Genomic DNA, 71931 nt, shown 5'->3' on the forward strand with positions numbered 1-71931 from the left:
TGCCTGGCAAGTAGCTTCTTAAAAGTCTTTGAAGCTTTTTGTTTCACTAAGCAGCATTCAGCACCCAATTCAGGCTAGAGAATTAAGTGCAGCAAGATGGCTGAGAGGGAGCAGGTTTGGGGGGCTCCCCAAACCTGTGGTTGAGAGAAGGCAAAGACACCCTCATGCCTGAGTAAAATCAAGAGGAAGGAGCTCCAAGACAAGTTGTGGATGAAATATTGGAGCTTGTATTTCAAGAGGAGGATGGCCCCAGGTGCTCTGTAACTTCAGAAAACTGACATAGGAGAGGACTACAGTTAAAGCAAAGGTCAGATGAGAGTAAAGTGAGTCTAGGCAATGAAACAAACTGCCCTGATGATGGAATTTATTAAGTCAGCTCTGTATGCCAAAATCTTCAAGAGAATATGGGAGACAAATACACATTTTTTATACAAATTAGCAAGAATTAAGAGTATAACTTAACAGGACCCTGAAAGTAAAAAGTGTGTTGAGTTGGGGGTTAGAGAGGGAAGGGCTGAAGTGTGTAGAGCAGACATCTCAGCCCAGGCTTTGGGGTGTCTGAGAAAACAAAGACCAGTATCCTAGATCACCACAGACCAGAACTGTTCTCTCTTCCTTTTTCTTAACAGGGAACAATACTTACTGCCACGTTGCTTAAGTAGTTCTTACTCTCATTCCCCACATCTCAGTAGCCTTTCACTGTTTACAATGTACCTCTTAAACCACAGCAAGGAAGGAAATCCATCAGAATCTTATCTAGTACCCACTGCTTGCTTTCATCAACCAGGCAGATAACGTAGGCCACTCAATTTAATTATCAGGGTTTCAACAAAAATATATGGCCATCATCTTCATCTCTCAAGATTCAAAACCAAGTTTTATTACAAGGCCAAACCTGTAATTACTGTAGTAAGACCCTCCCAGATTTATTCAGCTCCATCTCCAATTATCTTGACATATTTCTGGCCATCTACTACCTATGAAGTATATATTTTCAATGTTAGTTTATGAATTTTGTATGGCGTGAGTTCACTTATATTAATAAAAGCTCAAAGGATTTCCTTAAGTAGGGAAATGGAAGGGGGAAGAGAAAATGATACCATTATTAAAAAATGCGAACATTCGACATTTGAAAAGTTTACCTGAAAACTTTTATTGTAATCAAAAAGTGACATAACGGGGTTGTAATGAATTCAGCAAATCATTCTGCTGATATTTTAGAACTGGTATCAGCTTTTGCCAGGCAATTAAAAAAATTCAAATGTGAAAATTTCACAGTACAGTAAACTCCACCTCAACTAATTAATGGTGGTTAAAAATAATAGGCCCTAGCAAAACCTCTCATGTTACATGGTCACAACTCACAATTCTGTACAAAAGTTCGTGTTATAAAGCTCTGATGTAAAAATCAAATAATCAAGCAGCAATAGTTTAAGTGCAGCACAGGGTCTTCCATATCATTATTTACAAGACTTGAATCTCTTTACATTATAACAAAATTTAATACAGATGACTTAGTAATTAAGTCAATTTTTAAAATCTGTCCTTTTACACAGTGACAGATTTCACTTTTTGGTCATCTTTCTCCTTCTCCTTTTCTTTATCTTTGCTCTTCTTTGACTTCTTCTTCTTGTGTTTGTGTTTTTGGCTTTTTTCCAATTCTGCTTCGGTGCCTGCATGTTTCTTATGCTTCTTATGCTTTTTATGTTTCTTGTGCTTTTTCTTTTCCTTCTTTTTCTTCTTCTTCTTGCTGTCCTGACTCTCCGCTGAGCTGGCACTGCTACTATGGCTTCGGGTCTGGCTTCCAGAAGGGCTATGACTTCTACTTGGACTAACGCTGGGACTGCTTTGACTCTGGCTCCTGCTTACACCCACCTGGCTGGCAGTTGCTGTGTCCAGGATCTCTTTTGCTTTCTCCATTATTTTGTCTTTCAGGTCCTTAGCAATGTTTCCAGAAGTTTCCTCGTCTTTCACAGATACATTACTTTCACTGTCACTTTCATTATAGTCTGGTTCAAAAGCAGCTTCATCAGTTTCTCTCGTTAAGTCAGAGGAAAGTCTAGAGGAATGACTTAATGGGGGTTTCGGCTTGACAGCATTCTTGTCAACCTGCCCAGTAATTTGCTCTTTTTCAATCTGAGTCTCTAGTGGGTTAAAAAAATACAGCAATTTACTGCCACTTGACTCTTTATTGTTTCTTGCCTCTAATATATGTTTCTCACGATCTTTACAAGGATTTTTATCCACAGATTTTGTCTCTTCACTCGAGCGTTTAACATCATAAGTGGCTTTGTGTTCATGAGGTTTTTTGTCTCTGGAGGGACTAGAATTACTTTTTTTGGACTCTCCTGTTGCTTTTTTAGGCAAATCTCTCTCCTCCCTCGGCTTATTTTTCTGTCCAGATGACGAATCTTTATTCCGAGAAGGAGACTCTTTTCTTCTGGTCAGTTCATTCCTTTCATCTCTCCGTTTGGAACTTGAATATTCTCTGTTGTCATAGTCAGTTTTCTTGTCTCTATTGGGAGTGAAGTCTTTATTTGAGGAACCACGAATGGAATCATGCTTATCTGAAGTTCTAGTCTCTTTGGAAGACTGAGATACACTTTTAAAATTTCCCTGTTCAGCCAGACGTTCCAAATTACTATCCTTTTCTGGTTGGGTGCTGTTCTTTCTCTTTTCAGGGTTTTCCTTTTCTAACACTGAATGATCTCGATCTTTGGTTTTCCCTTTGTCACTAGATGTAGAGTTTTTTGAACTTTTGACCTCATGTGGTATTACTTCATGGCTGACTTCCTTGGTGAGTTTCTGAATTTTTTCTGGTGGCTCACTCTCTTTCTCAGTATACTTGACTGTGTTTGATGGTTTAGTACTGACATTTTTTATAACACTAGCAGGCTTCGCTACAGTTGATATAGGCTGTGTGGATTTAACATCTTCTTCTTCAGATTCAAAATCATCTTTATCCCACTTGGACTGAGGAACCTGAATCATAATAATGACATCTTCAGCAGGAGCTGTGTTGTCATTGTTATATTCTTCCATAGTTTTAATGACAGTTCGCTTTGTGTCCGTCTTTTCTTCAGATTTCCGCACAGGACTGCCTCCAGTTGAACTTGTGCTAAAAAGGAATGAAAAACTTTTAATAAATGAAGAATTTACTATTAATTTTAAGATACAATACATAAACACAAAAATCGCTAACATAAATATGATAAATGTCCTTTTAACTTTAAAAAGCCAAAACATTCTGCTCTAATATACACAGAATTTAATGAAATGACTGCATAAAAACAAATGTGGTTCTCATTCCCAACATCTACTTACAACCTTGTCTTTAATAATAATTCTTTTCTTTAAAGGCAGAAAGAGTAAGCTGGCCTATCCCCTGTGATCAGCACATTCTTAATCAACATAATAAAGCATAATCATGAACTAAAGGAAATCTTTCCCCAAAATTCCATCCCTACCCACCTACCCACAATCAAATACCTGGTATAATCCACAAGAGTTGAACTGGACCCTTCGTTTCCAGTTACTTTTCGTCTGACCTTTCCTTTGATTTTTTCCTGTTTCACTTTGCTCGACGTTGACTCCAATTTTTCAGAGGGCTCTTTTGTATTAGATGTATTTTCTGCACTTCCAATTTTTTTCCCAGTTTCTCTGTTGAGCTTGATTTTTTTGGCTGGAGCTGTTGATGAAACTTTGTCCTTTTCAGGGGTCCTGTCCATTTTTTCAATATCAGGTTCCAGTTTGCGCTTTGGTGATGGTTTCACTATTTCAGTTACTTCTAGTTTAGAGATTTTCACTGAAAAACACTCAAAATCCTTATCTACACCTTTTTCCTCTGTTTTCCTTTTTCTTTTTTCTCCCTTGCTATCAAGCAGTTTATTTTTCTCACTAGGCTTTTTGGCCTTTTCTTCCTTATTAGTTAGCTTTTCTGATTTGACATCTTTGGAATAGTCCTTCTTCACTTTTTCCTCTTTGACTGATTTTGTCTCTTGGTGTTCTTTTGCAGATTTAGAGTGAGCTTTTCTGGGTGTACCAATGACCTTTTCATCTTTCTGAGATGATGATGATGATTTCGCAACGTCAGTCTTTGGGGTCTCCTCTTTGGCTTTTTTAAGTGGAGGTTCAGGTCGAGGAGATTTTTCACGCTCTCCATCTAGTTTTTCTTGAGGTCCTTTAGAAGGCTTTACAACATTTTCTTTTTTAGATACAGCAGATCCATCGTTTTTCCGTTTGGTCTTGTCACCTTTTGCTTTCGGTTTATCTTTCTCTCTCTTTTCTTTCTCAGAAACTGACTTAAAAGTGATAGATTCTGCATCCATTGGTTCATCTCTAACAGGTGTAGCATCATCTCTACTTGGGAGAACAAACAACGAGTCCGTTTTATTTTCTTCAACACCTGTAGGTTCTCTTGATTTCCTAGAAGTCTCTAATAACTCTGGGTTCAGAAAGCCTTCACTTTCTTCCCCTTTTCTTCTTTTTCTGTGTTTCTTATGCTTATTTCCTTTACCATCCCCTGCAGCATTTTCACTCTCCTTTTCTTTCGACTTTGTATTGTCCTTCTGATTGTGACTGTCTCTTGTTGAAAGTTTTTCTGGATAGCTGCCACCTATATTTCGACTTCTATGACTTTGTCCACCAACATAATCTTCTCTGCGGCCTCTAGTGAAGGGGGAATTCCTGACATTAAGTGGTAAAAATCTCTCTGGAGAAAAGTTCTCTCTGTTTGCTGAGGGCCTAGGCTGTGCTCCAGCAGCATAACCTTTATAATATTTTTCGTACCACTCTCTGTATTTTCTCTCCCATTCTCGGTAACGGTCTTTTTCAAATGGGTCTCTAAAGTCAATATTCCTCCCATAATAAGCTTTTATGTCATAAGGTGGTGGTACTTCTCTGTACCTATTAAAATATTCACGTTCTGTCTCCCCTTGAGGTACAGCACGCTTACTGGGAGACTGTCCCCTAAATGCCTGAGGAGATCTTGATCGTGAATGATAGCGTCTGTATGGGGGTGATCTTGACCTAGATCGATGATATCCATGAGATCTAGATCGTGAACGGTAATTTCGACTCTTCCCTCTCCCTCTTCTGGGGTATGGAGGTGATCGTGAATAGGAGCGAGAATGTGAACGGCTGAATGACCGAGAATAAGAGCGTGAACGTGTTGAACCCGATCTTGATTTAGAGTAAGTATATGAACTTCTTGAATACGATGAACCACTATAGGGCGATTTAGACCTAGAAACAAAAACAAAACAACAGTTGATAGTTGAGAAATATATCAAAATAAAATACAGATTCTCAGATTCTAGTATTCTCTCCTCACGGTTTGATTTTTTTTCTTTATATCAAGTTTCATCTCAGATGATTTAAGAGGCACAGTGACCTCTATTTGGATGGAATAAAATACACAAAATCAGAGCAATCACTTGTTACAAAACAAAAGTGAAGTCTTAACAATTAGGAGTGGAGTGCATTAATGTACCGTGAGTTATATGAGCCAATTAACATTAAACAAAATGCCAATTAAATTTTACTTCCTATCTGATTATTTAATAGGAGTCCAATTTTTGTCCTACACTGGCCAATAGTCTAGCTTTACAAAAAAAAAACCACGCCTCAAGTGTAAGTTGAAAAAAATAAAAAAATTTTAAACAAACTTCCAGGGAATGTTTATAGTTCATTTTCTATCAATAAAGCAATTTGTATTGTACTACTACTTTATAATTACACAGGTTAATGTTCCAGCAAGAAGCTGTAGCCTTATGGTGAAAGGGTGCTCAGAAATGTTTTTAAAGACTATTCCCCTATTTCTTTCCTTCCATAACCATTTCCCAATTACTTCACATTATAAATAACTTCAAGGGACATGGGCAATTTAATCCCCATAACTGCTAGTTCTACCACAATAAAATTTACACTGAGACATTATTTCAATAAACAGATATTGGGAAATAAGCTACATCTCCATTTCTATAAACCTAGACCGAATCAGAAAAATTTCATAAGTGCAATGCTATTATATCCATAGCTAATCCCTGGATATTCAAGTCCCATTTGTAATTCTGTTGTGAAGGCTTGCAAAACACTAACCTGGAAAATGAGCGCCTACGCTCCTTTTGAATCTTTTTGTATTCCATCAATTCCTTAGCAAAATCATTTGTAAACTCATCTAGCTTGGACTTTTTCTTTTCCCTAGTAAAATAAAGTTAAAGAGTGAAAGTTAACAAAAACCATTTAAGAAAACTAACAAGACAAATGTAATTAGATCATGAATGAAATGAATGAAATTGCCATTAGTTTTCCACTTTAAAACTACAAATAACTAGGAATCCCTGAGGAAGTTGCTTGTATGGCTTTGGTTTAAATTTTAGGTGAATTTTCTTGTACTAACTGGAAAACACTGTAAAATGTTTCCAAACATACCTATTTAATGTTATATCAGAAAATGAAAGAAGTGTCTAGTAATTCAAATTAAAATGCTTACTCTTCTTTCAGTCGTCGCTGCTCTCTATAGAATTCTTCCCTGGACAGCGGTGGTGCTTGTGTTGTTGGGATGGTATTTGAATGAGCTGTCTGCACTCCTGATGATACCCAAGGTGTTGATAAATTGGCAGGAGCAGGAGGAAACCCTGGCGGAGGGACACTATACCCAGCAGGTGGTGGCTGGCCAGGAGGAAACTGAGGAGAGAACTGTGGAGGAGGAACACCTGGAGGGAGAGGAAGTGTATGGGGAGGAGGTGGATACAGAGGAGGTGGAGGAACAGGCACAAAGACTGGCGTTGCTGGAAGCGATGGGCCTTGGGTCCTCTGTGATCTCTCGCTGTGGTGTCGCCCTCGGTTTATACTTCTGGAGAAATAAATTCCAAAGTATTATTCCTTCCAATTCAAGTCATCTGAGACAATCAAATGTGTCTTCTACCCACAATTATTTTCAAACTTACAAATAGCAGAAGAGAATCAACCAGTATAAAATACTGATGCCATTCATTTGTAAAAGTAATTCTATAACAAAATCATGATTTTTAAGGACACTTAGGGAATGAGATAATATGTTTATAAGACCATGGAGACACTGTATTTAAAAGCTATCTTTTGTAAACTTCAGATTGATCATCATGCCATTAGTTATCATCTTTCCCATCTCTTTTGAAAGAACTGACAGGTTAATGCTGCTGTGACCCAACTCTCCAAAATGCCTTTCAACATCAAGTTTAAAGAAAAGCCACTTTCTGGAACCTCTTTTTTGAAAGAGGATTTAGACAAGCTTCATTCAGTGTTTTCTCTCAAAGGGTTAAGTAAAAACAGTGCTCAAGTTTCTGAACTGCATCTCATTAAAGAAACTGAATGGGCTTCTGTTGAGCTCAAGGTTCACTAAATTACAGGCAAGTGGCATACAATAGAAGAGGGGTTTAGATTTTAAGTCTCTCTCCAGAGAGCTAGGAATTTGCAAATATTACCTTCTTTTAACATGTGATCTAGTAATACAGTAGTTAACTTTCATAAACTTAGCAATTTTCAATGGAACATCAGAAGATAGCTTTCTTATCTTTGTTACACCATTTTGGAGGCGGCCCCTCTATCCCTGGTGGTGACTGACCCAGGCATTAAGATCTACCTATGGCTTGCTGCTTAGATTCACACTGCTTGTGCCTATCAGGGCAAGGTCCCTTAACAATCTCCTTATGTCTTCTTGTGGAAGACAGAAGATAGGAAAAGAGTAGGACAGTTCAGTCTGGAAGAAAAATAAATGCAGTTCTTCCTCACACCTGGGAGCTAAGCTGGTTAATGTGCATCTCAAATTAAACTGCCATCTTAAATGCTGTCTGGACCTAATGGCTTCCTTCTGCCTCCAAGAGAAAATGCAAGACAATATTTTTTGGGCCCCTGTACCCATGTGGAAGATCAGGAAGAAGCTCCTGACTTCAGCCTGGCCGGCCCCAGCCACTGCAGCCATTTGGGGTGAACCAGCAGATGGAAGATCTGTTTGTCTCTCCCTCTTCTCTTTTACTTTGCCTTTCAAATAAAATAAAATCTTAAAAAAAAATTACCATTTGGAATACTAAATGTAACTTATCCTTGAAGATAACCACTAAGGACTTGAACTAGGCACAAACCAGTCACCTGCCCCCTGTGCTAAATTTCTATATTTTTCAGTATGTCTTAAGACTATTATTTTCTAAGATTTTTGGCCTTCCTACCTGTAGCAGCTTCTCTCTCCTCTTCTAATTTGCTGTGGTGGAGAAACCAGATATCCAAGCTTGTTGGAACTGTATAAGAAGAAAAAGGTAAAACAGACATGAGCATTTCTTCAAGGGTATTAATACACGACCTTAAGTGTGTAGACTTTAGGGTATCTATTTTAATTTTCTGAGAACATCTTCCTAGTCTGTGATTCTTAATTTTTCCAGATACAGATCTGAGTAGAAATACTACCTTTACTTAATATTAACATCTTTCTTACTAACTGTATTATAACAAACTTCAATATAGAATATTTTTCTGTCATGTATTTTAATTAGTACTCTATAAAAAGGAAAAAGAGCCCTTTTACCTGCAAAGCACTATGCAGGCACTTTACATGTTAAGATAGGCAGCATCATTCCAATTCTACAAATGAAGAAATGGAGGCTGAGTAGTAAAACCATTTGCTCACTATCATATAAGTAAACAGAGAGGCTGGGATGGAAACCAGGTCTACTCATCTCCAAATTCCATGTTCTCTCTACTAATACAACCTACTAGGCTTTCATTTAACATACTAAAAATATCAAAATTTTAGAATATAAGTCAAATTGGATTACAGAAATGGAACTGCTAATATATATACATATATGTAAATATAAAATAAACCCAATGATTTTTAATACCATAACACATCTCAAAGAAACTGAAGTTCCTTGTATTTCAAGGCAGAAAATTCATACCACATATATTTTAATATGTAACAAAATTTTAACAGACACTACTCAAGAAGTTTTTTTTGAGATTCAAAATATTTATTAGAATCAAGGACTTCCAGCCAGAGCAGCATGGAGGGGGCCATCCAAGAGAGGAAAACCTCAGGAATTTTGTAATTGGTAAACTTTAACCATAATATGGAATATTCACTGAAATGAAATTTGAATCATCTGAATTGAGATCAGAATTCCACAGTTAAAGTAAGTTTTCAAGTAATTATTATTTACTTGCTAACTGAGGTCCTGCCAAGATCTCTTTTATTATTCATAAAAAGTGGGTAAGAATTTGTGATTTTTGTATTTTACTATTTTTGAAAATTATAGTTAACCATTGAACAACATGGCTTTTGCATTGTTTGGTCCAATTTAAAGTGGCCTTATTTTTTTTTTAAAGATTTATGATAATTTGAAGAAACCCAGGGATGAATCATGCCAAAGAGACATTGAAAAAATATGAAAAATGTCATGAATGCATAAAATATATATAGATAACAGCTTATAATGTTCTGCGATAAAATATACACAAATTATAAAAATATAAATTTATCAAAACATACACTTTTTTTTTTTTTTACAGGCAGAGTGGACAGTGAGAGAGACAGAGAGAAAGGTCTTCCTTTTGTCATTGGTTCACCCTCCAATGGCCGCCGCCACTGGCACGCTGCCGCACTGATCTGATGGCAGGAGCCAGGTGCTTCTCCTGGTCTCCCATGGGGTGCAGGGCCCAAGCACTTGGGCCATCCTTCACTACCTTCCCGGGCCACAGCAGAGAGCTGGCCTGGAAGAGGGGCAACCGGGACAGAATCCGGCGCCCCAACTGGGACTAGAACCCAGTGTGCCGGCGCCGCAAGGCAGAGGATTAGCCTAGTGAGCCGCAGCACCGGCCCCAAAACATACACTTTTAGAACCATATATGGTTCTGCCATTTGAAGCCAAGAGAAACGTAAACAATGGTACACAGTGTTGAATCATAACTGCATAAAATTACCTGTAGTAAAATACTGTGCTACTATTGTAATTTTGTAGCCACTTCCTATTGCTGCTACAGCAAGCTCAAGTATTGTTATCTGCTTAAATGCATGGGATGGAATTATTTCCACCTGAGCAGTTCCTCATTCTAGTACTACTATGTATTACAGTAAAAAGTGACCTCTTGTGGTACTCATGTATTTTTCACCATATATAATTTATATAAAATGCAAAGCATGCGATAACTGATTACATTATCAAAGGGCTTTCAGTAAATAGCCGGGCATTAGTAGATAAGTTTTTGGGGAAGTCAAAAAAAGTTTTATATATATTTTCAACTGTATGGAGACTGGTGCTCCGAACACCCATGTTGTTCAAGGGTCAACTGTACACTCATTCTTTTAGAAAACAATGCTTCCCATCAGCCTGAATTTGTGACATTTCACAGAGAAATTGTATTAATCTGCCATAAAAGGAAAACTTACAATGAAAATTATTTGGCAACATACTGCCTAGTTTGTAGTTCCCACTATCTGGTTCAAAGGCAATTATCTAGAAGATTATTTTTAACATATACTCACTGTTCCCAACCTGGTCGACCACCACCTGGACGAGCAGTATTTATTCTTACTGGACCTTAGAAACAAAAAATAAAAGCAATTAATACAAAACTGCATGTTAAATAAGCCCAAATTATTTTTAGAGGAAAAAAGTTTCAAACCAAAATGATTTTACTCACCAGTTGTGGGGATCAACTGTCCGTGTAGTAATGACTGTCCAAGCAAAGACGGGGCTCCAAGTACAGGCACCTGGTATCCCTTTAGGAACAACCAAAAATAAAGAGGAATGGTTTAAAAAATGGAATAGCTAAAAACAAAATTAAAACAAAAATCAAACCAAAAGACTACTGTAAAATAACCCTCATTTAAAAGCCAATAAAACCTACCTTCTCTTCCATAAGGGCAGTGATTGCAATTGAGGATGTTCCCTTTGAGTGTTCTGATGCCAGGGCTGCAGCTGGCAACATTTTACCATCAGAATCCCTAGAAAACACAATTTACAATACATTAAAAATTCATCAGAAGTGGAGGATTAAGGATTTACCACTATCTGCTTATCCATAGTCATCCACATTAAGATGACAAGTCAAAGATGACGAAAATTTCTGGGAAAGTGAGAGACCTGGACCTTTAGAAGTTTTTATATTGAAGTGGCAAAATAAAAAGAGGGACCCACCGAAAGTACTACAATATGATCAATAAACTTCAAAAGAAGAAGAAAATCAATGTATGAGGGGGAAAAAAAGAAGACAGATTTAGGAGTAAGTCTTAGTCACTGAAGTGAAGGGATAATCTTGAGCAAGCCAGCTACTAAACTCTCTGGGCCTTATTTCTGCCATCAGCCAAATAAAAGGATAACCCAGCTCAGTGGGGTTTCTTAAATATGTGTTAAGGCCTCATCCTAAGAATGGTGCTGTAGTATATCTGAAACAGGCTCCTGACACCTATTTTTTAAAAGCTGCTGATATTTTAAGAAGTTGTAAGCAATTAGCCTATATGGTCACAAGACCTATACTTCATTTCTGAAGTAGGATTTAATTTTTACTATTCTGCATAATTATGCTCCAAAACAATTGTTCCCAATCTCTCTACATCTATCAATGCTTTGTCCATTTCTCTACCTTTTCCAAATATTTCTTATTTCTGCTCAACTGTACTCCTTTCTAATACCATCATTACGATCATTATGAAGTGAATTCTCCTGCTTCTGAATTTCAGAAATGTTGTGATTTAACATTTAATAGGAGTTGCGGGCAACTTGAGTAGTATTTGATATTGGGATGTTTATCATTTGCCAAATGAATCCCATTTATCTGCCTCTACCACCAATAAAGCTAAGTAATTTCTTCTAAGTCAGCCCAACTTACTGAGCATAGTCATCCACTAAAAATAATGTTACAGCAATATATAACAAAAACTATAGCACTGAACTCACTTATTTTTTAACAGTGAGAAATACACAGACTTACCGAAAAGGTCCATCTGATTTTTCTGAATGGACTGATATGGATACAGTTGCAGTTATATCAGGTACAGGAGCGGGAGCAGAAGATGGATTTCCAGGCACAGGAGGGGCCAAGGAGGACTGATTAGAAGTTAATGAAGACATAGAGGAAGCTGGATGAGCTGATGAAGACGTCACTGGAATCATCAGAGGATCCTGCTGTCTAGATATCGGAGATCTCATCAGAGGTTGCAGATTCCGCTGAATGAGTGGCCTCGGAGGTGGTATTGGTGGAGGTGGTGGAGGTAACTGTTTTCGGAGTCTTTTTGTATAACCAGTTTCATTTTTGAAGTTATTAACAGCCTATAGATACAAAACAATGTAGAATAGTGTAACGTATCACTTAAAGTAGTACAGTTAAGAAATTAAATTTTGTGCATAAAAGGAATACAAAGATAGCTACCTGTCGTAAAAACTTATTGGCAATTAACGCATCAGGAGAGACATCATTTTGATGACACGTTGGACATGTATGTTCATCTGATTCCAAGAGTGCTGTTCTTATACCTATGTATGGCAAGATTTTAAATATTAATCAGACCATAATAGGAATTCAGTGTTTATAGAATGAGTATTTTAAGAAATGGCCTATAGCTGTTCAGTTACATTACTGTTTTCCAAGCACAGATTATTGACAACTTCTTGGATAAAGAAACAAGTAAAAGATCGTCTCACAGCATTCCTCTGCTCTAATTTTTCTCCAGGACCTAAACTACATTAAAAAGAGAACTCAATACATATGCTACATTAAAAAAGAGAAAAAAATAGAAATAAGAGGTAGTCTAGATAAGAGTGAAAAAAACTTTACATAATTTGTTTAGGGTTTTTAAAAAGGCATCAGGGCAGGCATTTGTCCCAGATGCATCTTGCGACACCTGCATCCCATATTGTAGTGCCTGATTCCCAGTACTGGCTCCACTTTCAATTCAGCTTCCTTCTAATGTGCACCCAGGGAGGTAGCAGGTGATGGCTCAAGCACTTGGGTCCTCCATGCAGGAGTCACAGGCTGGGTTATGGCTTCCTACTTCTGTCTGGCACAGCCCCAGCTGTGGTAGGCACTGGAGGGAGTGAACCACAGATTTTGAAAGCCCTGTCTCTCTCTCTCTCTTTCAAGTAAATGAAAATAAACAAAAAGGTAAAAGCATCATAGTAGGGCATGTTAAGAATCAAGAATTGGGGCCAGTGTTGTGGTGCAGTAGGTCAAGCCGCTACCTGCATTATGGGTAGCCTCTATGAACAGCAGCAGTTTTGAGTCCTGGCTGCTCTGCTTCTGATCCAGCTTCTAGCTAATGCGCTTGGGAAAACAGCAGAAGATGGTCCAAGTGGTTGGGCCCCTGCTACCTATGTGGGAGACCTGGAAGGAGTTCCAGGCTCCTGGCTTCTGTGGGGCCTAGTTCTGGACATTGCAGCCATTTGGGGAATGAACCAGCAGATGGAAGATCTCTCTCACTCTCTTTCAAATAAATTAATCTTAAAAATAAAAAATCAAGAACTATTCAGGCAAGGAAATGAGATATCTACAGCAGCCTAGCAGGTAAAAGCAAATTACAGACTCACTGATGATAATTCAAGAGTAAGTGGTTTGTTAAATCCAAGACTAGACTGTGAAAAAAGTTTTAAGATATCTCTTCTTGACCTTGGTCTTCCAACTGAAGAGGCCCCCAAATTAAGATTTATATTTCAAATTATCATTAGAAATAAAAAAGCCAGAGTAGCACCCAGCAGTGAAATTTTCAGATAATATTTTCTTCTATGTAAGAGGCAGCAAACCTAGGACAAGTGACAGTGAAAAAACAAACAAAACAAAAAAGCCAAAAAACAAAACAAAAAAAAAAAAAACCAACAACAACAAACTAAACGCTAATAAAAGTGATTAAAGAAGAAAAGGCACAACCAAATGGCAATGTTAGGTAGTATGTTTACAGAAAGCAGGTCATAATTACACTCAGGAATTTTAGAATAAGCCAGTGTTCACAATCTGGTTTTGGCATTTACGGACCATTTCAAAATATTTCCAAAACTGCCTAAGACTTAAAAATTCCATATACTATGTAAAACATACAGCAGAAATTCTGTATTTGAGAGAAAAAAAAAGGTAGTCAATTTCAATTATAAAAAGACAAAGAGGCTAGCGTTTTAAAAAGATGCAGCAACAAAACCAGACTCCTCACTATTAAACGCACTGATCAGTAATTACTATCAACATTTCCTATTATTAAAATAGATAATGTAGGTAAGAGCCTTTCCAAATAAACACAAATATTATAAAACACACATTTTTGGAGTTTCAGTATTTCTTACATTCATCACAGTAACTGTTTCCACAGCAGGGAATGACAACGGCATCAGTCATAATATCTTTGCAGATGAGACATAGTAATTCATCCGGGATAGGATCATCTTCTTCTGAGGAAGAAGATGGTTCTTCTGGTAAAAAGGGTGGTTTTTCCTTCTTCCCAATTGCATATGCTTCTCTGTAAAAGAAGGTTTTAGTGTTTCAACATTATTAGGAAGGCAATGTATTCATCTGCATGTTCTCCTACAACTTAATGGGAACATACTCGTTTAAACAAGCATAAACATTTGCCAAAGTAAGAGAGAAGATATGTACATCCTCCTCTGAAACAAAGAGACACAAAACAAAACCCTAAGTAAATATAAAATTAACAGAAATGCTATAAAAGCAGCTAAATGGATCTTGGAATCCTCAAGCTTAAAAGGGCCACAGGTAAAGCAATATATTAAGTGCCAGAAAGTTCTTCAGTGACAGACAGGATGTGAACTTAAGATAATAGCCTAATCGCAATTTTCCTTTATCATGTTTTGTGCAAAAAACAAAACAAAAACAAACAAAAAAACCTCCATATTCCAACAGTCTCCAAAACCTGTGAAGGTTATTAATAGTGAATACTGCAGATGGGAAACTGAATGAATATGGACATTGTAAAATTAAGGGAAGACAGTTCAAGAGAAATACATTGTCACCAAAGTCAGAATGACACTTTAAAACCAATATCTACTTGTAATTACTATTTTAAAAGACAGCTTAGTCTATTGCTAGTCTATTAAGACATATCAATGGCTTTAATGGTCAGAATATGTTACAAAAAATATGAAGTAACACTTCACTAGACATTCTGGGCCCAGTTTTTGTAAAAATGCATTTTGTAGAAATGTTGGATATTAAATATACAAAAACAAAAAAAGCTATTCTCAGATTTGCCACTGCTGCTTTTAAACCCCCATCTCATAATCAGGCAAACTTGTAAACAGGAATTCTAGAGAAATCCTTTCTATTTCATTAGGAACACTGTGTTTATCTTAATGCTGAAAATCAAAGAATCTCAGCTATACCGAGGAGGGTACCTTAGGTGTGTTATTTGTGTTGCAGTTGCTCCATAGACATCACCACGATTCCAGAAATAAGTATCAATTTGCTTATGCCCCATTGTTCCCAATTTGTGAAAGAGGAGTCTCCCACTGCCCAAAAGAGAGAAAAGAAAAAAAAGAAAAAAAAAAAAAAGAAAAAAAATAGAAGAACAGAGGATAGAAAAAGAAACAGAAGAAGAGTCTGAGTTGCTTATCAGTGGTGTTAGTGGAAAGAGTGAAAGTTTCATTTAAAATATTTGGGCTCCCATCTTTCCCCAGTATCTTATCTGCTGTGTGTCTGACACAAACGGGCTTTGTATTTTATTTCAGCATTCTAACACAAGGAAGTTAATTATTAGTTAGTGTTCACAAGCGCTGTCAATGTTTCCAACACAAATTTCTATACTTTTAAGAACTTTTACATAATATACATTAAGCAGTCTGCTCTTAAAATTGTCTGTAAAACTCAGTAATTTCAAGTTGAAGTAGTCTGGAAACATCTATGAAATGTCTCTGAATTACAAACAGCGTAACAGACTGCTCTAAGATGAACCACAAGACACAGGATGGTGACTGATAGAAAATAGATGGGGGTGAAGTTGAGGGAGTGAGCAGGGTTGGGTTTTGGAAAACATTATCTGTGACCTAAACACTGTATTTACTAAAATACATACTCAATGTCTTTTCAGTATCATTACACAGAATAATGACGTACATCATCCCCACCTACTCACTACACTACGACAATATTTTTAGCATAAACACTGTTATATAGCTGGTTTTTTTTTGGGGGGGGGGGAGGGGAGTCACTGAGAAGATGGACATCTATTCTCTTAAACTGATTTCTCCTGAATTATGTCCTGAAGATTCTTTAACTACATAATGTCATTTAAGACTTGTTAAAAACACAGAATCAGAGTCTTATCAAATCACCTCTAAATCAAAAACTGAGGAGTGAGGGCAGGGTTCTTAGAATCTTTTATCACATTTTGGTAGGAGTCTCATGTACCATGAAGTTAGAGAACCACAGTCTAAAGGAACACTTAATGCTATGTTATATATTATGTGAGTTTACAACTGTTAAAAGTATTTAAGAGCAAATAAATTTATAAGAGCAGATAAAATGGGGAAGTTATTAAGTTGAACCAAGCCACTGGGTTTTCATGTCTACCCCTTTCATTAAAAATTTATCACAAGATCTGAAAATACATATAAGTATTAAGGTGTTTTACAGAGCTATAACTGAACTACTGCTTTAATAAATCTTACATTAGAATCTTAAGATTCACATGGTATATCCAAACTTCAAGAATCCTCAATATTTCATTTGTTTGGCACTAAAATTTGCCTCAGTATCTTGAGGAACTTTTAAAACCTTCTGTTTCTCAAAATGACTATGTTTTGCTCACCTAAGAAATGCAAACAGCATCTATAATAAGATTATGTGGGAGCATGTATGTGAATGAGTAAGAAAGCAGGGAATGACAGAATAAAGAAAAAAATTAGAAGACTACAAGGGAAGTGGCACTCACTGACGACAAAAAAAAAACCCAAATCCATCTTAAAATTTGCTTTAAATGGAGCAGACTGCAGACTCTCATTCTTAATACAGAAATTCAACATGTGGAGACTTCTGGTCTTGATATATGATATACAAAGTTCTCAAGGAATCCAAATAGTGAAGTTACAAGCCCAAGATTAAAACCCTGTGCCCTGGGGCTGACTGCAGTCCTCAGAGATCACAAGTCTGTTGCACACTTACGCATCTATAGTTGGTATTGCATATTTTCCAGTGTTGGTAAGCATTGCACCTTTCATGTTAGGATCTTTTACTTCCATCATAAAACTTCTGGGAATTCCAGTGCTCTTTTTAATCCTAGGACCTGATTCAAAGTTCTTATCCTATTTGGAGGAAAAAGGGAGAACAGAGGTGAAGGAAAAAGCAGTCATCATTAATATTAGCAAACATCATACAGCAATGTTTTACAGACAATTCAAAATCTCCATGAAAAATGAAATTAAAGATATGCTTATTTTAAATGTCAAAATCCATTCATGTTCTCATAATACATATCTCTCATGAACTTTTTGAGACAACTCATACTACGGTCTCATTTAATCCTCACAACAGCCCTATGAGGTAAGTATTATTATGATCACTTCAAAGAAAAAATAGGCTTACAGAGACTAAAAACTCGCCCAAGCTCACTCAGCTACTAAGCTGTACAAGCAAGACATGAAGCCTAGCCAACTGGTACCACTGACTATACTCATTTTCTGTTTAATAGAGAAGGAAACATTTATTAAGAAAAGCTATTGGCTTCGGGCCAATATTTTAGTGCAGGAGGTTACACCACTGCTTATGATGCCAGCATTCCATATGGGCACTGGTTCAATTCCCAGCTACCTGCTATTGCACCTGGGAAAGCAGTGGGAAGACAATCCAGGTCTTTGGACCCCTAGACCTACATGGGAGACCCAGATGGAGTTCCAGGCTCCTGGCTTCAAACTGGCCCAGTCCTGGCTGTTGTGGCCATCTGGGCAGTGAATCATCAGATGGAAGAACTCTCTCTTACTGTGCCTTTCAAAGAAATAAATAAAAAAAAAAAAATCTTAAAAAAAAAAAGTTGGCTAAGAAATAATTCTAATAAAAATATGTGTGCCACAGTTTCTACTTTGGACTTACCCCATTTGTTGGGCAATTCTTAATGTAATGGCCAGGTTTACCACAACGGAAACAAGTATAAGATGGAGGTGGTGGACCTAGAGGTTTCTTCATGTAACTGAAAGGGAAAAGGGGAAAAAAATTACATGTACATAAGGACTTTTAAAAAATAATGCTGTTGGTTAGGGAGTAAAATCCCACCCCAAAATTTCTTCTTGTTAGTGTAAAATACTTAGGAACTTACTTGATTGGGTCGTATTCATGGCCAGATTGCGACATCATTGCTTTAATTTTATCTTCTTCAGAAGCATTGGCTTCAGCCAGATTGGCAGTCTGTTTAACAGGTAATTATTTGACACACACATTAGAAGCACATTTAAGACCACACAGCCAAAGATAACACACCACACATCCTCTAAAGAGCAGTATCTAACCTTGCATAAAAACAACTAATTACATGTAGAAATCTGGGAGTTTTTTAGGTCATTAAATGAGGTGTGGGCACCTGCAAACCTTAACAAAGACTTTCTGGGGGCACTCTGGCCTTAGACCCTGTTTGTACCTTACATTAAGATTTGCATACTGTTCATCTAAGACTAAAAAACAAAACAAAAACAAAAAACTGAAATTAAGTTAAAAAAGAAACACTTGATGGTCTTCAACCTTAAAGATATTTCAAGTGTCACAGGATGAAAACTGTAATTTACACTTAGAAGTTGGAGGTAAGGGTAGGGGTAGAATGACTAAATGTATTACACAGTAGACTGGAGACGTCAGAAGGCTTGTCAGGCAGTGTACTGTTTCAGTTTTAAATTAAGTACAAAGGACGTTCATAACTGTTCATGATTTTAATTCCTTAGATAAACTTTTTATATACAACAGTCTAGATATAAGCAGGGTCTAAGGGAGCAAATTCTAACTGAAATTTTCAAGCAGCTAACATATGTTATCAGCCACTCGCTGAGTTCTCTCTTTACATTCATCCACAAAACAAGCAACCAGTTTTAACATTTTATTGCAATTTTATATACAAAGAATACTTAACATTAACAGAGCTTAGAACAGCAGCAACATTTACAGAAAACTGGATTACAAATATTTAACAACTAATTTGTTTGAACCCAAACATTATTTTACAAATAGATTAAAAAAAAAAAGTCCCCAAAAGTCCCCAACTCTTCCCCGCAAAGCAACAATGGTAGGAATAGACTAAAGCTTCAATATGGTCCTTTACAGAACATAAGAATAAAAACAGTAAACTATAAACCACTAAAGGTCTTAATTCTATGCTACAGCATTTTGCATTAGAAAATTATAAAATAGGACGGCTTTAGAATTTTTAGGTTTTGTTTCCTAGGACAGGAGCTTAAAATGCCATTATTCTTCACTAGAACATTTTGTGGAGATACAGTCTAGGGGAAAGGATACAACCTGTAACAAAGCCAAGGAATAGGGACAGCACTAATGGAAAATTCATCTTTTCATTAATCTTGGTTGCTGAATTTGGTTTCACATTTCTGATAGTAGGGAAAAAAGAACTTTGGAAAACTGGGTAACTTTCCTTCTTGGTCCCCAAAAATCTGTCTTTTTTTTAAAGGTACAATTTGCAAGCTAAGTGTATATATTTTTTAGAGTAACCCATCACTAGTGCTTTCCCAAACAAAAGATATACATTGTTGAGAAGAAAATGCAAGCAACTGTATTGAAAACACGCCACATACAGTGAGTTCAGGAGTTAACAATGTGCCCTCTGCCAAACATACATTGTGGGTATATTCCTGCAAACAGCCTTAGACACTCGCACAATTCATGTAGTCTGTGTTCAAACAAATTAGGTTGTTTAAAACTTTTTCTAAGCAGACAGACTACAAATCTATAGCATAAACAACTGTATCACATTTAAAATATTGACCTTCATGGGATCAATTCAAATTTTCAAGGGAAAAAAAAAATCATGCAATCGTCCATGCAAAGGAAATCTTCTGCTTTGGCTGCTTAAAAAAAAAAAAAAGTCCACATAATTTAGAGCCAAAACCAGGAAATGCCTTCAGAACTTTGTTAGCTTCCAATGTGTAACTAAACAAAAATGCATGAGGGGAAAATGATTAAGTGTAGCTTCCTTTATTTCTTCTGTCTTGAAGATGGATAATACTCCAACCTGAGGCTGAGCTGGCAAAGTACCCCCTTATCTTCTTAAAACAGCAACTACTCTTTTCAGGATAGTTATATGTACAATGCTTTCGTAAACTATATCCTCCCCCCAGCGCATCTTAACAAACTGCTCCACATAAAAAATTTTAGAAAAAGACATATTTCCAAAAAAAAAAGATATATATATACCTTTGTAAGCTGGGCCAGTGAAATAGATGCAGAAGAGTCATCAATCTGTTCACAAAAAATTAAACACACATTCAAGTTCCACACTGAAAACATCTGAAAGTGATCATTTAGCTCCTAATGCCACTTAAGTTCAAATACTGGGCATTTTCTTACTTTTCTAAAGAATGCCATTTTGTTTAAGCCTTCAAGTGTAGCTCAACTCTCTTCATCCTTCACTACATATTTCATACCGTTATAAAGGTTATCAGTTGGGGGAGACTCAATTACAAGGGGAAAAAGAGGGTGAAGAAAAGTTTATCACACAGGAAATCTGTTGAGATTGCTAACTAAACACCAGAAAAGAGTCTTGTGTCTCTCAATGGTCTCTAAATTTGATAATGAACAAAAGAATGTACACTGGAAGAGATAATAAGAATCTTTCTGATTTTCCCCCAATGCCCATTATGTGACACTAAAAATAAGCAGCTCTTTAAAGGCTCAGATAATTGCTTTAATAAAAGCTCCTACAGAACTGCTACTTTTTTTGAGCATGCGCTGCTCTGTGCAAAGAAGTTTTTTATTCTCGCATACAAAAACTAAAATAGCTTTTTGCTAAAGATACCACAGCTTTATTGGGGGAAAGTATTAAGCAAAAATTAAAAAAAAAAAAAAAAAAAAAAAAAAAAAAAAGGAATAACAAAAGTACCAGGGGGAAAGAGTAAACAGCTGCCAACATATGATGATGAATCCCAGCATCTGAGACAGGAATGTTAATTTAATCAGAGTGAATCTATGAGTGACATAAGAGGGCTTTTACAGTTTTAAAAAAATTGTCATTGGATCTCCTAAATTGACTAATCAGCTTTAAAAACATGTGCATATCTACGTGTGTATACACACACACATATACATATATGTAGCAAGTAACCCTGAAGATAGGATTTCCCTACTGTTTCCTATGTAGTAAGTGGGCTGCTTATTCAACACATTATATGTTCCTCTCGAATCACTGGTCAGAACAAACTTAAAATGGACAGAATGTTAAGATGTTTGGATCAAAGAAAAAAGTCTTCATCAGGTACTTCAAGTTTTTCAGAGAATAAGAGCATTAAATTAAAGACGTATGATTTAAGAGCCCCAAATAGAATGCAATCTGTTTCAATAGGAAGTTTTTAGCCAATGCCCATTATGTGAGTGATTTAATAGATGTAAATAAAAATAGTGGCTCAATTTAAGATCCATCTTACAAGTATCTTAGGATTTTAAGAGTTATTTTTATGGGTATTATAATTGAGATTTTTAGATAAAAAGTTCTTTGCTCCATCTTGAGGAACCCAAGAGTTCACATTCCTAACACACTAATCCCACATTCCTAATGCATAACCACATAACCCATCAGTGGGTTCTCCTGCCAAGCTCTGAAGTATTTTTCTCTTTAAAAGATTAAGCAAGGGGTAAGCAGAAAAAAAATATATATACAACTATTCTAAACTGCTGTCAACCATCATCTATACTACGTTCCTAACCAATAAAACAGATTAATAGCCCTTAAGGTAGTCCACTACTGTCTAGAATGTGAACGTTGAAGATTTTCTTAGAAAGCGAGCTGTTGTATTAATTTTCTTATCATTGGAACTAAAAAACTAATGTGCAAAAAAACCCCTTCCATTCCTAACATCTAAGACAGACCCTCTTTTTGTTTTTATGCTGGGCTTTCTTTTTAATTTCCTGCCAAATTATTGTATCTTATATGCTTGAGCTTAAAGTGGTTTCAGATTTATAATTGCATCTTTTCCACCAAATAAATTACAATAGCACTTTATAATCCACAAAGAAGTCAAATTTATCACAAGTTTGGAAAAGCATCCAATTTTGTTTTCTTCATGTGTAGCAAGGTGTTAAGAAATTAGCAAAGAATGCTGACAAAGAATGGTTTAAAAATTGACAAAGAATGGTTTTAAGAATTGTTTAAAAATTAGGAATATATATATATGTACCAAACATCAAAACAGTGTATGATACTGTAATAAAAAAAAAAACCCTGCCATGTTAAAAAAATTTAGTTTTCACAAAAATGACTGGTGCACTGTAAACATTCAACTTAAACCACCTCCCTTCATTTAATTAGGGGGTCTCATTTCTGGGGGCAAAAATCTGAAATGTTAAGCCAATTTACTTGCTTGAAATTAAAGGACCCTGCAAAATGTAATTCTGATGTTTAACTAGCAAGAACAGCAACCAGCTTAAGTACCAACATGGAAGGATGACTAAATAAAACAAGGCTGGGGAATATGAAAACAGCCATCTCTGATTAGAGTTGGCTCACACTGCCAAAAATGTACCTATACTTTTATTCGTCAGAATAAAAATGAGGTCTTAGTACCTCTGCTTTGTGAATGTGCACAATCCATGCGATTCTCCCAAAAAGGGCACTAATTACACTTCAAGAACATACTCTCATTCTAAAATGTCAGCACATGTACTCCAAGCAACAAAGATGGAGATATAAGTTATCTGATGTTTCCATTTCAGATAATTCTACCTAAAAATCAAAGCCACTTTTCAATGTATAAAAAAAATAAAAAAGAACAGAAAAGAGAAACCTAAATAAGCTTAAAATAAACTGCTTATAAATGCAATACAGACATGCCAGGGAACACACAAGGCTAAAAGAATGTTAACTTTATTTATGAACATGTGATTTGTGTTTATACACATGCTAATAAACAAAAAAGAACTCTTTTCAAGAAATAAAACTTTATCTGAATTAGTTTAAATACTATATAAAATGTACTTTATACAAAATGTGTTACATTAACTACTACAGTCACCAGGATAGTCAAATCTAATTTGTGCTAGCATTTGGATACATAAAAATCAATTTTAAACCAATCAGCAGCAAAACAGAAACTTGGACAGTTTTTACAGCATTATGCTTAAAAAAAAAAAAAAAACATATATCCAAAAAGAGGGGAAAAAAACCCAAACACTAAGACTTTTGATCTTTGAATCACTATATTTAGTTCCACAAGAACTAAATGCCATATACTTTATAAAAACAAGTCCAAAGTTCAGTTACTCTGTGTTACCATGTTTAGATCCAATGATCCAATGTGAGTGAAATGCCTCATACACAAAGATCAGTAGTATTTAAAAGTATAAAGGGAAATAGCAAGCAATACCCTTCAATTCTAAATGAAGATTTCAGACATCTTGCATTGTGTACAATATCAGGCCTGAGCAGTAAATGTTGAGAACCACCAAGTGTACAGAACCCAATTACCATAGACCTGTGTTCTGAAACATGCTTCAACCACAACTCAAGAATGCTGCTACCTTTTACTGAAGAGCTCAAAGTCAAGAGTGTCAAGCTTAAGGTTTGTCTGTGATCATAAAAATTAAGATGGCATCCTGGTTAAAAGGAGTTACCTTTGATAAGCTACAGCTTTCAAATAGCCTATAATAAAGCAGCATTAAACTATCTTATAAGTGGGATGTATTTTAATTGGTCATATGGAGTCTGAACAGAAGTGGAAGACCCTGTATTAAAATTTGAAAACAATGTACTCAAACTGTGTAAAAATTAAGATCACTGAGACATTTCTATACTCATGGGGGAAGAGGAGGCAATTTCAGATTTACTTTATACCACAGTTGTAAACAAGGAGCTCAAAATTGCCAAATTAAGCAAGATTAAACAATAAAGCTGCATCAAGGGTTTCTTGGAAAGCTCTTTTCTATGAGGTGTTTGAACTGGGAGAAAGCACCAAACTTAGCTTTGCATGTTGCTTATGCATTTCGGAAAGCCATCAATCAGGCAGAAAAAAAACTAACAAAAACTAAGTGATACAACGTGAAAATGGCAAAATATACACTCCAAACATTTTTTTATTGCAAGAAACAAAAAGCACACAACAGCCTGTACATACATACAAAATACTAACTATAGACAGACAGATGTAGAACATGTTATCATGTTCATTAGTGTAAAACCTACACGATCTAAAAAGATCATACATTAACTGTACAACACAGTGTCATACAGGGAGGATGCTATCATATTTAATATGGAACAGTGTTATGGGCACAAATTACCCATTTCTACAAATAAGTGTGCAAATTATGCCACATATATTCATATTCAACTGAGCTGTCAATCAAAATACATTTTATTTACAATATGTTCTATGATCAGTTGGATGTTAAGTTTTAAAATGATTTACTTCACTGCTACATTATAAAGGTAAAAGCAATGTGTAGAAAAAGTGTGAGATTGTGTTTTTACATACTGCTTTTGTAGTCCCCATGACTGGCTCAGATCGACTTCTAAAAAACAAAACAAAAATAACAAAAACTAACATTAGCTATTTACACATTTTTGTGCTAACAAATCTTAATACTTAGCTTCAATCACATTTTTTTTTACAAGTTTTCTTTAGGTACACAGATTTAAAAAAATACCAATTTCTGAAGTAATGAACAAACTATTTTGATTAATCTTTACTGGCTTGAAACAGTTTAAAATACATCAGTAAATTCTATACTAGGATTTTATAAAATAGGTGTATCTTGTGACTTAAATATTTTCTGAAAGGTAGTATACAAATTTTGTTATATTTACAAACTGTGTTTTAGTCACAGACTGAAAAAAATTATATTATTCCCTATTTTTTGAGTGGGTCCAGATGTAAATTTTCACACATTAAGTTTTCTTAAAGTAAGACACTGTTGTTAACATTTATGATCTGGATCCTTGAGAAATTGTTGTGTTCCAAAACTATCAGATCAAGAAAAACAGGCTGATAGCTATTTTCAGTTTTACAGTGTTTCAAAACAGTGACCAAGGACTGAACTTGAATTCCAAGTCCCAGGAAAGTACAACATAGTCTTGAGAGCTTTTTAGTTCAAAGAGTAGTTAAATGGTCATATAGAAATATTCAATAAAATACATCAAAAACCTCAAACCAAAAACCTTTAGTCCACAAAGGAAAGGGGTTACATGTTAAGTTGACTTTAGAGGCTTGGTTTTGAAAGTTTATGCTACTTTATCTTAGGAAAATGTTAGATAATATCTAAAAGGAATGTCTGGGTTTGTGCAAAACTTGGAAATCCTGGTATTAAAAACACTGAAGTTTCAATTTTCTATTAGTTGCCCAAGCTCATAAATATTTTATAAGGAAAATTTATTACAAAATATTATGTATTGTGAATTAACACGCAATTCTATAGAAGAATTCAAATAATTTCTGATTACCAAAAAAAAAAATTAAAGGAAACTGAAAGTTTGCTACTTTAAAAAAAGTACACTTACTAATTAAGGGCACTAGGAGTGTAGGAATTAATTCTATCCTTAAAATTTCTTAAAATCATTTTATTCTAAAAGCACATAATACTAAGCTCACTTGATGACCACAACAAAGAAAGTCTTTAGCTTTTAAAATTTGTCACTGTATAAGATATTACATAAAATATTAAGATACAGAATTGAACTTTACAACTAATGAGAAAAATCTTAGAATACTTGCCCACATGAGGGAAAGCTCCAAGAAATGACTTTATTTTACCTCAATTCGAGAACAAATAGAATTGGCCCAAATGTCAAACAAAACTATCTGACTTCTTTCCATAGCTCCAGTTGCTGTCTTTTTCACCCCTATAGCTCACTATGACTTAAATTACTGCTCCTTCTAATGCATTTAAGAACCAAACTAGTCTTGAGATTGCTGCATACTTATTCCAGTAATGGGCAGGCACTGTTGGTTTAATTCTTACAACCCCCTTTGAGAAGCACAGTTGTCCCGCAGTATCTGCAGGGGACTGATTCTAAAGATAACAAAATCTGCAGATGCTCCGGTCCCTTATACAAGTTGGTACAGCATTTTACATATTTTACTCACTTGTTCTCATACACTTTAAATCATATCTCTACATTACTCATAATATCTAGTAATGTAAATACTATGTAAACTGTTGATATCCCATACAAGAAAATAGTCTGTACATTTTCAGTACAGAGGCAACCACCACTTGCCTAACTACATAGCACTAATCCATGTCAGCAACAACGTAATATTTTTCTCAAATATTTTCAACCCATGGTTGGTTAGGACTGCTGTTACAGAGGGCTGGCTGTACTCACAACCCCGTTTCATTTTTGAGGAATCTAAAGTAAGGACTTCTACTGGTACAAAGCAGTAAATGGATTCAAACCTAAGCCTGATTCCAGTACCTCTGAGTATAGAAATCCTATATACTCTATGGCCTCTCAATGAAAGCCCCTTATTGACAAGGAACAAATGTTAGCATTAGTGAACAATCTTGGTGCTATCAAAATATTTAGGGCAGATCTCTACAACATATCTATTTTTGTAGTGACAACAGAAACTACCACCATCAACAAAAAGGTAGACAAAAGCTAAAAGAGTATGTAAATTATACAATTACTGAGTATCATTTTCTTGTTTTTACATATATTGCCCATAGAGCAAAACCTTTTCCTAATAATATTTCAACAACTAAGTTTAATGAGAGGGGAAGAAGTAAAAAAAAACCAAAAACCCTCATTCTAAGTATTTGGAGGGCTGAGAAGACATACATTAATCTTATCATTAAAGTTCAGTTCTAAAATACACCTTATTCTTTCTCACAAATTAAAAAAAAAAACACCTATTTTGAGAAATGTGAATTCTGATACTTACATAACATATGTCTTGCTTGTAGATTTAACTCCTCCAATAGGAATTCTTCTAACAATTACAGATGAATTCTTAGGAATTAGAGCATTATCATCAGTATATTCTGTAAACAAAAAGAGTCGAATTTCTATTTGAGGATTTGTTAAGTACCCAAGATTTACAAAACTTCAAATGTAATAAAAGTTATGGGGCATGAGCTTAAACATGAAAGCACACTAATAACTACATTGTTCCTTACATCTTGATTTTGGGTAGTCAGAACCAACACCCAAAGCTGCCCCTATTTAAAGCAACCAAACTGTGGCTGCAGGTCCTTGATTTCAGTGCCTGCTTGTAGAACTCCAAATCTTAGACATTTTCTAGTTTATTTGCCTAGCAATGATAAACAGGAAGAAAAGCTACTACTTAAAATGAAGGTAGTGTTTCTCTCCCAGGCCCTAACCATGAGTTAAAATTATGATCCCTAGTCTCATGGAGATTACTAGGGAGGAGATTCAAAATCAAATTATGACAGGTTATGAATAACTAAGGCAACTTTGGGTAGAATGTTGACTCCAAGAAAGCCCCTCTGAGAAACACAGATCTGCTACTTAAAGACTGAGAAGCCAGACACAAACTAGATAAAGAAAAAGGCCTTTAGGCAGGAAAAAGTATGTAAAAACAAATACAGAAAGGACAGAGAGCCGAAGAACGCAATGATGTGAAATACAGGTAGAAACATACAGAGCACACACTGATTTACACTTTTGTTTTTATGTGTGACAGAAAGTCACAAAGGATTTTGAACAAGGTGATGACAATATGATTTTTGCTAAAACAAAGATTTCTCTGGGGGCCAGTGCTTTGGCAGAGCGGGTAACGCTGCCACCTGCAACATCAGCATCCCATATGGGTGCCAGTTCCTCTCCTGGCTGCTCCAAACCAGCTCCCTGCTAATGGCCTGGGAAAAGCAGCATTAGATGGTCCAAGTGTTTGGGCCCCTGCCACCCACGTGAGAGACCTGGATGAAGCTCTGGACTCCTGCCTTCAGCCTGGCTTGGCCTGGCCATTTGCAGCCATCTGGGGAGTGAACAAGCAGATGGAAGACCTCTCCCCACCTCCCCCTCTTTCCAAATAAGTAAATAAAAATCTTTAAAAGAAAAAAAAAATTACTCTGCCATCTAACTGTAGGGAAACAATACTAAATGAGACAGAGAGCGAGCATTTTCAAATAGAATTGACAAAGTTTGCTTATGGATGGAATATTGGGGAGATGAGGAGAAATGCAAGAATGCCTGGGTTCCCTGAGTTAGCACTTTCTGAGAAGACAAACAGGAGGAATAGTTCTTATTTTTCTACTCCTTAATAACATCTATAAGGAATTAAGAAACTGGATATTAATTATGGCAAAAAGATTTGCTAAGGAAGGAATCTGTAAAATTACCAAAAAGAAAAACAACTCACTACTGGGAGATGCAAAGATGTAGTCTCTTCCTTAATCTCATCACTAATTTTTAGGGTTCACTTAATGTTAAATTTCACTTAAATTATAGAGCAGAGTGGCCAACTACCTCTGTTTTTCCAATTATTTCAAACTTACAAATCTATCAGCTTTTGCACTGTCATAATGCTAGTTTTGTTATAAATTGTTTAGGCAAGGGCTCTTTACAGCATATTTCCAAGTCGTAGGCTGTACTTCACAAGTATCCAATTAAAGTGATGCCTAGACTCAGGCATGCCAATGTAAGACTATCATCATTATTTTGGACAGTTTATTAGTCCCAAATCCAAGCAAGCTCTGAGTCAGAAAAATCAGGAGCAGTGCAGACAGGGCATTTTTTGACAGCTAATCCTAGAAATGCAATTTAGTATGAAACACCCAACAGAAGTTTCTGAATATGTCTAACAATTCTCAAATACATCCACAATAGCTTTCAAAGACAATTTATTAGTTTGATCAACACAGTACTGTGTTAAACTGCAAGTCAGGTGCCCTCAGGCCCCTCAAAGGACATTCTAATTGCCTTTTCTTCGGCAGTGAAGGGAGGTGGGGGGGCTTCCAGCCACTGGTTCACTCCCTGAATGTCTGGAGCCAGGAACTCAAAGACTTGAGCTGTAACCTGCTGCATTAGCAGGAAGCTGATGTCAAGAGTGGAGCCAGGACTTGAACCAAGGCACCCAGCTATGGGTTGTGGACACCCCAAATGGTGTCTTCAGAGCTGCGGTAAACGTCTGCCCCAACTGCCCTTTTAGTACCTGAATTACAATGACGACTTCCTACCCCAAAAGTGTCAAGACTTCCTTACCAAGTAGTCTGTTAACTTTAAAAGACTCCCCAGTGTAATTTTTATTCAAAAACATGAAAAGTATGGATGGAATGAAAAACAGGATGAATCTGAGAACTGGAGAGAGTCAGGGAGATAAAGAAGGGTCTCTCTAAACTACTTCGTACTTCTCACACTAAGTTCCGAATGAAGGTTGTTTTTTAGGGGTCAGCATATAGAAAAGCTCCATATATGATGATGATCACTTTGGGCTCACTTTGATAGTTTTAGAAATAACCAAGATTCTGAAGTTTAAAACACATGGAATTCTGATACCAGCAGTTTGGTCTTATCAAGATTTAAGGTTCCTAAACACAACACATTTTTAAAACTGTAAAGAATGGTTTATAGAAACATGGAACATTAGGTAATTTAACATTAACTCAAAACAAATTTAAAGTGGTTCAGTTCAAGATTCTCTCCTAGCCAGTCTCCTATGAAGTTATACACATTTATTTTTGCAATGTTTAATGCACTGGATAGCGCTAAAACCAAATGGCATTCTTATTCAACTGTCTGGTGACACCAGATGCCATCTCCAATAAACAGCAGTTCACATACAAATATATATGCAAGAAAATATGCCGCAGGGCAAAGCACATTTTATTTCCTTGACTAGAAAAAATAAAAAATAAAAACCATAAAGTCACAAAAGTTAAATTTGTGAACAAGATTCCTTCAACCATAATTTACTCCAGTCTAACAAAGTTACGTTCAACTATCAGGTGGAAAAGATGGATAAAATCTAGTCAAGTGACTCAATCGTGTTATACACCAGTAAAATATGAAGCTTGTGTATGATCAAAAATTGCCTTAATAACCATTAATTTAGTCTTCTCATTCATAAATACTCATTAACATCACAATGGCCTAAAATTCTTATAAATCCATCCTTTCCTTTTTAAGAAATGTAAGTTACTTAAATATTTAAATAAGTTATTTCAACAGTTCATGACCACCAACAATTTTCTCTGTAAGTAGAGAAATATTACACAATTACAAGTACCAAAGGTTAAGATATTTGTTTTAAAAAAGGGAGGGAGCAAACAACATTCTTCCCCGTATTACGCTGTAGGATTCCCAAGGAATTATTTTTGAATCATATGTTGTACCACTGTTCCTACACCTAATATAATTCTGTCTTCAATGTAAACAACAAAAATTGGTCTTCTCCATGACAAGATCTACTTCCTCTACTACAACACTGGCCAGAGATAGGGGACACCTCATTTCCTCTAAATCCATGTCAAATCTTATGCCAAATTCTGTGATCAATAAACCCCCTAACCTAATTAAAACTTCACTTTCTTCTCATTCTATCAATGAATCTCAGGAGAATGATCTACTGCAAACTACACATCAGCATTACTGTATCAACAAGAAACCGAAAACAAGCTCCAGGAGTGAGAAGAGACTCTAGTCACATGTATCTACATCTAAACTTGTACTGAAAAAGAGAATGCACAGATTCTAAGAGCAGTGGCTTACTTCTGATATGCTCACAGTCCAGTGAGCAGTGTGCTAGTATTGACAGTAGCAGAAAGACCAATAACTACTACTTCAACGCAGAGAAAGGAGTACTTCTGGTCTTTACCAAACTGCTAAATGTTAACAGTAATGCGTTGAGCTCGGGGTTCAAGCGCTAATGATGATCTGAATCATTCTAACAAGAGTGGTCTAGCGTTTCACGTTCCAAAAACCAATTCTAGCACTGCTTAAACCCTCCGAAGTACTCGAGTGATAGCCCTTCCTCACAACGCAGGGGGGAGGGAGAAAGCAAGGTCAGAGCGTTTGCCATTGAATTCCACAAGCTGGTTAGGTTAGGAAGTAACTCTACCGCTACTTTAACAAACCAGGGGAGCCTGCCTATGCTCTCTTCTTCCCGTTCTGGCGTAAAACAAGTTAGAGAGGCCTCAAGGCAAGCACCCAAAGAACCCAGATAACGCCCCCGTCTGCGTGCCCGCCCCACCCCTCCCCCTCTCCCCCCATCGCTCTCGTTTTGCACAACTGTTCATGGGACTTCCAGGCTTTGTGAATGCAGAGATCAGAGAAGCCGGTTCAACTCCAAGGCCGACTGCTGCAACCCTCCCAATCAAAGTTGTTTGGCAAAGTATCGGAACCAACAGTCCCGCAAGAATGGCGGTTAGTCTTCTGCCAGGCTCCACAGGGCCAGCATCCGTCTTCACCCAGCACGTATCTGGAGCCCGTGTGGCTCTTACCTTCTTTCGTCTGCGCGTTGGTGATCTGTAGATCGCAGTCGGCGGCTTTCAGCTTCTCTCTCCCCATAATCTGCTTCTTTAAGTCGCAGAGGGAGATGTGCAGCCCATCAAAGGTGACGGTGTCATAGTTGAGTTTAGAGGAAAATTTATAATGCACACACGACATGGTGCCAAAGGATTCCTAAGGTTCAGCGAGGAGACGTGGACACTCTCAATATATGTATATTTATCAACTTAAGAGCAAATATGTACACACACAGAACACTCAAGAGACACCGAAGGACCCTGAGGCCTCAGATTAAATACCCCCCCAACCACAAGCAGGGGTTCGTGAGAACAATAATCCAGAACCCCCCCCCCCGAAACTCAGAATCACTTCATGTGGGAGGAGGAGAAGGACGAGGACGGGGAAAAGGGGAAATCGAGAATCCGCCAACGGGCACAATGTCACCCGGCTGGGTCCCCCTCGCTCATGCTAAGGGCCGGCAGGAGACGGGGGGCGGGGGCAGGCGGTGCAGTCAGTAGCGGTCAGTCCACACGTTAGAGTCCGGATGGCCCCGAGGGGTCAGGGGTCCATAGCGCGGCCGCACCTCCCGGTTGGTCTCTCCTTCCGTGGATGGATTGGGGTGACCCAGGCCCCGGGAGAAGGTTGAGGGGGAGAGGGCCTAGGCCCGGAGTCCACGAGCGGCCTCTCGCCTTCCTGGCTTCCGGACGACCGGCGTCGGCGTCCCCAGGCCCAGGCCCCCACCACACACAAGCCCCTGGCGCCTGCTCCCCGGAGGCCTCGAGCGGCCCCGCGGCCTAGGCCGAAAACGCGCGGTCGGCGGAGGAGAGGCCTTCCCGCAGGCCGCCCCCGGCTCGGCTCCGCCTCCCCCCCGCCGCCGCCGCCGCCGCTGCCGCCTCAGACACAAAGCCGGTACTAGGCCTCAACTAGGCCTCGAAGCGCTTCCTCACCACCCCGGGCCCCCGCCAGCGGCCGGGTGGCTTGGGCGGACCCCGGGGACACCGCAGAGGCTCCCTGACGCTTCCTCTCGCCGGATCCTCCACGCGTCTCTCGCCTTTTCGCTCTCGTCGCCTTTTCGGCCCAGGACCGCGACAAGAAAGAAGCCCGGAAATCGCCGGGCGGCGGCAAGGGCTGCGCTGGCTCCCTTTTTTGTTTTGCCCCCCTGCCGATCTCCGGCCCTCACCAAGCGTCGGCGACACCTCCAAGCCAGGCACTATGGCGGACGCGGCCTGGCTTCGGGCGAGCGCCCCACTCCGGGGTCTCTTAAGCCGGGATCGCACGGGCGGCGCGCGCGAGGCGGGGCCGGCGTGCGCGGATAGGCGGGCCGGGAGGCGGAGCCGCCTACGTCACAAAGCGCACCGGCCCGCCCACGTGACCCTGCGCTTTGTGACTCCCGAGCGCGGAACCTGAGCTGGCCGGGAGAACGGAAGAGACCATCTTCCTCAAAATGCAGGGGGAGACCGGCAGGTCGGGAGAAACCATCTATCTCAAAAGGGAGGGGGAAGCTGTGGCGAAGAGAGGACCGGTTCTTGGGGGTGCTGGGGAGGAGGGGTCGCCTTGCAGTCGCTGCCGTGCAGGGTTCCCCTGCCAAGTGGTGGGCTATGGGGGCTGGCCGGCTAATTCCCCGTTCCCCACAGTCTCCATCACCTGCCCCCAACCCTCCAATTTTTGTAAACATGATGGTTGCTATGCTGTCAACTATGGTTGCTATGCAAGCAGTCCCAAGCTTCCCTCCCGACAAACTGGGCACCCTAAACTCTGGTAAGTGGACAGTCTGCCTAGAGCTGACGGCCACCGCCGCCCTACAGATTTATTGAGCAGTTACTGTGTGCCAGGTACAGGGCTAGCCGCTTAATAACGTTGGCAGCCTTTTGGAGCCAACTTGTCTGGCGTGGAATCCTTGCCTTGGAGCTCTGGGTTTAACTCCTTCGTGCCTGGTTCCCCTTGGCTGCGAAATGCTGTTAAAAATAGCCCCTGGCCAACTGGGTTATCAGAGAGTAAGTGCACGCATGCCTTTCCATAGCTTAAGACCACGTCTGGCATGTCTTTCAGTCAACAGACCTGACTCAGTAAATGTCCATTTTAAACAACAAAAACCCAGTGATTAACACGGCCACTATCTCCGATTTATAGGTGAGGGTACCAAAGCTAGCAATCACGTACTTTCTGAAATTTGGAGAAGGAATGCCTTCTCAGTTGCGGGGTCCCAATCTCATTCCCAATTACAAATGCCAGGAGCTGAGCCCAGAACCCCTTGGGGGGGGGGGCTGGGGTATGTTGTTATTATTGCCTCCGTGAAATTCACGATATAATAAACGCACATTAGTGAACTGCACCCATCACTGTCGTTTACCACCTATGTTCCTCATTGTTGCTGGATTTTACAGCCCTGGCCCAGAGAAGGCAGGCAAATGACAGCAAGAACACACAGCCAAGGGGGAGCGGCGTTTGCACAGAATGCACCCCCCAAGTTGTTCCCACAGTTCAATCGTCATCAGAAAATCTTTCCTAAGACCGTCTTATTAAAATACGATGGGCACCAGGCTCAAGCCCTTTAGACTCTTCTATCCGGCGCCCATCAGTAGTTGACTATTTAACTGTCTGTGCCTCCCCACTTCCCCGCTTCCAGCTGAAACACAGATTTTTACCTTTGTTTTTGCTGTGTCCCAGCCCTTAGAAGTGTGCCTGGACACAGCAGATGCTTAATAAATAGGTGTTAAACAACCAGATACGCTTCTACCTGAGGCACAGGAACACCATGGCCCCAGGATTTTGGCAATGATGAAGGGTAGCCCCAGAAAAACAAACGGAACCCACAGGCACATCAGTACTTTTCAAGGCAACACATTTCTCCCATCTAAAATCGTTTTTCGTAACTTACCTGCCGATGGTCTCCTTCAGTGCCGCTGGGATGGAACAGAAGAGAGCAACATCTAAAGCAGGAAAAACTGAACCACGAAGTGATAGATCGCACAGCTGAAGTGGTGAATTTAAATCCTTTCACTGGGGGCTGGCGTAGTGACGTAGTGAGTAAAGCCACGCCCACAGTGTCCTAGTTGTTAAAGCCACGCCTACAATGTCATATCACGTGGGCGCTGGTTTGAGTCTTCGCTGCTCCACTTCTAATCCAGCTCTCCGCTATGGCCTGGGAAAGCAGTGGAGGATGGCCCAAGTGCTTGGGCCCCTGCACCCCTGTGGGAGACCCGCAAGAAGCTCCTGGCACCTGGCTTCCGATGGCACAGCTCTGGCTGTTGCAGCCAACTGGGGAGTGAACCAACGAATGGAAGACCTCTACTTCTCTCTGTGTAACTCCGCCTTTCAAATCCATCTTAAAAAAAAATCCTTTCATGTATAAAAGGATTTAGCTAATCCAATTGCCTAATTCAATAAATTTAATTGGGCCACACCCTTAGGATAGGGCAGGGTGGGTCTGGACTCATCAGAGGAGGCAGAAGAGTCCTTGGAAACAATGTAATCAATATTTCACTTTGGTCAAACCATTCTGCCCCTTTACCAAGCTTTCTTTTTCTCAGATACTCACACATATGGAGACCTCATCCTGAGCAGGTCAAAATACACCCACAATAAAGATACATATGATGAGAGTTGAGTTGAGTTGCTTGACTGGTTGACACAGGCTAATCTGGTCCATTTCATAAAATTCCTTTACTAATCTCAATTTAGTAGTTTTCTTCTGGTAATCAGAGCTGTTCTTCCTGCCATGTCCCCCTCACCCCAACCACAACCATAAAAAATAAATATCTTTTAAAAAGACTTTATTTACTTATTTGAAAGGCAGAGTAACAGAGGGAGAGACGGAGAGAAAGGTCTTCCATCTGTTGGTTCACTCCCTAAATGGCTGCAACGACTAGAGCTAGGCTGATCCAAAGGCAGGAGCCAGGAGTTTCATCTGGGTCTCCAACGTGAGTGCAGAGGCCCAAGCACTTGGGCCATCTTCTACTGCTTTCCCAGGCCATAGCAGAGAGAGGAGCAGCTGGGGCTTGACCTGGCGCCCATATGAGATGCTGGTGCTGCAGGCAGAGGCTTAGCCTACTATAGCACAGCACCGGTCCCCAAGCAATAATTTTATAAGCACTCAAAACCCATTTTGTACTAGACCTAAAGGAAAGAAGCATCTGTGTCTAAGATCTTCAATGTAGCAGTTACAGAATTCCTGCGTTTTAGGATTTCAGAACTTTGTGATCCTCAAACCCACTGTACTTTCTCACCACTGACCACAGATATTAAGCCAAAGGTGGAGCTGTATCTTCTATCACAAATGTAACTTCCCCTGATGGTCACTCACCTTTCATTGTCTCTAGTGTACTTATTTAATTTCTGGCCTACAAATTTTTTTTTGCATTTTTTATGAAATAAAAGCCATCAGTCTTCTTTTCTTCATGGTTTTAGCCTTTATTTAATTTTTAATATCATGAACATCCCTCCCTCCCAAGAAAATCTGCAAGTCCTTCCACTTCTCTCATCCTCAGACATAAACAAGATCCTGATGTTTGTAACAATCATTGCCTTGTTTTTCTTTTTAGTTTTCTAAAAATGCATCTTAAATATATAATATATATTTAATATAATATATATATAATGCATCTTAAAATATATAAATTTTTTTTTGGTTTGGCTGTTTTTGGATGGATGGATTCCTGCTGTCTTTCTGTGTCTTATTTCTTTGACCTGACATGTTTGGGGCCAGTGTTGTGGCACAGCTGGTTAAGCCACCACTTGTGACAATGGCATCCCATGTTGGAGCACCAGTTTGAGTCCTGGCTGCTGAGCTTCTGATGCAGCATCCTGCTAACGTGCTTGGAAAGGCATCAGAAAGTGGCCCAAGTAGTTGGGTCCCTGCAACCCGCGTGGGAGGCCAGGATGGAGTTCTTGGTTCCTGATTTTGGCTTGGCCCAGACCTGGCTGTTGTAGCCATTTGGGGAGTGAACCAACAGATGGAAGATCTCGCTTTCTCTGTCTCTCCCTCTCTCCCTGTTTCTCTGCCTTTCAAAGAAATTAGTAAACTTTATTGTGTACAGCAGTTTCAGATTTACAGAAACACTGAGTGGAAATCCAGAGTTCTCATAAAGCCTTCCCCTCCTTAAATTTCTGCTGTTATGAACATTTTGCATTAGTGTAATTTATTTCTTTCCTTTTTTAGTGTGATTTATTTGTTACAACTGAGGAACCAGTGTTGATACATTATTATTAACTAAGGCCCCTAGTTCTCTAGGTTCACTCAGTGGGTTTTGACAAACGTGTAGTTACAGACAACTGGGTTGTAACCCTAAAGATGTTCCATGCCTCCCTCCAGCTCGCCTCCTTCTGTCTCCCCCCCACCAACCCCTGGCAACCACGGATCTTTTCACCTTCTTCTTAGTTTTGCTTTTTCCAGGAAATATTTGGGATCATACAGTACACAGCCTTATCAGGGTTGCTATTTTCTCTTTAAAATGAAAGATGTATAATTCCAAGATAAATTGCCACACAGACTAGAAACTCATCTTTACCCTTTACTCAGATTCATCAATTGTTAAATTTTGTTCCATTCCTGCTATCATTTGTTCTCACTTTTTTTTTTAAAGATTTATTTACTTATTTGAAGGTCAGAGTTACACAGAGAAAGAGGGAGAGGCAGAGAGAGAGGTCTTCTATCCACCACTGGTTCGCTCCCCAGTTGGCTGCAACTGCTAGAGCTGCACCAATCCAAAGCCAGGAGCCAGGAGCCATGAGCCAGGGGCCTCCTCTGGGTCTCCCGACGCTGTGGCATAGCGGGTAAAGCCGCTGCCTGCAATGCTGGCATCCCATATAGGCGCTGGTTTAAGTCCCAGCTACTCCACTTCCTATCTAGCTCTCAGCAATGGCCCGAGAAGGCAGTAGAAGATGGCCCAAGTGCTTGGGCCCTGCACCACATGGTAGACCAGGAGGAAGCACCTGGCTCCTGGCTTCAGATCAGCGCAGCGCCGGCTGTAGCAGCCATTTGGGGAGTGAACCAACGGAAGGAAGATCTCTCTCTCTCCCTCTCTCTCTCTCTCTCATTATCTATAACTCTACCTGTCAAATAAAAAAAATTATTTGTTTGAAAGGCAGAGAGAATGAGAGAGAGAGAGAGAGAGAAAACGTAAGCATCTGTTGGTTCAGTCCCCAAATACCCACAACACTCGGGGCTCAGCCAGGAGCCTGGAACTCAATTTGAATATCTCCCATGGATTTTAGGAATCTAAATACCTGAACCATCACATGCTACCTGCCAGGGTGGGTGTTAGTAGGAAGCTAGAATTGGAGGTAGAGCCGGGACTTGAACCCAGACACCCTAATATGGGATGTGGGCTCCACAAGTCCCAAGCCAAACACCTGTCCCAACAGCATTTTAAAGAATGTTCAACTATTAGAAGCTAACCTCATAAATGAAGTCCTCATATGAACAGATTTTTGAAGATTATTATTATTGTTATTAGTATTCATGGCTGCCCCATCATTCATTTATTAATTCAACATTCATTCATTGAACAAAATAAAAAGTGTGGCAATATGTGTGTCAGAGATGGGGATCAGAGGAATCTGTTACATTGCTGGGGTATACGTTGGAACCATCACCTTGGGAGCCAGCTGGTATACTCCAGCAAAGGTGAGCATTCTTCCATCCCATGAACCTAACTCTTGTCACACACTCAAATAAAATGGAACACAAGTACTTGCACAAGAATTCCATGGGAGCTGTCTTCTTATTTTATTTACCTTTAAAAATTATTTTTATAAATGATTGGTTGTTTTAATTAATTTATGTGAGAGGGGAGGTAAAGAAAGAGTGAGAACAAGAGAGAGAGAGAGATTGATTCACCTGGTGAACTCTCTAAATGTCTGGGAGCCATGAACTCAATCCAGGTCTTCCATGTGGGTAGGTCAGGGACTCAACTTCTTGAGCCACCAGCTGCTGCCTCCCAGGGTGCACATGAGCAGGAAGCTGAAGTCGGGAGCAGAGCTGGCACTTTGAACTCAGGTACTCGGATATGGGATGTGGCTATCCCAAGTAGCATCTTAATCGTTGGACCAAACACCCACCCCTAGGCCCTCTTCTTAATAGCAAAAAGCTGGAAACAACTCAAGTGCCCATCCACAACAGAATGGATAAACACATTATGGTCTATGAACCCTTATACAGTAGTGAAAATAAAATGTAGCTACCTGCAACATCATGGTAGCGGAATCTTTTTAGCTTATTGTGAGTAAAAAAAAAAACAAAAACAAAACCAAGTATCAAAAGATGACATTGTATGATAACACTTTTTATTAATTTCTAAGACATAAAACTAAGCAATACAATACTTAGCTAGGCACAAACATTTGTTAAAAGATTTATTTATTTTATTTGAGAGGCAGAGTTACAGAGAGCAGATTGAGAGAGAGAGAGAGAGAGAGAGAGAGAGAGAGAGAGAGAAAGTCCTCCATCTGCTGGTTCACGCCCCAGATGGCCGCAACGGCCAGAGCTGTGCGGATCCATAGCCATGAATTTCTTCTGGGTCTCCCATGCAGGCGCAGGGGCCCAAGGATTTGGGCCATCTTCTGCTGCTTTCCCAGGCCACAGCAGAGAGCTGGATTGGAATCGGAGCAGCTGGAACTTGAACCGATGCCCACATGGGATGCCAGCACTGCAGGCAGAGGCTCCACCTTCTACGCCCTGGCGCCGGCCCTGGGCATATATTTAATGCATTGGTAAAAGATGATTGGAAAATACAAAATGCAGGATTGCATTTCTGAGATAGAAGGACGAGATTGGCGGGGAGGGGCCCTCAGGAGATGTGAGCCTTCGGCTCTTGTTCTTTGGTGGGTGAGTGGGTTTACAGGTATTCATTATTTTATGGAAAATAAACAAGTAAGAAAAGGAGTAATTAAACAAAAAGGAAGCCATGCACAGAATGCTGCTGACAAGGCGTCACAACATAGGGTTATGAGTAATCCACTCATGTGCCCTGAGTTGCCACCTCTCCCCTCCCCCACCTGCCAGCAAAGAATCTCATCCACATTCAGACAGAACTCAGTTCCTTTCCAAAAAGCAAGTAGTAGACTAGCTCCCTACATCTTGTTAAAATGAGATTCAGATTAATTTTAGCTAATGCAGTTACGTACTGTTTGTGCACTTAATCCCATAACCACAAATAAAACTGGTATTGTTGGTTAATAATTGGGTTCCAGTTTTCTTGCACTGAGATCAGAAAGGGGACTTGGCCATCAAACTCCAGGTGACATAGGGGCCTGTTGCAGGCATCTGGGGAATGAACCACTGGATGGAAGATCTCTCAGACTCTCCCTCTTCCTCTGCCTTTCAAATAAATAACATGCCACCAAATGACCTCACATCGTCCAGCGACTCCCAATTTCATTCCACTCCATAAAAACAACTCAGATACAAGCAATGTTCTTGGAGGGGTGAGGCTTCATAAAAGTGTCTGGCATGTGGGCATTCTTTGTAGGCAGACAAGCTGCTGCGCTTGCTTGCTTTTCCTAGGAATTTAAGGGCCCCCGGTAAACACGAGGGAGGAGCAGGCGATCAGGCAGAACAAAGAACCTTCCAGAAGCCTTTGTCTTCTTGGGGTGGCTGTGACCCCTTCATTCATTCCCTCAAATAAGCAATTTGTAAGGAGTGCAAGCTGTGGTTATCAAATCAAAGCTCCTGCCAGCAGGAAGTCATGTAATCTTAGCACCATGGCTTGAATTCTGGCTCCAACATTTGCTGTGTGACCTTGGGAGCACTACTTAACTATTCTGACCTGCTGTTTCCTTTCCGGCCTGGTCATGGGCCCTGCGTTTGCTTGAATGTTCTGCTGTCACCATCTTGACTTTGTCAATTTTGAATGTAGGGATTCTCTTATTCCTTTGGCTCTGAATCCTTCAAACTATGCAAAACACTGTTAAAACAGTATCTTTCTAGAAACTGAAAGTACTAGCGGTTACCAGGGCTCTGAGGGACAGGAAATGGGAAGATGGTGTTCAGTGGCTACGGGGTTTCAGTTTTGCAAGATGAAAAGTTCTAAAAATCTTTTGCACAGCATGTACATAGTTAAGAGTACTGAACATTCAATTTAAAATGGTTAATGCCGGCGCCGCGGCTCACTAGGCTAATCCTCCGCCTTGCGGCGCCGGCACACGGGGTTCTAGTCCTGGTCAGGGCGCCGGATTCTGCCCCGGTTGCCCCTCTTCCTGTCCAGCTCTCTGCTGTAGCCAGGGAGTGCAGTGGAGGATGGCCCAAGTGCTTGGGCCCTGCACCCCATGGGAGACCAGGAGAAGCACCTGGCTCCTGCCATCGGATCAGCACGGTGCGCCGGCTGCAGCACGCCGGCTGTGGCGGCCATTGGAGGGTGAACCAATGGCAAAAGGAAGACCTTTCTCTCTGTCTCTCTCTCTCGCTGTCCATTCTGCCTGTCAAAAAATAAATAAATAAATAAAATGGTTAATAAAAAATTCTATATCATAAGTAAAAAAATGTTTAAGAAGCCCATAAAAAAAGAGTTGTTAATGCAACTTAATGATTGTGCGTGTTCCAAGGGCACCATATTAACTTTGTTGGGGAAATAAATTCAAGAGACGAATGCTAGTGATGTTTCTTTGCTGTGCTTTCAGTTTGGACAAGCATAACGATAATAAAACAACACGGGGTGGGGGGGGTGCTGTGGCGTGGCAGGTAAGGCCACCGCCTGGGTGCCAGCATCCCATATGGGCGCCAGTTTGAGTCCTGGCTGCTCCTCTTCTGATCCAACTCTCTGCTATGGCCTGGGAAAGCAGTAGAAGATGGCCCAAGTGCTTGGGCCCCTGCACCCGCCTGGGAGACTGGGAAGAGGCTCCTGGCTCCTGCCTTTGGATCAGCTCAGCTCTGGCTATTGCGGTCATCTGGGGAATGAACCAGCAGATGGAAGACCTCTCTCTCTTTCTGCCTCTGCCCCTCTGTAACTCTGCCTTTCAAATAAATAAATAAATAAATAAACCTTTAAACAACAACAGCAACAACACAGGGTGGGCACTGTACCACAGTAGGTTGAGCTGCACTTGGGATACCTGCATCCAGTTAGATACCTGGGTACTCCACTTCCCATTCAGCTCCCTGCTAATGTGCCTGAGAGGCAGTGGATAATGGCCCATGCACTTGGGCCCCTGCCACCCAATGCAGGAGACCTGGAGGGAATTTCAGGCTCCTGGCTTCAGCCTGGCCCAGCCTCAGCCATTTGGAAAGTGAACTAGCGATCAGAAGGTCTGTCTCCGCACATCTCTTTCTCTCAAATAAGTAAATAAACTTTAAAAAAAATCATCCCAAGAAGCCTGTGATTAGGTCTCAGGATTACCCCTATTTTATAAACGAGGTTATGAGGTTCGGAGAGGTGAGGACACACACTAGAAGTCACACAGGAGCCAAGATCTAAAACTGTGTGCCCGTCTGGGTAGAGCATTGCTTAATGACCGACTCCATTTTACCGCCTCTTCCTGGAGGCATGCACCTGCCCAACTGTCTCTGAGGGGCCCCTGGGAAGGGACTCCCCATCCTCTAGCTGCAGGGTGATGCTGGCCCTCTTGCCAACAGTAGGCCTCCCCCTAGCTTGTTCACCACAATCACGGGTCTTAGGTCTTTATCTCTGTGCCTACATTACCCTCCCAGAAGGCTCAGACCTTGTCTGCCTCATCTGTGCCTTCCCCAGGGCACTTGGCAGGGGTCCGGGTAACTCTTTGTGGAGCCCCTAAATGACTTAATGAGCAGCGTTGTCTGGCTTCTTCTTTCGCAGGCAGGGAGGAGCTTGGCAGACCCAGGCAGAGCAGTGGCCTTGACTCCACCCTCATCCCCCAGAACCTCCCTCCAGGGAGTGCAAACGAGGAAGTCTCGGCTTCCGGGGCCATCTCCTGACACTCCTCAGAAACACCTGCCTTCCCTCCTGTCCCCCATCGGCATCTGGGACTGTGATGTGATTGGTTGGCCAGGTGCCGGCTCAGTGTGTAACTGCAGTCAACCCTCTCTCCGTAGGAGTTCCACGTGTCTGCGGAGCCAACCAACCGCGCGTTGAGAATGTTTGGAGACAGACGTTGCATAGATGGGAAACACGTGTGGACTTGTTCCTGTTATCATTCCCTAAACAACACAGAGTAACAACTGGTTACATGGCATCACCCTCGTAGCATTGAAAGTCCTCCAGAAGTGATTTAAAGATTATGGGAAAAGGGGAAACATTTGGCACAGCGCTAATCCTCCGCCTGCGGTGCCCGCACCCCGGGGTTCTAGTCCTTGTCAGAGTGCCGGATTCTGTCCCGGTTGCCCCTCTTCCTGTCCAGCTCTCTGCTGTGGCCCGGGAGTGCAGTGGAGGATGGCCCAAGTGCTTGGGCCCTGCACCTGAGTAGGAGATCTGGAGAAGCTCCTGGCTCCTGGCTTTGGATCGGCCTAGCTCCAGACATTGAGGCCATCTGGGGAGTGAACCAGAGGATGGAAGACCTCTCTCTCTCCCTGCCTCTCTTTCTCTCTCTAACTCTGAATTTCAAATAAATCTTAAAAAAAAAAAAAAAAAAAAAAAAAAAAAAAAAAAAAAAAAAAAAAAAGGTACCTGTGTCTCTGTCACCCATGTGGGAGAACTTGATGGAGTTCCTACCTCCTGACTTTGACTTGGCCAAGCCTCTCGTTGTGATCAGATGCAAGATCTTTGTCTGTGTGTCCCTCTGCCTTCCACATATAAATATATAAATAAATAGCTTTCCTAGAAGCCATGCCCTGTGAAGTCTCCTTTTTAAAATAAAGACAAAAAGCTTGTGGGAGGATGTGTGTATGTGTAGGTTTGATTACAAACACTGTGCCGTTCTCTCTAAGGGACTTTGGATTTTGATGTATATAGGAGGGTCCTGGTAGGAGCTATTAAAGATGACTGAATCCCACTTATCCTTCCAATGTTTTTTTTAAAGATTTATTTATTTTATTTGAAATTCAGAGTTACACAGAGAGAGGAGAGGAAGAGAGAGAGAGAGAGAGAGAGGTCTTCCATCCATTGGTTCACTTCCCAATTGGCTGCAATGGCTGGAGCTGCGCTGATCTGAAGCCAGGAACCAGGAGCTTCCTCCAGGTCTCCCACGTGGGTGCAGGGGTCAAGGACTTGGGCCATCTTCCACTGCTTTCCCAGGCCACAGCAGAGAGCTGGATTGGAAGTAGAGCAGCTGGGTCTCGAACTGGTGCCCATATGGGATGCGGGCGCTTCAGGTCAGGGTGTTAACCCGCTGCACCACAGTCCCGGCCCCCTTCCAATGATTCTATGAGGGAACTCTGATTCTCACCATTTCTCAGAGGAGAAAAACCAAGGCACAGGAAGAGGAGCTCCACATTGTGTGCCCCGGAGATGAATCCAAGGTTCCAGCTGGTGATGATGGAGCCGGCGATGCAGTGCACTCTCCCTGTCGGTGCTGTGGGTGGTGTCTGCCCACCTCGCCCATTGGGAACATAACTCTTGCCTTTGCTGGCATTGCTCCCGGAGAGCACTGGGGGAGAGAGAGTACTGGTGGCAAAGGCATTTCACTCATCTTCTAGAACCACCCAGAGCTGCAGCTACCTCCGCAGCATGGTTTCAGGCTCTCGGGATACAGCCGTGAACACAGTAGCCAAGATTCTGCCCTCTTGGAGGTGCTACGCTAGTATGAGAGAGGCATGGTAGACAACCAGACAAGCAAAGGGAAGACAGCTCTAGAAGGTGAGAAATGCTAGTAAGAAAATAAGACAAGGTAGCCAGATAGGGGGCTAGGTGGGGACTTAGCACTGAGTTGCAAGTTGCAAAGGCCCTGAGAGATGATCAAGGGAAAGCCACAGGCTGGTGTGGTTGATGGCAAGGTGCTAGGGGAGTGACAGCACTCAGATCTCAGGCATAAGCAGGGGCCAGATCATGCAGGCCCATAAAAGTCACATGAGTGAATTAAGATTTGAGAGGGGGTTGCCATACCTGGGTATGAGACCTCAGGACCACCCTATGTTAACACTCTGGGCATGCTGAGAACGGCTGGTGCCATGGCTTCCTATGGCCTGTCAAGTGACATCTGAGCTGTGATTATCTTCGGGATCATCCTGAGATGTTCCAGGAACTTCTGGCATGGAATTTCCAGGTGTGGCTTATTTAGAAGGCAGAGGTTGAGTGACACATACACTGTGGTCATAGCATCTTCGCCGGGAGTCACATCCCCAGGGCTATGGCTTCAAACAAGTGGGGACAGATGCTCCAAAGGACAGCTATTGCTTCCTGTAGCTCCTGGAGCCTGTTCTACCTGTCCTGCAGGCTGGTGACATAGATCTGTCAGGAACAGGTCAGAGGTAGCCTTAATAATCCTGGCCCGGGACTTGGTAGAGGGCCCAGAAGGAGCTGGAGGGAGCGATCCTTCTCAGTGATCAGGAAGAGGGAGATGGGAAAGGGAAGGGAAGGCTCATATTTCAGCCTTGACTCTGCACCGGGGCTTGGAGCTTTTCCCAGATACAGAGCAGATCCTGATAGGGCAGGTCTTTGCGGCACGCGCAGGTGACTGGTGCACAGCCGGGAGAAAACCCCAGTGCTTTCTAGGCACTACGTGGTTCAGTGCACAGATGCAGATGCCACATAGCTGGGATTCCAGTCCCAGCTGCACATGTACTGCATGACAGTTTCTGAGCAAGTCACAGAAAGCCAGTGGGTGCCAGCGTCCTCACCGTCCATGGAGCTGACGATAATAAAGTCGCATTCCGAGGCTGTTGCAAGCAAGAGAGTGCCGGAGCAGTAGTTAAGCGTAAGTGCCACATAATCAGTCATTGTCATTGTGTTCTCATTGGACCTCAGGATAACCCTGCAAGGAAAGCATCATGGCCATTCAGATTTACAAATGAGAACTGAAAGGGGCTGGCGCTGTGGCACAGTGGGTTAAAGCCCTGGCCTGAAGCACCCGCATCCCACATGGGCGCTGGTTCTAGTCCCAGCTGCTCCACTTCCGATCCAGCTCTCTGCTATGGCCTGGGAAAACAGTGGAAGATGGCCCAAGTCCTTGGGCCCCTGCACCTGCGTGGGAGACCCGGAAGAAACTCCTGGCTCCTGGCTTCGGATCGGGACAGCTCTGGCCATTGCGGCCAATTGGGGAATAGAATAAACTAATGGATGGAAGACCTCTCTCTCTCTCTGCCTCTCCTCCCTCTGTGTAACTCTGACTTTCAAATAAATAAATAAATATTAAAAAAAAAAAGAACTGAAAGAAAGGGGCCTTTCGGAGGTCACACTGAAAGTGTTTTATCTGCTTACAAAGAAAAAGATGAGGAAAAAAATACCCCACACTCACCCCAAGATGCTCAATATGAGATGTAGGCATTTTTTTTTTTTTGACAGGCAGAGTGGGTAGTGAGAGAGAGAAAGAGAGACAGAGAGAAAGGTCTTCCTTTTCCGTTGGTTCACCCTCCAATGGCCGTTGCGGCCAGCGCGCACTGTGCTGATCTGAAGGCAGGAGCCAGGTGCTTCTCCTGGTCTCCCATGTGGGTGCAGGTGCTGATCTGAAGGCAGGAGCCAGGTGCTTCTCCTGGTCTCCCATGTGGGTGCAGGGCCCAAGGACCTGGGCCATCCTCCACTGCACTCCCGGGCCACAGCAGAGAGCTGGCCCGGAAGAGGGGCAACCGGGACAGAATCCAGAGCCCCGACCAGGGCTAGAACCCAGGGTGCCCGTGACACAGGCAGAGGATTAGCCTATTGAGCCCTGGCGCCGGCCATGGGATGCAAGCATCCTAAGCAACATCTTACCTGCCATACCAAAGGCCCCCCTGAGTCTGGCTTCTCGCATTTGGCACTCTCCTTTGGAGATCCCCCCACGCTTTTTCTATCAGTGGCTACTAAGGCTGACTGATCTTCGTGGGATGCCCCACAGTTTTGTTGATGCATCCATTGAGGACGGTTGGGTTCTTGGTCCAGAAGGGATGAATAACCAACCCAGCTGAAAAATTCATGTACAGGTTTTTTTTTGCATAAACTTTCATTTCTCTTTGGGAAATACCTGTCTACAAGTCGGTTATTGGACCATATGGTAAGAATTTGTTTAACTTCATAAAACATGCTAAATTGTTTTTCCAAATTGCCTCCGTTCTGTATTCCCATCAGCGTAAGGTAGATACTTCCACTTGGGCCACATCCTTGTCAGTATTTGGCACAACCAGTATTTTTTTCCTTTTTAGCCATTCTAACAGATAGGTAGGGGTGTCCTATTGTGGTTTTAATATGAATTTAATTTTTCTAACAGTTACTAACCTATTTTCCTACGCCTATTTCCCACTGCACAACATTTTTTCTTTTCTTTTTCACAGTCTTATCGACATGTAATTCCCATACCACAAAACTTGCCTTAACATCAGTTCACTGGTTTTAAGAATATTCAGTTCCGGCCGGCGCTGCAGCTCACTAGGCTAATCCTCCGCCTTGCGGCTCCGGCACACCAGGTTCTAGTCCCGGTTGGGGTGCCGGATTCTGTCCCTGTTGCCCCTCTTCCAGGCCAGCTCTCTGCTGTGGCCCAGGAGTGCAGTGGAGGATGGCCCAAGTGCTTGGGCCCTGCACCCCATGGAAGACCAGGAGAAGCACCTGGCTCCTGCCATCGGATCAGCGCAGTGCGCCGGCCGCAGCACTGCGGCGGCCATTGGAGGGTGAACCAACGGCAAAGGAAGACCTTTCTCTCTGTCTCTCTCTCTCACTGTCCACTCTGCCTATATATATATATATATATATATATATATATATAATATTCAGTTCCACAAGCGTCACCACTGTTTAATTTCAGAGCATTGTTGAGAAGCCCTATGGCAATCACTGCTTATTCAGTCTCGCCTGCCCCTGCCACAGCCCCCGCACAAATAATAATCCCCTTTCTATCTCTATGGATGTGTTTGCTCTGGACACTTCATAGCGACAGAATTATATAATACATGGTACTGGGTGTCTGGCGTCTTTCACTTAGCATGGTATTTTCAAGGTTCATCATGTTGTTGCGTATGTGAGTAGGCTATGCTGAAAGATGCTCCAGACTTCTTATGGTTGAAGAATATTCTATTTCTACGAACTTTTACTTATCCATTCATCAGCTGATGAACAATTGGGTTGTTTTTGCTTTTTGGCTATTATAATAATGTTGCTATAAATGTTCATGTGCAAGTGTTTATATGGACATGTCTCAATTTTCCTATGCATATAGCTAGTAGTGGAATTGCAAGGTCTTGTGATAACTCTGTGTTAAACTCTTTGAGGAGCCATCGAACAGAAGTTGACATCCCATCCACAGTGGGTGAGTGTTCTGGTTTCTCCACATCCCTCCCAACGCTGGTTCTGTCCTTGATCAATTATAACCACCCTAGTGGGTATAATGCTGCCTCACTGTGGTTTTCATTTGCATTTTCTTAAGGAACAGTGATGCTGAGCATCTTTTCGTGTTCCTATTGGCCATTTGTATATCTTTTTTTTTTTTTTTGACAGGCAGAGTGGACAGTGAGAGAGAGAGACAGAGAGAAAGGTCTTCTTTTGCCGTTGGTTCACCCTCCAATGGCCGCGCTGCGGCCGGCGCACTGCGCTGATCTGAAGCCAGGAGCCAGGTGCTTCTCCTGGTCTTCCATGGGGTGCAGGGCCCAAGCACTTGGGCCATCCTCCACTGTACTCCCTGGCCACAGCAGAGAGCTGGCCTGGAAGAGGGGCAACCGGGACAGAATCCGGCGCCCCGACCAGGACTAGAACCCCGTGTGCTGGCGCTGCAAGGTGGAGGATTAGCCTAGTGAGCTGCGGCTCCGGCCTTTTTTTTTTTTTTTTTTTTTTTAAGATTTATTTCTTTATTTGAAAGTCAGAGTACACACAGAGAGAAGGAGAGGCAGAGAGAGAGAGAGGTCTTCCATCCTCTGGTTCACTCCCTAATTGGCCACAATGGCTAGAGCTGTGCGGATCCGAAGCCAGGAGCCAAGATCTTCTTCCAGGTCTCCCATTTTGGTGCAGAGGCCCAAGGACTTGGGCCATCTCTTGATGCTTTCCCAGGCCATAACGGAGAGCTGAATCAGAAGTGGAGCAGCCAGGACTCAAGCTGGTGCCCATATGGGATGCCAGCACAGCAGGCAGCAGCTTTAACCCACAATGCCACAGCACTGGACTCCCCCTTCTTTTCTTTTCTTTAAGATTTACTTTGTTTATTTGAAAGATAGAGTTACAGAGAGAGGTAGAGAGCAGAGAGGTCTTCCCTCTGCTGGTTCACTCCCCAAATGGCCGCAATGGCTGAAGCTGTGCCGATCTGAAGCCAGGAGCCTGAAACTCCATCTGTGTCTCCCATGTAAGTGCGGGGACCCAGGGACTTGCCCCGTCTCCCACTGCCTTCCCAGCCCATTAGCAGAGAATTGGATTGGAAGTGGAGCAGCCAGGACTAGAACCAGCGCTCATATTGGATGCTGGCGCTGCAGGCTGGGGCTTCAGCCAGCTGCGCCACAGCACCGGCCCCCATCTTAACCATTTTTGAGCTCCGTGCTCCCAAGTACATCCTCAGCGTGTGCAACCATCACTCCCATCCTTCTCCGCAACACTTTTCATCTTGAAAACCTGCAACTCTGCACCATTAAACAGTAATTCCCCATGGCCCTCTCCCTGAATGTATTCTTTTGCATCTTAACTTTTTTGGTGTTTAATGTTTGTCGGAGTTCTCTTTGACCTCTCACATAATGTGTCACTCACTCATTACCTTTATTACAAAGTGATGCTTCTCGTAATCAGAGCATCCCAAAAGGTCAAAAGGATTTCCATAACGCTAGATATGCAAACGTAGTGCATGATACTAAGGAGGTACTTACCTTTCTAATCTTCATTCTCTCATGAGTGCTTTGTGGAACTTTCTAGAAAAAACATCACAATAGGCAGAATGCACTTGCCTTCTCCTAAGGCAGACGTGAAAGAAACTTACAAAATATTTTAATTTTGGAAAATAAGCTATTTTTTCCCCATAGCAGTATTGTTTATGTTCACTTGTGATGGACTTATTATTTTTAGATGAATTAATAAATATATATTTTAAACATGCCTCAGTTTCACTTGGTTAATCCTCTGCCTGCAGTGCCGGCATCCCATATGGGTGCTGGATTCTGTCCTGGTTGCTCCTCTTCCAGTCCAGCTCTCTGCTGTGGCCCGGGAGGGCAGTGGAGGATGGCCCAGGTGCTTGGGCCCTGCACCCACGTGGGAGACCAGGAGGAAGCACCTGGCTCCTGGCTTCAGATCAGCATAGTGCCAGCCATAGTGGCCATTTGGGGGCTGAACCAACAGAAGGAAGACCTTTCTCCTGTCTCTCTCTCATCTCACTGTCTATAATTCTTTTTTTTTTTTTTTTTGATAGGCAGAGTGGACAGTGAGAGAGAGAGAAACAGAGAGAAAGGTCTTTCTATTTGCCGTTGGTTCACCCTCCAATGGCCGCCACGGCCAGCGCATCGCGCTGATCCAAAGCCAGGAGCCAGGTGCTTCTCCTGGTCTCCCATGGGGTGCAGGGCCCAAGCACTTGGACTATCCTCCACTGCACTCCCGGGCCACAGCAGAGAGCTGGCCTGGAAGAGGGGCAACCGGGACAGAATCCAGCGCCCCGACGGGGACTAGACCCCTGTGTGCCAGCGCCAACTGTCTATAATTCTACCTGTCAAATAAAAAAAAAAAGTACTTCAGTTTAAGTTTCCTGTGTGGTGAATATATATAGATATAACTCATACAAATGAAAAAGCGCTTTTGCACTGTATACTTTTTGAAGTGTGTGAGGGAGTTTTGAGGTCAAAAAGGTTGAGATTCGGGGACATGTAGCATCTGTTGAATGAACATGCTACAGTGTCTTTATGCTTTCTGCTGGAGGTAGACAGAGGGATGTTTCCAACAGGGTATGAACAATGCTCCGAGAATATTCTCGAACGTGTGTGAGGGGAGGAACTGCAGGTCTGTAAGGTCACAGCGTTTTTCCAAACTGGTGGTACCAATTCACATTCCCACCAGTAGCGAATGTTCCAGTGTGTATAGATTCTTGCTGGCACAAATAATTACACTGCTCTCGTTTTTGCCAATTTGTGGATGTGTGAGAGAGAGCCGCTTTCCATTGTGCATTCTTTGTGTCAAATACTGTTCCATGTACACATAGTCATAGAAATCATGCTATTGATTTTTAAGAAGATTTTATTTATTTATTTGAGAGGTAGAGTTACAGACAGTGAGAGAAAGACACACAGAGAGAAAGGTCTTCCTTCCGTTGGTTCACTCCCCAGTTGGCTGCAACAGCCAGAGCTGTGCCCATCTGAAGCCAGGAGCCAGGAGCTTCTTCCAGGTCTCCCATGTGGGTACAGGGGCCCAAGCACTTGGGCCATCTTCTACTGCTTTCCCAGGCCACAGCAGAGAGCTGGATTGGAAGAAGAGCAGCCGGGACTAGAACCCGGCGCCCATCTGGGATGCCGGCACCTCAGGCAGAGGATTAACCTACTGCGCCACGGCGCTGGCCCCCATTCTATTGACTTTTAAAAGAAAATGTCTTCTTAGAAAACCACTCAAATAGCTTCCTATATAAATAAGTTGACAGTGCTCATGCCTTTTTTTTTTTTTTTAGCTTGAAACATTTCCTTGCAGACCTGGGATGCGCGACGCACCTGCGTGTCTTGCTGTTTTGGGGCCGGTACGGCGAGTAGCAGAGCTGAAGGCGGTGACTTCTGTGTTGCTCCAGGATCTTTCCTCTTCCCTTTGGGAGAACACGATGATAGGCGGCAGCTCGTTTCTTGTTTAAATTTTCCGCAACCTTTGCTGCTGGTGGCTGCCCCCTGGTGGACCTCCGTGAGATTGCGCCCTCTGGAAAACACCTTTTTTTTTTTTTCTGTTTCCTCCTGCAGGCTCTGGGCAGTTGATCCTTCGGATCTACGGGTGCCCCATCTGTGGATCCAACCAACTGCAGTCGGAAAAATATTGGAAAAAAATTACTTTTGTACTGAGAATATATAGACCTTTTTCCTTGTCATTATTCCCTAAATATTACAGTAGCCTAACATCTATTGATACAGCATTGACATTGCATTAGGGATTGTCTACAATCTAGAGCTAGTTCAGAGTATGTAGGAGACCTGCATGGGTTATATGCAAATACTACGCCATTTACACCGGGACTGGAGCGTCGCAGATGTCGGTCTCCACCTGCTCGTGCCAGTGGCATCCTTTTCCCAGTTGGGACCATGGAAAATGCATCATAAATGTATAAAATGTCTCTAGACATTGCTTCTTGCCCCTCGTTGAGAAGCGGTGGTGGAGAGAGATTTAGGAGGTGATTTAGCGCATACAGCCTCTTCACTCCATCAGGAGCCCCAAGCTAGGGTTTTAACTGTGCCTTTATGGGGTTGTTTCAGGCTTCTTTTGGACAGCCAGACCGAGTGGTGTGGACTGTCACATCCATGCCACCTTCCTTCACCCTAAGATGAGTCCTTTGGCTTAAGCCTTTTTTTTTTTTTTTTTTAAAACCCAGAATCCCATGATGGAAAATCAGGCATGGTTCGAGTCTTCAGAGGTTGGTGATGGTCAGGGTACTGTGGACAGGAAAGGCAAGCGAACTCACACTTGGAATCTGCACTAATCCCATCTGGAGCAAATCCTTGCTGCCTCCGGCGCTGTGGCGCGCGGGTTAACGCCCTGGCCTGAAGCAACAGCATCCCATATGGGCTCCGGTTCGAGACTCGGCTGCTCCACCTCCAATCCAGCTCTCTGCTGTGGCCCGGGAAGGCAGTAGAGGATGGCCCAAGTGCTTGGGCCCCTGCACCCACGTGGGAGACCTGGAGGAAGCTCCTGGCTCCTGGCTTCCTCCAGCTGTTGTGGCCAATTGGGGAGTGAACCAGCGGATGGAAGACCGTCTTCTCTCTCTCTCTCTCTCTCTCTCTCTCTCTGCCTCTCCTCTCTTTGTATAACTCTGACTTTCAAAGAAATAAATAAATGCTCCTGAGGATTGAGGATTGAGGTTTCAGTGTCAGGGGAGGATGCTGACAGCAGCCCCGTCCGTCCTGGCGGGAGGGAGCCCAGTTTTTGTTGTGGGTTCCTGCTGTGTCTCCATCTCTGTTACTCTCATCAGAGTCCCTGTGCCAGCGCAGCCCAGCTGAGAGCACCGGCTGGCTGACCAGTGCCCGAGTCGCTGCGTCCGCTCAGTGTGCTTGGTGCTTTCCTTTGGTGGAGGCTATTGTTGGCGTGAGATGTGAAGATCCACACGCTTTTACCTCTTTTGCAGATCCGCCATGGGCTTCTGCCTCAGGATCTTTGCTCATCCAGCCTTCCTCTCCCAAGGCTCCTGACCAAGCGTTTAAGCCCAGCAACACTGCCAAGAAGTGTGCATACACTGTTTATTCAAAAACATTTACAGGCCGGCGCGGCTCACTAGGCTAATCCTCCGCCTGCGGCGCCGGCACACCGGGTCCTATTCCTGGTTGGGGTGCCGGATTCTGTCCCGGTTGCCCCTCTTCCAGGCCAGCTCTCTGCTGTGGCCAGGGAGTGCAGTGGAGGATGGCCCAGGTCCTTGGGCCCTGCACCCGCATGGGAGACCAGGAGGAAGCACCTGGCTCCTGGCTTCAGATCAGCGCAGTGCGCCGGCCGCAGTAACCACTGGGGGGTGAACCAATGGTAAAGGAAGACCTTTCTCTCTGTCTCTCTCACTGTCCACTCTGCCTGTCAAAAAAAAAAAAAAAAAAAAAAAAAAAAAAAAAAAAGAAAAAGAAAAAAGAAAACAAAAATATATAAATATACAAATAAAAACAACTAAAAATATAAAAAAATTGCATTTATTTATTTGAAAGGGAGAAGAGAGAGAGAGAAAGAGGGAGAGAGAATTTTCCATCCATCTACTGGTTTACTCCCTGAAGTGCCCACAACAACTAGGGCTGGGCCAAGCCAAACCAGGAGCTAAGGACCTTGTCCAGGTCTCCCATGTGGGCAGCAAGCACTCAACTACTTGAGCTGCTCCTGAAATAAATAAAATAAATAAAAAGCTTTTCAAAGAAGACAAATTCTTATTTTTTCTTTTTTTATTTTTTGACAGGCAGAGTGGACAGTGAGAGAGAGAGACAGAGAGAAAGGTCTTCCTTTGCCGTTGGTTCACCCTCCAATGGCCGCCGCAGTGCTGCGGCCGGCGCACTGCGCTGATCCGAAGGCAGGAGCCAGGTGCTTTTCCTGGTCTCCCATGGGGTGCAGGGCCCAAGCACTTGGGCCATCCTCCACTGCATTCCCAGGCCACAGCAGAGAGCTGGCCTGGAAGAGGGGCAACCAGGACAGAATCCAGCGCCCCGACCGGGACTAGACCCCGGTGTGCCGGCGCCGGCTGGAAGACAAATTCTGAAAGTCGGTTGTTGAACGCTGGATCCATCAGTGTCTCACAGGCTCCGTGATTTGAGCCCCTAACCCAGCTCCCTCCTCTATTTTTCAGCCACTTTGTAGTGAGATTCTGCCACTTGCAGCCAAAGAATCTGGACTCTTAAGGCAGAGCCCAAAGGCCTGGCTATGACGTTGCTCCTGGGAGGGGGTGCAAAGAGCAGCAAAAACTGGAAGCCATGCAGGCACCGCTGAAACTGCTCTGGCTTGACGTCATCATCTGCTAACCTCTGCGCTTGGGAGGAAGGGCATTTGGACATCAGCTGGTTGGAGCTGGGTTCAGGAACCCGAGCCTCAGAAGGACTTAAGGGGGACGGGGCCGGGGCGGAGCAGGTGGTGGGGCCCCTCCCGTCCGCCCTCGCACTTTCTGTCCCATTGCCTGCCAACCACATAACGCTGCAAGCAGACGCCAGCGAGTTAGTGCCCTGGGAGCAGCCATTGGCAGTACAGATGAGGGGGAGACGGTCCACGCTCTGCTCCTGCTCCTCAGAGTGCAGAGATACCTCCGAGAGTGTCCGCCGTCCCCCAGACTGTCCCAGAGGGACCAGCTCAGCTCCCCACGGCAGAAGCCTGCTTAGTGCAGCTTCACAAACAACTTCCTGTCCCCTGTCTGACTTCCTGTGATGTGATGGGCTGAACTGTGTACCCGCTCCCGAAATTTGCCTGTTGAAGCCCTAACCCCCAGTACCTCCGAATAGGATGGCATTTGGAGCTAGGGCCTTTAAAGGGCCTTCCACAGCCCAGTTCTCAGACCAGCAAGGGATAGGTGATGGGATTGTGGAATTTTCTAGATCAAGCTACAATGCCCGGAAGCCAGGGATAAAGTGATATGGTAGTGGTTAAACACGTGGGATTTGGCTCTCCCATCTCTTGGATAAGTGGCTCACTCTATTTAAGCCTTGTCTGTAAATAGGTAATACCATAGAACCCACCTCCCTTGGTGCTGGTGATTAAATGAGGAAAAGCATGTAAAATACAGACCCTCTTCGACTTTCAGTGGGGTTATTTCCTGCTAGACCCATCGTAAGTTGAATCATAATTATTTTTTTTAAATATTATTGAGGAGCCAGCACTGTGGCACAGCAGATAAAGACACTGCCTGCAGCATCAGCATCCCACATGGGCACCAGTTCGAGTCCCGGCTGCTCTACTTCCAATCCAGTTCCCTGCTAACGGCCTGGGAAAGCAGAGGAGGATGGCCCAAGTACTTGGCCCCTGCACTCTCATGGGAGACCTGGAAGAAACTCCTGGCTTCCAGCTTTGGCCTGGCCCAGCCTTGGCCGTTGCAGCCATCTGGGGAATGAACCAGCAGACAGAAGCTCTCTTTCTCTCTCTCTCTCTCTCACTATCCGTCCTTCTCTGTAATTCAGACTTATAAATAAATAAAATAAATCTTTAAAACAATATTTATTGGGGCCAACATTATGTGTAGCAGATTAGAGCTGCCGTCTACAGAGCCGCCATCCCCTATGGGCTCCAGTTCAAGTCCCGGCTGCTCCACTTCTGATCCAGCTCTTTGCCAATGGCCTGGGGAGGCAGTGGAAGACGGACCAAGTCCCTGGGCCCCTGCACTCATGTGGGAGACCCGGATGGAGTTTGAGGCTCCTGGCTTCAGCCTGGCCCAGCCTTGGCTCTTGTGGCCATTTGGGGGAGTGAACCAGTGGATGGAAGATCTTTCTCTCTGTCACTCTGCTTTTCAAACAGATAAAATAAACCTTAACATTTTTATTTATTTATTATTTGCTGATTTATTTGAAAGAATGAGAGAGAGAGAGAGAGAGAGAGAGCGAGCGCACTTCCACCTGCTGGTTCCCTTCCCAAATGCCCACAACAGCCAGGGCTGGGCCAGGCTGGACCCTGGAGCCCAGAACTCCACCTGGTCCAGGCGCCAGGAGTACTTGAGCCATCTCCATTGCCTCCCAGCATGCACGGGAAGTAGAGTAGCCAGGACTCGAACCAGCACTCTGATGCCAGCGTTCCAAGTAGCGGCTTCACCCCTGCCACACAAGGCCTCCCCCATGTCCCCACCTGTGTTGAGCTTCCAGTCCTGGTACCAAGACCAGCGACACCGGAACCGCTTTGGTGCCGGCGGGAGAGAGCACCCGCGGGGAAAGCAGAGCCCGCAGTGCCGGCCGCGCCGCAGCCTCCACGCGGCTTGCTGTGCGTTAGCGCAGCTCATCATCTACAAAACAAACAAAAAAACAACCCCCAAAACCAAAAAACAAAACAAAATAAAAACCAAAAATACCTACCCCATAAAGCAAACTTGCTGGGCTGGGCTGGGCCATCTGCACCAGGTTTTCTGTTTGACCACTAGAGGTCAGTCTAACCCAAAAATTCAAGGCTTCTAAAAAAAAAAACCCATCTTTGCGGCTTCTAGGACTAGGGCTGACTTGGCCCTGGTTGTGTGCACCCACCTTTCCCAGGCGCTACAGCTTGAGGGTCTCCAAGCCTCGTGTGGAAGTCTAATCTCCATAGTGGGATAGGGAGAGGGTGCACGCTGAATCAGACTGTGGGGTTTAGAGAAGGGGCCGTGGGAGGGGAGCAGGGTTAGATGAGGTGCTGCCTCTCTCTTGCTGACCTGCCCTGGGACTCTTCGACCTTGGACCAGAATCGTGAGCCAGAATGAATCTCTTTTCATTATAAAGTACCCAGCCTGTGTGGTGTGATTAAGACTAGCAAATGGACCAAGATGCACAGTTACCCCCTGCCTTCCCCGACAAGCCCTGGGATTCCATCTCTAGGCTAAGGGATGGAGGTTCCCACTGAAGAAAATCTGCTGAATTTGTTCTGATAAATCATCAGGGAGCAAAGAAAGCAAAAGAAAGAGAAAGCTGGGGGTGGATGTTTGGCACAGAGGATAAACCACCGCCTTCCCAGATCTGAGTGCTCCTGACACCAGCTTCCTGCTAATGCACACCCTGGGAGGCAGCAGGTGATGGCTCAAGTACTTGGGTCCCTGCCACCCCATGGGAGACCTGGATGGAGTTCCTGGCTCCTGACCTCAGACTGGCCCAGCTCCAGCTGCTAGGGAGAGTTTGGGGCGTGCACCAGAGGATGGAAGCATATGCTCTCTCTGCTTCTCAAATAAGTAACATAAACAAATAAACATTTACAAAAGGAGGGGAAGCTGGAAGTCATAAGAACATTTCCTGAGTGTTAACTGTGTGTTGGGAACTTTTAAAAGAATTTTATGCATATTGGCTGGTTTAGTGCTTGTAAGGCTCATTTTTTTTTTTTTTTTTTTGACAGGCAGAGTAGATAGTGAGAGAGAGAGAGACAGAGAGAAAGGTCTTCCTTTTGCCGTTGGTTCATCCTCCAATGGCTGCTGCTGCTGGCGCGGCACGCTGTGGCCAGTGCACTGCGCTGATCCGAAGGCAGGAGCCAGGTGCTTCTCCTGGTCTCCCACGGGGTGCAGGGCCCAAGCACTTGGGCCATCCTCCACTGCCTTCCCGGGCCACAGCAGAGAGCAGGATCAGAAGCGGAGCAGCCAGGACTCAAACCGGCACCCATATGGGATGCGGGCACTGTAGGCGGTGGCTTTACCCGCTATGCCACAGTGCTGGCCCCTTATTTTAAATTTTTATTGTATTTAAGAGAGAGAGAGAACTGCCATCCACTGATTCACTCCCCAATGCCAGCAGCAGCTGGGACCAGGCAAGGTCAAAGCTGGAAGCCAGACGGACACTCAGTCCAGGTCTCCCACGTGAGTGGCAGAACACGGCTGCCTGAGGCATCAGCACTGCTTCCCACGGTCTGCAGTGGCAGGAGGCTGGAGTCAGGAGCCAGAGCCAGGTACTGGCTGAATCCAGGCCCTCGGGTGTGGGATGCAGACGTCTCCATCAGCAGGCTGCCACCTGTGCTATTTATGAGAGCACGTGTAATGGTGTGTGATCTAGGGACAGGGGCAGGGGGCCGGTGTCCACCACTGTTCCTCCTTCACAGGAGAAATGGAGCGGAGTGGGCTGAATCCTGACTCGGCCTGGGGAGGCCGTTTAGCCCCTAGCCTGATTTTCCACGCGTATGTGGACCTGAGCAGGTTCTTCCTCCAACCGAGCTGGTCTTGAACCAAGACCACAGCCACTCCGGGTGTGCCGCCGCCTTGCGTCTTTCTTTTGATCCAGTGAGGAAGGGACAGGAAGGGAACAGCCCTTGCAGGGCAGCCGGCGGGTAGGGGGGCAGCTGTCATCAAACACCATCACCTGTGTGGCCTACAGCACAGACGCTTGTTCCCTCACAGTCCTGGAGGCTGGAAGTCCCGGATGGAGGGCAGGAGGCTTGGTCCTTTCTCAGGGCTGCGAGAAGGATCTGTCTCTCGTCTCTTGCTTTGCTGCTGACAAGCCTCAGCATTCCCGGGCTTGTGGAAACATCAGCCTGGTCTCCGGCTCCATCTTTGCCTGGCCTTCGCTGTGTGTTTGTGGCCCAACTTCCTCTTCCATTTGTTGAAACATTGTATTTGAGAGGCAGAGAGATGCACAGAGCTCCCATCTGCTGGGTCGCTCCTGCAAAGGCCCTCGATGGCTTGGGCTGGGCCAGGCAGAGGCCAGGATCCATATGGGTGGCAGAGAACCAACGATTTGAGCCAACTTGGTTGCCTTCTGGGGGTGCATGGTGGCAGGCAGCTGGAACTGGGAGCAGAGCCAGACTCGAACTGAGATACTTCGACATGGGGTGTAGGCGTCCCAACCAAACCCTTACTGCTGGACTGAACACCTGTCTTGAAGATTTCCCCTTATATAAAGACAGTGGCTGTATGGAGTTAAGGGATTCATGACTTTAAATTAAAGACTTTTTGAAAGGCCATATCTCCAGGCGTGAGAATCTGGGGGGGTGGGGCAAATTTCACCCCCACCAGGCGACTGTCCAGAGAAGGGAGGCTTGTGAGCAGGCTACAGCCAATACTCGGGGCAGGATGGGTGTCCTGGTTGCAGCAGGGTTGGGGGAGGAAGTGCTGGCTGGGTGAGACCCCATCGGCACCTACACTCCCAGTTGCTCTCAGAGTGTGACCCCTGGATCGGTAGCACCAGCATCCTCTGGGGACCGGCTGGGAAAGCAAAGTCTATGGCCTCGCTCCAAACCTACTGGGTCAGAACCTCTGGGGATGTGCCCTACCCACCCTCCGTGGGACTGACACATGCCAAAGTGTGGGGGCCTCTGTGATGGGCCCCTGGGGCCACTGATACGCTGATGGCGGAGGAAGGCAGGGGACATCCGTCCCGGACTCTGAGTGTCCCTTAGGGGAGTTCAGGGCTGCTGCAGTCCACAACTCTAAGCGACGTCCTCCAAATTGTCAGATCGGTGCTGCTCATGGAGCCCAAGGAAGACAAATGCGACGTGAGCATCCCTTGGAGTTGAGCAGTGCTGCGACCCAGGACGGGGCAGGTGCTGGCTCCTCTTGGTAGCGGAAGGGTAGCACTGGGTGACACGGAAGTGGCAAGAACTTCGGCATCTCTGAAGCCTCCTTGAAGAGGTGACCAGTACAGGCTGATTTTACTCTGGGCAAAGAGGAGCCAGGCTGGGCTGCCGTGAGGAAGCTGCGCATGCTCCTAAACTCTACTGCTAAAAGCCAGCCACTTCTCAGCATTCCACACCCGGCCTTGGATCCCTGGTGCAAATGCACGCACCACAATACAGTCACCCCTGCTCGTTTTATTTATTTATTTTAAGATTTATTTTATTTATTTGAAAGTCAGAGTTACACAGAGAGAGGAGAGGCAGAGAGAGAGAGGCAGAGAGAGAGAGAGAGAGGGAGAGGTCTTCCATCCACTGGCTCACTCCCCAAATGGCCACAATGGCTGGAGCTGCGTCAATCTGAAGCCGGGAGCCAGGAGCCTCTTCCGGGTCTCCCATGTGGGTGCAGGGGCCCGAGGACTTGGGCCATCTTCCACTGCTTTCCCAGGCCACAGCAGAGAGCTGGATTGGGAGTGGAGCAGCTGAGACTTGAACCGGTACCCATATGGGATGTGGGCACTGCAGGTGACGGCTTTACCTACTACGCCACAGCACCAGTCCCAGGGAGAGAAATCTTACAAAGGGACACTTTACAGGCCCTGGAAGAGGCTGCCCGCTGGGAGACCCTCCACCACTAGGAATCCAGGGCTTGAGCATCTTTTGAGAGCATTTGGTGGGTTCTGGCTCATGGGGAGGGGAGCAGGTTTGACACCATGGGGTAGATCAGATGGACCTCCAGCAATGATGGGGGCACACAAAAAGGACAATGGCTCAGTGATCAGTCAGCACCGTGTCACCCAGTCACTGCTGTGCTGGGACCAACGGGGCAGCTTCTCAACCCAGATGTGGTGCAGGGTTCACTCACAAGTGCATAAGCAAGTATTCAGGTCATAGTTGCGAGGGGCTCAGGTAATGCCATGAGTTCTTATAGAAAGAATTCGCAGCAGCAGCCTGGTGGGTGGGTGCTATTACCGTCTGCTCCATGTTACAGAAGGGGAAACTGAGGCATACAATTCTAAGTCATTGATCTAAGGTCAAACAGCTGGTGAGCAGCAGAGCCAGGATTTGAACCCAGGTCACCTCCCTCCAGGCTGGGCCTTTTGCTGTCACTCACGTGACTGTCAATGAAGTCATTGGGTTCCCAGGCCCAGGCTCAGCTCCTGCCCCGGGGCTTCTCCTTGGTATTGTCAATGGAGAAAGCCTGTGCTGATTTTTTACCTCTTCAGGATCTTGACTTTCTTTGGCTTTTGATCTTAGAAACGGAGAATTTACTTCCATTGTTCGCTGGCTTTATGGTGGCAAATTTCTCCTTCAGGCAATGGGTGGGTGACTCACGTTCAGTTGCCTGGGGATGGAGGAGGGAGGCAGTGTGTGGGGCAGGGTGGTGGAGTAGCAGGCGTGATTCCGCTGCTTTGCTGAGGTGCCCAAAATAGTCAAAGTCATAGATTCCAAGCGCAGAATGGCAGTTGCCAGGAAGTGGGGGAGGGAGAGATTACTAATCAATGGGGACACGTTTCAGTTCAGTAAAGATGAATAAGCCCTGGAGATCTGCCATACAACACTGTGTCTCCCATCAGCAATTCGCACTGTGCAGTTAGACATTGATTAGGAGGGTCCGGGGGGTGAGCGTTGGGTACAGGAGTTAAGAGACCTCTTGGGACGTCTGCATCCCACGTCCCACTCTGCTTGCAATCGCAGCTTCCTGCTAATGTGCACCCTGGAGGCAGCAGGTGATGGCTCTAGTACTTGGGTCACTGCCACCCAGGTGGGAGACCCGGATTGAGTGCAGGACTCCTGACTGCAGCCTGACCCAGCCCCGGACGGTGCAGACATCTGGGGAATGACGCAGTGGCTGGAAGACCTCTCTTTGTCTCTCAGTCTCTGTCTCTTTCCCCCTCTCTCTCTCTGCCTTTCCAATCAAAATAAATAGATTAATTAAAAAAATCTCCTAAGTGGGTAGACCTCATGTTCAATGTTCTTACCATCATTAGAAGAAAGAGCGGGAATCCGAACTCTGTGTCTATGCTTCCTGTTCCTCGCCTTCATTTACTTCATTTTGTTCTACTGCCCGTCGGCCTCAAGTCCTGGGGATCGATTTAAGGTCCTGTGGCTGCCCGGACCTCCCCAAGAGATACTCTCTCCCTCCTAGTCTGTGCTGGCCAATGGACATAATGTGAGCCACATAATCATTTTAAACTGTCTCCTATGCACATTAAAAAGGTGAAAAGAGGCTGGCGCCGCGGCTCAATAGTCTAATCCTCTGCCTTGCGGCGCCGGCACACCGGGTTCTAGTCCTGGTCGGGGTGCTGGATTCTGTCCTGGTTGCCCCCCTTCCAGGCTAGCTCTCTGCTATGGCCCGGGAAGGCAGTGGAGGATGGCCCAAGTGCTTGGGCCCTGCACCCCATGGGAGACCAGGAGAAGCACCTGGCTCCTGCCTTCGGATCAGCGCGGTGCGCCGGCTGCAGCGCGCCGGCTGCGGCGGCCATTGGAGGGTGAACCAACAGCAAAAGGAAGACCTTTCTCTCTGTCTCTCTCTCTCACTGTTCACTCTGCCTGTCAAAAAAAAAAAAAAAAAAAAAAAAAAAAAAAAAAAGGTGAAAAGAGGGACAGCGCTGTGGCATAGCAGGCAAAGCTGCAGCCTGCAGTGTCAGCATCCCATATGGGTGCTGGTTCGAGTCCCAGCTTCCACTTCTCATCCAGCTCTCTGCTGTGGCCTGGGAAAGCAGTAGAAGATGGCCCAAGTCCTTGGCCCCCTGCACCCACATGGAAACCTGGAAGAAGCCCCTGGCTCCTGTCTTTGAATTGGCACAGCTCCGACCATTGTGGCCATTGTGGGGAGTGAACCAGCAGATGGAAGACCTCTCTCTCTCTCTCTCTCTCTCTCTCACTTTCTTTTTCTCTCTCTCCCTCTCCTCTGTGTAACTCAGACTTTCAAATAAATAAATAAATAAACCTTTAAAAAAAGGTGAAAAGCTACCAATGATATTAATTCTAATAAGTTTTCCTTTTTAAAAAGTCTCTTAAACATTTATTTATTTAGATTTTCTTTGAAAGACAGAGAGAGAGAGAGAGAGAGAGAGAGAGAGAGGGATCTTCCATTTGCTAGTTCACTCCCTGAATGCCTACAACATCCAGTGCTAGGCCAGGGTGAAGCCAGGACCCTGGAACTCAATCCACACCTCCCACATGGGTGGCAGGCACCCAAGCACTCAAGCTGTCAACTACTGCCTCCCAGGGTGTGCATCAGCAGGAAGTTGGATGGGAAGAGGAAGGACCAGGCACTTTGTAATGTGGGATGCGGGTGTCCCAGGTAGCGACTTAACCGCTGCACCGAAGGCCCGCCCCTTACAATGTTGTCTATAATCCAAAACATGTGTAAACTATTAATTCGTCAACACGTTGTTGGTATAAGAAATCATTACAATTGGCCCTCAGTATCTGTAGGTTTCACATCTGTGGATTCAACCAACTGCAGATGGAAACTATTTGAAAAGAAAATTGCAACTGTCCCGAACATGGTTGGATTTTTTTTGAGTGTGTGTCATTATTCTCTGAACAATTCAGCGTAGTGATGATGTGCACAGCGGTTACATTGCATTAGGTATTACAAGCCATTGAGAGATGATTTAAGGCACACAGGAAGATGTGCTGAAGTTACATGAAAATGCTGCACCACTTTTACATAAGCAACTTGAGCATCCTCAGATTTCGGTATCACACAGTTCCCTGGGGGATATCAAGGGGTGACTGTGTTTTCTTTTTTCTCACTAAATCTTTGAAAGTACTGCTGTGTATTTTACACTTAGAATCGCATCTTGAATCAGACTACTCACATTTTGAGTACCTGTGCTTGGGGCTGGCATTGTGGCATAGTGGGTAAAGCCGCCTCCTGCTATGCTGGTATCCTGTACAGGTGCTGGTTTGTATCCCGGTTGCTCCACTTCTGAGCCAGCTCCCTGCTAACAGTCCAGGAAAGCAGTAGAAAATGGCCCAAGTTTGGGCCGCTGTACCCTCATGGGTGCTCCTGGCTCCTGGCTTAGGCTTGGCCCAGTCCTGGCTGTTGCAACCATCTGGGTAGTGAACCAGCCGATGGAAGATCTTTCTCTCTGCCTCTCTTTCCCTTTAAAAAAAAAAAAGATTTATTTATTTGAAAGGCAGGGTTACAGAGAGGCAGAGACAGAGAGAGAGAGAGAGAGGTCTTCCATCTGCTAGTTCACTCCCCAGAGGGCCGCAATGGCCAGAGCTGTGCCAATCCTAAGTCAGGAGCTTCTTCCGGGTCTCCCATGCTGGTACAGGGGCCTAAGGACTTGGATCATCTGCTGCTTTCCCAGGCCATAGCAGAGAGCTAGATCAGAAGTGGAGCACTCGGGATTCAAACAAATGCCCATGTGGGATGCCGGCACTGCAGGTGGGGGCTTTACAGGCTATACCACAGCACCAGCCCCCAATAAATCTTTTTTTTAAAAAAGTACCTGTGCTGGGGCTGGCGCTGTGACGCAGCGGGTTAGCCCTGGCCTGAGGCGCCGACATCCCATATGGGCATCGGTTCTAGTCCCAGCTGCTCCTCTTCCCATCCAGCTCTCTGCTATGGCCTGGGAAAGCAGTGGAAGATGGCCCAGGTCCTTGAACCCCTGTACCCACATGGGAGACCTGGAGGAGGCTCCTGGCTCCTGGCTTCGGATCGGCACAGCTCCGGCCATTGCAGCCATCTGGGGAGTGAACCATCGGATGGAAGACCACTCTTTCTCTGCCTCTCCTATCTCTGTGTAACTCTGACTTTCAAATAAGTAAATAAAGCTTTTTTTTTTTTTTTTTTTTTTTTTTTAAAGTACCTGTGCTTAGCAGCTATTGCACCAAACAGATCAACATCAATGTCAGGTGCTCCATTTTGTGGGCTGACTTCACTCCAGGTGTCAATTTTGGAAGATGGCTCCAAGGTCCATGTGTAGCTCTGGCTTAATCCCTCCTGGAGACGAGAGGTTTGTTCGCTCTCTTTTTTCAAAGATTTACTTATTTATTTGAAAGTCAGAGTTAAAGAGAGTGAGAGAGAGGGAGAGAGAGAGATAGAGGGAGAGATCTTCCATCCTCTGCTTCACTCTCCAGATGGCCACAACGGCCGGGGCTGAGCCAGGCGGAAGCCAAGGGCCAGAGCTTCTCCCAGGTCTCTCACGTGGGTGCAGGGCCCCATGTGCTTAAGCCATCCTCTGCTGCTTTTCCCATGCCATTAGCAGGGAGCAGGGTTGGAAGTGGAGCAGCTGAGACACGAACCAGTGCCCATACGGGATGCTGCAGCCGCAGATGGTGGCTTTACCAGCTCCCGCACAATGCTGGCCCTGAGTTTTCTTCTCTTTTGGGAGGATCTGCCCTTAGTGTGGTCCTCGTGGGATATTTTCTGGAGGGCAGATGCTGAGTAAGCCCTGACTCAAGTTTGCTGGAGACAGGGAGAGTGGGAGGATGTGTGGTCGTGTGACAAGACTTCAGATAGTCAGGATGCTGTGCAGGGCCTGGAGAGTGGGAACAAATCCTCAGTTTTGAAGCCCCGAAGCCAACATGGACAGAACAGAGCCCCTGTCCTCACACAGCTTTCAGTCCATGAAGGAGATGGACGGGGAGGAACAGGACCTCAAGTGGGACTGAGGGCGATTTGCAAAGACCTCACAACAGTGAGGTGACAACTGAGCAAATACAAGAGCAGACAGGGGGCTGGTGCTGTGGTGTGGCAGGTAAAGCCACCGCCTGCAGTGCCAGTATCCCATATGGGTGCCGGTTCAAGTCCCGGCTGCCCCTGCCGTGACTGGGTAACAGGGACTGGAGGCACTCGCTTGCTTGGACTCATTTAGGAAGCAGTGTTTTTTCTTTTTTTTTTCCGATTTATTTATTTATTTGAATGTCAGAGTTACACAGAGAGAGAAGGAGAGGCAGAAACAGAGAGAGAGAGAGGTCTTCCATCTGATGGTTCACTCCCCAGATGGCTGCAACAGCCAGAGTTGTGCTGATTCGAAGCCAGGAGCCAGGAGGTTCTTCCAGGTCTCCCACATGGCTGCAGGGGCCCAAGGACTTGGGTCATCTTCTACTGCTTTCCCAGGCCATAGCAGAGGGCTGAATCAGAAGTGGAGCAGCCGGGACTCGAACCAGTGTCCATATGGGATGCTGGCACTGCAGGTGGAGGCTTTACCCGCTATGCCACGGCGCCAGCCCCGAAGCAGTGGTTTGGTACCTTGAGCGGTGGATGACACAACATGAGGCTCCCTGAGAGGTGGGGGTAGCTGGGATGTGTCCTGTGGTTGCCACGGCACCTGAGGCAGAGAGGATCAACCCAAACAGGCCCCGGCAGTGTCCCGGGCCTAGAGTTTGGGGAGGTCAAGGTGGAGAGGAGCAGGCCACAGAGACAGAGGATTTGGTGGCTCCCCTCAAGGTTTCAGATGAGCTCTGATCAGCGCGTGCATTTGAGGAGTCTATTAGAGGCCAAGGAGCAACCACCAGGAAGGATTGGGAGCCAGGGGCTTCTTCCGGGTCTCCCACGTGGGTGCAGGGGCCCAAGCATCTTCCATTGCTTTCCCAGGCCACAGCAGAGAGCTGGATCTGAAATGGAGCAGCCTGAACTCGAACCGGCGTCCATATGGGATGCCGGCACTTCAGGCAGCGGCTTTACCCGCTACGCCACAGCGACGGCCCCCTCAAGCAAATCTTGGATCCAACACTTGCTGTGTCTCTGTGAGCGAATTGCCCCACCTGCCTGAGCCTGTTTCCCCATCTGCTGTCACATACTTGAGCGCTTGTCCATGCCAGCCACTGTTTTAAGAGCTTTACACAACAAAAAAGTGTAAATTCTGATATTATCATCTCTGGTTTACAGATGAGCAGAATGAAGCATGGAAAGTATCCAAAAACAGGAATAAAAAAGGATCTGGAAAAAAAAAAGAGCAGAACTGGGGTCCCCATGGATGTCAAGGGCTCTAATACACACGTAACTGGAGCCCCTGAAGGAGGGGTGGAAGGTGAGGGAAGAGAACAGCAAATGTCTTTGAAAAAATATTGACTAATTTCCAAATTTACTGCAGCTCCACAGCTCAGAAGCCTGGTAGAACAGGGATGCAAACCAGAGAAAGTCCTGACTTCTACTGTCTCCTGCCCTCTAAATTCTTTAAGGCTGGAAAAACGATGGTGTTTGCCTCATTGAGTTTTCTGATGTTTAAACAAGGAAATCCTCTTGCGGGTGTTTTCTTAGCACCATGTTCAAAATAACACACGAAATCTCCAAGTGGGTTCAGAGCAGCTGGTGTGGGGAGAGCCCTGGAAGGCTTGGAGTGAGAGTTAACACCACGATTTACCAGCCGTGGGGCCAGAGGGCTGGCCCTTAGGCCCCTGGCTTTCCCTGGTCTCTGCCCCGCCCATATCTGCACCTGCTGTTCCCTGGGGAAGGAGGAAGGCGGTGCAGAGTTATGGCTCTGTCCTTCCTTCCCCTTGACAGGTTATGGTTGGGGGGAAATGAGCTGGAAGCTGATGGAAGATTCTTTAGTGCTGTTTGCCTTTTCTTCCTCTTTCTGCCACTAAAACAGCACACTTCCAGTTTTGTTTAAGGATAATTGTTCGGGGCCAGTGGTGTGCTGCAGCAGGTTAAGCCACTGCCTGTGACATTGGCATCCCATATTAGAGCAGTGGTTCGAACCCCAGCTGCTCTGTTTCTGATCCAGCTTCCTGACAATGTGCTTGGGAAGCAGCAGATGAAGGGCAAAGTGCTTGGGTCCCTCAGATAGAGTTCTGGGCTCCTGCTTTGGCCTGGCCCAGCTTTGGCCAGTGGGGCCATTTGGGGACTGAACTACATGGTGTGTGTGTGTGTGTGTGTGTGTGTGTGTCCTTCTTTCTCTGTAATTCTACCTTTTAAATAAATAAATAAATAAATAAGTATTTAAATAAAAGATAATTGTCAAATCTCAAAACAACACATACTGGCATAATGAGTTAAATGATTTGGTATAATCCACTTTCTAGCATGTTCTTCGTATTCTGAAAATATCTAATTGGTTCTAGATTTGGCTGAAAGGGGCCACTTCTTGAATTCAGTGGACCCTGCCATGTGGTATTTCCTGACCAGATGAACCTCTGGGTCAAGTGTCAAAGAAACACAGACTCAATTCATGAAAAGCTGGAGACATTAGTGAAGAGGTTGGACTTATCTTCTTTGAGGTAACTGCATAAATATTTCTATAGCTTTTTTCAAAGTTAAGTAGACACCAAATGCTGTAATTTATTCCTTAAACTTTCCTTGTCTTCTTACAAAACTAATAATTGTTCTTTGTAAAATATATTTAGAAACGGCAGATAAAGGAAAGAGAAGGAACCAAAAATCATCAGTAATCCTGCTGGCACACTTTAAATTTTGATTTATATTTTTTCCAGTGTTTTAAAACTGTCTATCTAATGAAAATGGGGTCACACTTTCTAAAATTGATTTACCATGGATGTCTCTCTCAGCCATTGCTTATTCTTCTGCCACATAAATTTTTGTGTGGCTCCATAATAAATATACATCCAGGTTGTATTTAATGCAAATTTGAATTACATGGTTTGAAATAGGAGGATATAAAATATTAATTAACTCTTGCTTTATGGTCAAAATTTGAAATAATGTGAGTCCTGCTTTGCATTTATTTTTGTAGGAAATTTAATCTTGCATAATGTGAGTTTTGCATTCTGCGAGGTCTTTGGCGATGCAAGCCCTTGCATAAAATAGGACTGTTCTCTGTGACCATTTATTTAGCCAGCCCTCTGCTGCTGGTCACTTCATACTGCCGTGAGCCTCTTTGAAGATAAATCTTTGCACATGATGATTTATTTAAAAATTTAAATAATAAATCCACGAAGGTTTATTCGGAAACCTCAGATGTGGAACTGCTGGGTCAGGGCTTTTGATTGCACATCATCACAATCCTGCCCTGAAAGGTGCGATCAGCATTCACTTGGCAAATATTTCCATAATGCTCGCTGCGTGGTAGGCACCGGTTGAGAACTCCGCAGCCCCATCATAAGGATAGCCAGCAGGCGTTATTATTATCAGCTCTATTTTAGAGATGAGTAAGCTGAATTAGCTGCAGGGACCCAGGTGACGGAGCTGGTAGGTAGGTGGTGGAGCTCTGGTCCTCGATCTTAAGTCCTGTACTGTGCTTTTCCCACATCTGAGCCTCGAAGCACAAGGTGACTGCTTCCCTGTACCCTTGCCCACAACAGGTAGTATTTATCTGCTTAAAAGGATTATGACTACAATGTTTACACTCTGGAAATGAATTTACGAAACAAACAAACAAAATCTGAGCACTGGCACCCAGAGAGATAAAAAAGAAGTCATAATCCTTGGCTATCAGTTAATTAATGATCTATTTTTAAAAATTTTATTTAGTTACTTAAGAGGTAGAGTTACAGAGAGAAGGAGAGAGAGAGAGAGAGAGAGAGAGAGAGAGAGAGAGGTCTTCTATCTGCTGGTTCACTCCCCAAATGGTCACAATAGCCAGAGCTGGGATGAAACAAAGCCAGGAGCCAGGAGCTTCTTCTGGGTCTCCCTCGTGGGTACAGCAGCCCAACTACTTTGGGCCATCTTCCACTTTTTTCCCAGGGACATCAACAGGGAGTGTTAGTAAAATGGTGCAGTCTTATCTATGGTGCGATACACTCCAAACACCATCCTAGGCTCTAGCCGCCCCCATCACCCCCATGGCTGGAAGCCAGGTGACCACATGTCCCAATCACCGGTGTCAGCTCCAGTCCCATCCTAATGGGATTTGCTGCTCCTGCTTCCCTGCCCACCCCCCAGCAAAGCTTTAAGAGGACCTGTTCCTGAACACGTGTCTCTCTCGATCTCTCGCTCTCTCTTGATCTCTTACGTTCTCCTCCCTCTTTTCCTTCTTCACCCCTTCCCTCTGGTCTGTCGGGTTTCCCCAGCAATAAATCCTTTCCCTTACTCTGGTGTTGGATGTGTTTTGTGGCGGCCTTACAGGGAGCTGGATTGGAAGTGGAGCAGCCGGGGCTCGAACCGTCACCCGACACCTGTATGGGATGCTGGCGCCACAGGTAGATGTTTAACCTACTATGCCACAGTGCTGGCCCCCAACAGTTTCTTTCAATACCCCCCAATGTTACAGAATACATGCTTGAATCCCATGCAAAATTTGTATTTGAAACCCTCATCCCCAGTGCTATGATACTTGGAGAAGGTAATGAGGACTAAAGTTGGAGCCCTCAGAGAGGATTAATTCCCATCTGAGAAGAGGCACCAGAGGGCTTTGATCTGCCTCCTTCTCTTTGTCTCAATGACGTGTGGTGGTCCAGCCACAAGACAGCTGTCTTCAAACCAGGAGGGGAGCCCTCAGCAGACCCTGGAGCTGCCCGCATCTTGACCCTGGACTTCCCAGCCTCCTGTGAGAGGTCGATGTCCGCTGTTCAAGGCGCCCAGTCTGTAACAGACACAATCAACTAGGACATCCATCAGGGTAGCATTCTCTGCAGCTGCCCCTGGGCACCACAGTCCCCTCGTCGCAGGGCTCCGTGTAACAGGTGCTCCTGGAGTCTATGTGTCATCTCCAAGGCCCCATGTGTTAAAGTCTCTGCAGCCTGACTTGGCCCCTGTCCTGATGGCTGACTTATTCATTAATGGCTCTGAGGGTTCACGCTGAGACAGTAACAAAGCAGCATGAAACTCCGGAGCTTTTGACCTGAGACTAAGAGCTGGGTTTAGTTACTCTTCCTGAGCAGGCCTGTAGGATGACTAAGTCTTTTTCAAGACTTCCAGATTTTTTTTGTAGTTAGCGTAAAAACCCAAGCTACCATCACAAAAGTACCCAATAACACATGACTTACAGAACCAGTGAATCTATTCTATCCCATGTGACGTGCTGAGGTGAGTCGTTGGGATCCCTGGGGGTTATTGTAATCCACACAATCTTTCAGGGACCTAGGATCGTTCCATCCTGTTGCTTTGGCACAGGACGGGCCATTAACCTCATCGGCCTCACCAAGGGATCCAACCACTGGGAAAGGGGAAGAATCTAAAGGAACCTTGGCCTATGTCATTGGCACTTGAATTCCACTGTTAAGAATTCAGTCACGACCAGCTAATCCTCCGTCTGCAGTGCCAGCACCCCGGGTTCTAGTCCCGGCTGGGGTGCCAGGTTCTCGTCCCAGTTGCTCCTCTTCCAGTCCAGCTCTCTGCTGTGGCCCGGGAGTGCAGTGGAGGATGGCCCAAGTGCTTGGGCTCTGCACCCGCAAGGGCAATCAGGAGGAAGCACCTGGCTCCTGGCTTCGGATCAGCGCGGTGCGCCGGCCGTAGCGGCATTTGGGGGGTGAACCAACGGAAGAAGACCTTTCTTTCTGTCTGTCTGTCTCTCTCTCTAACTCTGTCTGTCAAAAAAAAAAAAAAATCAGTCACTTGGTAGCCCCTGATTGATTGCAAGGTGATCGAGTCGTGTATCCAGACACAAGGAGAGAAGGATTCAGGGGAGGGCTATAGATCGCAGTAGACTCTTCGTGCAGAGGACAAACCCTGCCGTGTATTTGCCTGCACAGTTAGATGGTCATGATATTCATCTTTCTTGCCCCTCTTTCCATATCATCTCAGTGGGTGAACTTAAGAATAAGATAGATAGGTGTCTGAAATTTGTTGAGCCTGTGTACGTTAGCCTCGTGGGCTCTGGAAATCTGCTCCTGAGAGCATGTATTAATCTTCTTGTTTGCTCTACCTGACCTAAAAATTAACTCCTGGTTTAAAGTCAACACCGAATACACAAGCTTGAATGAGAATCATAGCTCCACGGTTCATCTACCTTGTGTGTGACCCTGGGCATGTGACCTGGGCTCTGAGTTATAGATTCTTGTGACAGTCACCTAAGCATGTAGGATGCTTAGGAGCCAGAGATTGGTGTCCAAGAGAACCAGATGTAAGTCTTGGTTTAAGGGACACTAGATGGTTTTTTGAATTTTTCTGAGCACCAGTTTCCTGTAGAGTGGGGTGATAGCCCACCTGTCATTTGATTGTGTAAAGTATACCCACAGAGCTCTTGAACCCTTAGCCCATTATTGCCTCAAATCTGAAATGCTACAAAATCTTGAACAATTTGAGTACCAACATGACGTCACCGAGCAGAAAATTCCACACCCGATCTTGTGCAATGGATCACAGTCAAAATTCACAAAATTATCATATAAAATTACCTTCAGGCTATGTGTCTAAGGTGTAACTGAAAATAATGAGTTTCATGTTTAGACTTGGGTTCCATCCCCAAGCTAGCTCACATATGTGCAAGATCTGAAGAAAAGCACATTTCGATACATTTCTGATCACCAGCATTTCATGTGCGTGTACTCTGTCCTGAGAAGTCCGGGAAGTAATTTACCTTCAGGCTCCAACAAGGGGACATTCACTTGTCTGCCTTTATTTGTAGGTAGACTTCTTCCTCAGGCTGTCTAGCTTGGAAGCAACAGTGGCTACATAGTCAGAAGAAGATGGAGTTGTTCCTTGAGATGCCTCCTCGGGTCTCATGAGCTCTG

The 71931-nt window shown here is 43.9% G+C and overlaps 1 protein-coding gene across 3 annotated transcripts; it reads right to left on the reverse strand.

The window, feature by feature from the left end:
* Window positions 1-1128: 1128 nt before the first annotated feature.
* On the reverse strand, window positions 1129-34558 carry RBBP6 (RB binding protein 6, ubiquitin ligase). Of its 3 annotated transcripts, none has more exons than XM_051847515.2 (19): window positions 34455-34558; window positions 31570-31750; window positions 27051-27150; window positions 24642-24678; window positions 20374-20418; window positions 18278-18366; window positions 18055-18151; window positions 17131-17270; window positions 14301-14473; window positions 12403-12506; window positions 11965-12302; window positions 10882-10978; window positions 10675-10753; window positions 10517-10571; window positions 8208-8276; window positions 6494-6856; window positions 6100-6201; window positions 3490-5244; window positions 1129-3118 (listed from the first exon to the last, which is right to left on the reverse strand). In XM_051847515.2, exons 2-19 carry the CDS (start codon window positions 31733-31735, stop codon window positions 1549-1551), a joined length of 5379 nt encoding a protein of 1792 aa, XP_051703475.2. In that variant the 5' UTR covers window positions 31736-31750; window positions 34455-34558; the 3' UTR covers window positions 1129-1548. The 3 variants fall into 3 exon arrangements, with proteins under 3 accessions (XP_051703475.2, XP_002711874.3, XP_069920671.1); XM_002711828.5 differs by lacking the exon at window positions 34455-34558 and adding an exon at window positions 32757-32912; XM_070064570.1 differs by lacking the exons at window positions 6100-6201; window positions 34455-34558 and adding an exon at window positions 32757-32912.
* Between the last annotated feature and the right edge of the window lie 37373 nt (window positions 34559-71931).

This window comes from Oryctolagus cuniculus, chromosome 19 (genome assembly GCF_964237555.1).
Source record: "Oryctolagus cuniculus chromosome 19, mOryCun1.1, whole genome shotgun sequence".
Lineage (NCBI taxonomy): Eukaryota > Metazoa > Chordata > Mammalia > Lagomorpha > Leporidae > Oryctolagus > Oryctolagus cuniculus.

Bases quoted from the DNA above. Each gene is read 5' to 3' on its own strand.
- RBBP6 (XM_051847515.2), bottom strand. From the start codon at position 31,735: ATGTCGTGTGTGCATTATAAATTTTCCTCTAAACTCAACTATGACACC. The intron at 18,152-18,277 runs GTAAGTTCCTAA...TTTCCCTTTCAG, and splicing joins CATGAATACGACCCAATCAA to TTACATGAAGAAACCTCTAG. The intron at 12,303-12,402 runs GTAGCTATCTTT...TTGTATCTATAG, and splicing joins CCAATAAGTTTTTACGACAG to GCTGTTAATAACTTCAAAAA.